We start from the raw sequence: 66,679 nt of genomic DNA, 5'->3' as shown, positions 1-66,679 counted from the left end.
TCTTGAAGCTCATCAAGAGAATGCCAAGAGTGAGGAAAGCAGTAATCAAAGCAAAAGGTGGCTACTTTGAAGAACCTAGAATATGACATATTTTCAGTTGTTTCACACTTTTTGGTTATGTACTATACTTCCACATGTGTTAATTCATAGTTTGGATGCCTTCAGTGTGAATCTACAATGTTCATAGTCATGAAAATAAATAAAACTCTTTAAATCTGTACTGTAATGGTGACATTTTTACATAAAAATAGTGATGTTGAATAAGAAGCAAATACAGAATTTTCATAATCCTGCATCAAGCCATCACCAGGGAAAGCCAAAATGAAAAGGGGACCACTAGACCACAATGCAAAATAAGGGGGCACAGCACAATGCTACCACAGGGGACCCATAACACAGAGGCCATTGTAAGGGAACACAGAATATATTTATTGTAAAATTCAATATCACCACCATATATTCTAGCAGCAAAACATTTTTTTTTCCTACAGTAGTACATTTTCTTTTAAAACAGTGATGGCTGAGAAAAAAATATTTTTTTCTTATTTTTTTATTCTTTTTCCTTTTAAAATGCATAGGAAATGAAATAATTCCTGGGGGGTAATAGCCCCTAAAGAACGTCTGTTTTGTCCTGAGACAAAAGGAGGAGCGCTCACAGGTTCTGTATAAATGGGACTAGGCTTCAGCTCTCCACGGTGGACCCACTCTTCAGTGCTTGCGGTTGCAGGATCAGCTGATGGACGTCCAGTACACTAGCCTGGCGTGCAGACTGGGAGACACTGCTTTGTGGTTTTATAGTGATAGAAGCTGTTTGCTGTCACTGTGCTGTATGGATGGATGTTATGCTGGGAACACACAATACGTTTTTCGCATTTAATTCTCCACTTGATCGTTTTTTCCGCTCGATTCTCCACTCGATTCTCTTGTCTTTTTCCATTAACTTCTATGAGGAATCGAGCGGTAAAACGATCGAGAGGAATATTGGACATGACAGAATTTATCAATCGAACGCATCTAGCGGGCGGGAAACCGAAACGTGTGTTCCCAGCATTAGGCTGTGTCTGCATCCATGGGAGAGAACTGCTCCAAGGCTCAGCAGTGCTAGGAACAGCTGAAGGCTGCTGCTGCACTGCGTGTGTTAGTGAAAGAGGAGAGGCTCTATAGCTGCACTAGCCAATGGGCTGGGTCAATTGCTGTATGGCTGGGCTGCAAGTAATGAGAGTGTGAATGTGGCTTTGGAAAGTAATACAAGTGTATATTTCACAACACGTTTCACAAGAGAACTATCCTTTACTTCATCAGGAAAAACAAAAGTCTGCCTAGGATGCATCGTGGGAGATATCATTTGCTCACTCTAACCTGAATTACCAAAAATACCTTCTGTTTTAATAAGGCACAGCTCTGTTTTACATGGCATGTTTAGTAAGATGGCTTTTTGGTCCTTTGTAGCCCCTTACACACTCCTTACACACCATGAGCTCGCTGGGTACTATGCTACTTCATCAGATGAAGTAAAACACACAGAGAGTACCTTTATGTAGACATAACAATGGATTAATTAGCATTAATTAACTTCGGGGGCAGACAAAAAGTGGGGGGAAGGTTCAGAGTTTTGGGTTATGCCAATTAGTAATGGGGTTTGGTCTATGCAAATAAGCACTACAAAACAATCTCTAGTGCAAAAGAAAAAAAAATAACGGTATAAAATTAATAAATGGCTAAAGTTGGAATTAAAATAAAGCCAGAAAAAATATATAAAAAGTGAATGATAAGAGATAAGGCGTCGTCTTAAATTGGATATTTCGGTATATACAAAAGTCACTCTAATGACACTGTGATGTTATAAACTAAAACGGGTGGTCCATATAATGTTCAATGGGAAAATCAGATGAGATAGATGGAAGTTTAGGGTAAAACCTATCTGCATACGCCTGCAACAATTATTGCTATTATTTTTATAAAATCATGTAAAAATATCATTTCACAAATTTCACGTTAATTCCCATATCCTCCAGACAGGCATTAAAAATCACTGGGAAACAGTGTGCCCAACTGGAGATTCCAGGAGGTTTCTCTGTGGTACAAAACTCCAGATCTTTCATAGATGTTCCAATGAGTCGCTTGTTCGATCATTGTGATTTTTACTAAACCCAAGGTAATTTTTTATCACTAAAGGACCCTAAAAAATCCTTTCAGTAGACCCTTATCTCGGGCATCGACTCCATAACCAGCAGAGCTGGAACAAGGTCCTCCAGCACCCAAGGCTGAGACACCAAAGTGCGCCCCTCCATCCCTCCCACCCCATCCGTCACACACTGATTGCTATTAGACTAAGAGGCGCCCCAGGGCCTCCAAACCCCCCCCCCCCCCCCCCCCCCCACATACACACACACACACCTTAATCTCTAGTTATCTGGCTTGCATTTACTGCCCCGGGTTCCCCTTTCTTATTTCTCTGTGCTTCAAAAACAAGAAGAATAATAGATGGGTTAGTTGTGCGACCGCTCCTACACTGCACCCTGAGGCTGGAGCCTCTCTCACCTCTGCCTCGGCCCAGCCCTGATAACCAGTAATCTGTCCCACTACATAGATATCCAGCTACAAAAGTTAGTGTGTAGTCTTCCTGCCTATTATTGTTGATCGAACACCCAGATATTTGGGCTCGGGTCGGCTCGGCCGAACATGGTCCAGTTGTTTGGGATATGTTCGGGATATTCAGCTGAATACCAAGCCTAATGGAAGTCAATAGGGACCCGAGCATGCCTGCTTTGCAGGCCTGAAAAAACTTGCAAAATGAGGGAAACTTCTGCAAAATGGGTTGGAAATAGTGGTGGGGCATTTACACATAGATGTTAGGCTCAGAATAAAAGGAGGGACTCATGTTTGCAGAGCAGTGCACCAATTATACTTGACTGCCAATAAAACAAATAAAACGCCCCAAAAAAAGGCATACGTGTATGGGGAAAAACTGCACACTTAAAGAGAATCTGTATTGTTAAAATCGCACAAAAGTAAACATACCAGTGTGTTAGGGGACATCTCCTATTCCCCTCTGTCACAATTTTGCTGCTCCTCGCCGCATTAAAAGTAGTCAAAAACAGTTTTAAAAAGTTTGTTTATAAACAAACAAAATGGCCACCAAAACAGGAAGTAGGTTGATGTACAGTATGTCCACACATCGAAGAAATCATTTGTGTGTTTACCTTTCCCCCTGTAGCTCTCACCCACTGAAGAGTTACAGGCTGATTGTTTCTTCCTGCAGATAGCTCTGCTCCTTTCACAACAGAGCTATCCAGCTTGTAAAAGATAAGAGAGCAGAGATAAGCTGCCCTAATCTAAATAACACACAAGGGAGTGTGCATAGAGGGGGCCTGAAGGGGGGGGGGTGCTAGCATAACAGATCCACAACACTGAAAGTTGGCAGCCTTCCAGACACAGGGTGACAAGTCTGACAGGGGAAAGATAAGCTGATTTATTACAGAGACGGTGATAGTACAAAGTGTTGCAGTAAGCCAGAGCACATTAGAATAGGTTTAGGAACTTGTAGGATGGTAGAAAACAGGATGAAATTTTTGTTACAGAGTCTCTTTAAGGCCAATGCAATTTATCGCCATGCATTCATAAATATAATAGAAATGAGATATTCCTGAAAAGCAATCCTACCAATGGGACCGGCAATGCTAACCCAGCACACAGGATGGAAGAGGAGGTACAAGAGGAGAACAATGCCACGCTTTGTGACACAACCCAGGCCTTGCATGAGGACAAAATGCATGCTTAAAGTGAACCCGAGGTGAGAGTGACATGGAGGCTGCCTGCCATATTTATTTCCTTTTAAGCAACACCAGTTGCCTGGCTGTCCTGCAGATCCTCTGCCTCTAATACGTTCAGGCATAGACCCTGAACAAGCATGCAGCAGATCTTGTCCGATCTGGCTGCCTCAAAGGCGCCAATAAGCGAGGGAAGGATACCGAACACCATGCGGTGCTCGGCTGGGCTCGAACCGAACACCGCGTTATTCGGGGAATAACGAACAGCGTCGAGCACTGATCGATCAACACTACTGCCTATCTCAAAGACACTTGATAAAATTAATAATATTATTAAAAATATTATTAATAATAAATATGAACAATAATTATCAAAAATAAATATGACTAACATTATTAAAATAGCTTTATAATCAGTGATATTATGGATAAAATCAATAAAATTAGGGATGGGACGAATCCACAATTTCTTCGAATCCGAATCCGGATCCGAATCTAAAAAGGTTCTCGAATATCTCGAACCTTTCGAATCCCGAATCTAACGAATCCTGCACATAAGAATTGTGCGATCCGTGGTATAGTTGCCCGCAGTATAGGTACCCAGGCATAGGTAGCGAGGTAAAGGTGCCCAGTGGTGCTCAGCAGAGCTCGAATATTCGAGTAGCTCGAATATTCGAGCTCTTTTTTAGCTATTCGAGCTCGTTATTCGAGCTCCGAATAGCTGGAGCTATTCGAATGGGCTATCCGAGTACACTCGAATAGCCCATTCACTATTCGAGCTATTCGAGCAACCCGGCGCTATTCGAGCTCGGTACCGAGCTCGAATAGCGTCATAGCCCAGATTGATGTCCTTAGAGCCAATCAGAGGGCTCCCAGGCCCTCTGACGGCAGCCAATCACAGAGGGGGACCCTGGCCAGCCCCTACCCTATAAATAGCGGCCGCCATGTTACGTTTCTCCGTGCTTGCCTGAGACTTGTACAGAGAGAGAGTTGCTCCTTTGTGCTTTGGCTTAGCAAGAGCTCTATTGTGGTCGTTTACCTAGCGTTTTTGCTCACATACACCTCCTATACACACCTATATTGTTGTTAGTTATTTAGACATTGTATTTTAGTTAGTAGCTTGTGTGTTACATTAGAGACAGGCAGCTGCTGCAAGCTTACAGGTTTAGGCCTCAGGGGGGCCTTGCCTCTGTGGGCAGCTGTCCTCTGTTTATTTCTCTCATCTATACCAGTATTTCTGCTGTCCTTTACTAATAGTATTGTAGTTATACTGTACTAGGAGTAGGACACTCACTGACTGTCACTGTTTATAGGCTACTAGCTAGCTCCTGCGTGTGGGCACTCACTCACTGTCTGTGTGTACACACACTCTATTTCCTTCTGATTACTGATAGATTATTGTTAGTTAGTTGTACTTACTTACTACTTACTCTTACTGTACCCGTAGGGACACTCACTGTCACTGTTCATATAGGCTACTAGCTCCTGCGTGTGCGCACTGCACTCACTGTCTGAGTGTACACACACAACACACACTCTATTTCCTTCTGATCGCTGATTGATTATCGTAATTAGTTAGTTGTACTTACTGTTACTACTTACTCTTACTGTACTAGGAGTCTAGGACACTCAGTCACTGTCCATAGGCTACTAGCTCCTGCGTGCGTGCACTCACTGTCTGAGTGTACACACACAACACACACTCTATTTCCTTCTGATCGCTGATTGATTATCGTAATTAGTTAGTTCTACTTACTTACTGTTACTACTTACTCTTACTGTACTAGGAGTCTAGGACACTCAGTCACTGTGTTCATAGGCTACTAGCTCCTGCGTGCGTGCACTCACTGTCTGAGTGTACACACACAACACACACTCTATTTCCTTCTGATCGCTGATTGATTATTGTAATTAGTTAGTTCTACTTACTGTTACTACTTACTCTTACTGTACTAGGAGTCTAGGACACTCAGTCACTGTGTTCATAGGCTACTAGCTCCTGCGTGCGTGCACTCACTGTCTGAGTGTACACACACCCACACTCCATTTCCTTCTGATCGCTGATTGATTATTGTAATTAGTTAGTTCTACTTACTGTTACTACTTACTCTTACTGTACTAGGAGTCTAGGACACTCAGTCACTGTGTTCATAGGCTACTAGCTCCTGCGTGCGTGCACTCACTGTCTGAGTGTACACACACCCACACTCCATTTCCTTCTGATCGCTGATTGATTATTGTAATTAGTTAGTTCTACTTAGTGTTACTACTTACTCTTACTGTACTAGGAGTCTAGGACACTCAGTCACTGTGTTCATAGGCTACTAGCTCCTGCGTGCGTGCACTCACTGTCTGAGTGTACACACACCCACACTCCATTTCCTTCTGATCGCTGATTGATTATCGTAATTAGTTAGTTGTACTTACTGTTACTACTTACTCTTACTGTACTAGGAGTCTAGGACACTCAGTCACTGTCCATAGGCTACTAGCTCCTGCGTGCGTGCACTCACTGTCTGAGTGTACACACACCACCCACACTCTATTTCCTTCTGATTGCTGATTGATTATCGTAATTAGTTAGTTGTACTTACTGTTACTACTTACTCTTACTGTACTAGGAGTCTAGGACACTCAGTCACTGTGTTCATAGGCTACTAGCTCCTGCGTGCGTGCACTCACTGTCTGAGTGTACACACACCCACACTCCATTTCCTTCTGATCGCTGATTGATTATTGTAATTAGTTAGTTCTACTTAGTGTTACTACTTACTCTTACTGTACTAGGAGTCTAGGACACTCAGTCACTGTGTTCATAGGCTACTAGCTCCTGCGTGCGTGCACTCACTGTCTGAGTGTACACACACCCACACTCCATTTCCTTCTGATCGCTGATTGATTATCGTAATTAGTTAGTTGTACTTACTGTTACTACTTACTCTTACTGTACTAGGAGTCTAGGACACTCAGTCACTGTCCATAGGCTACTAGCTCCTGCGTGCGTGCACTCACTGTCTGAGTGTACACACACCACCCACACTCTATTTCCTTCTGATCGCTGATTGATTATTGTAATTAGTTAGTTCTACTTAGTGTTACTACTTACTCTTAATGTACTAGGAGTCTAGGACACTCAGTCACTGTGTTCATAGGCTACTAGCTCCTGCGTGCGTGCACTCACTGTCTGAGTGTACACACACCCACACTCCATTTCCTTCTGATCGCTGATTGATTATCGTAATTAGTTAGTTGTACTTACTGTTACTACTTACTCTTACTGTACTAGGAGTCTAGGACACTCAGTCACTGTCCATAGGCTACTAGCTCCTGCGTGCGTGCACTCACTGTCTGAGTGTACACACACCACCCACACTCTATTTCCTTCTGATCGCTGATTGATTATCGTAATTAGTTAGTTGTACTTACTGTTACTACTTACTCTTACTGTACTAGGAGTCTAGGACACTCAGTCACTGTGTTCATAGGCTACTAGCTCCTGCGTGCGTGCACTCACTGTCTGAGTGTACACACACCCACACTCCATTTCCTTCTGATCGCTGATTGATTATTGTAATTAGTTAGTTCTACTTAGTGTTACTACTTACTCTTACTGTACTAGGAGTCTAGGACACTCAGTCACTGTGTTCATAGGCTACTAGCTCCTGCGTGCGTGCACTCACTGTCTGAGTGTACACACACCCACACTCCATTTCCTTCTGATCGCTGATTGATTATCGTAATTAGTTAGTTGTACTTACTGTTACTACTTACTCTTACTGTACTAGGAGTCTAGGACACTCAGTCACTGTCCATAGGCTACTAGCTCCTGCGTGCGTGCACTCACTGTCTGAGTGTACACACACCACCCACACTCTATTTCCTTCTGATCGCTGATTGATTATTGTAATTAGTTAGTTCTACTTACTGTTACTACTTACTCTTACTGTACTAGGAGTCTAGGACACTCAGTCACTGTGTTCATAGGCTACTAGCTCCTGCGTGCGTGCACTCACTGTCTGAGTGTACACACACCCACACTCCATTTCCTTCTGATCGCTGATTGATTATCGTAATTAGTTAGTTGTACTTACTGTTACTACTTACTCTTACTGTACTAGGAGTCTAGGACACTCAGTCACTGTCCATAGGCTACTAGCTCCTGCGTGCGTGCACTCACTGTCTGAGTGTACACACACCACCCACACTCTATTTCCTTCTGATCGCTGATTGATTATTGTAATTAGTTAGTTCTACTTACTGTTACTACTTACTCTTACTGTACTAGGAGTCTAGGACACTCAGTCACTGTGTTCATAGGCTACTAGCTCCTGCGTGCGTGCACTCACTGTCTGAGTGTACACACACTAAATTTACTTGTGATTACTACTGATTATTGTAACTGCTAGTTGTACTTCCTGACTGTTACTACTTACTTACTGTACTAGGGGACACTCACTCAGTCACCTCACCAACCAACCAACTCACCTCATTAAAGTACCCCACTTTTCACCCGCCCTTTTAAAAAACTTTTGTCTATACGCCCAAAACATTGAAGATGTCTGGAAGTGGCAGCCAGCGCGGTTTGGGCAAGGGCAAGGGCAGCAAGGGAATCAGGAGGAGAGGGAGCAGCATTGTGGCAAGCCGCGGCCGCGGGCGCGCCACCATGCACAGTTCCGCAGCAGCAGCAGCGTCAGTGGCTAACATTCCTCCCATAGCCACTGGCCGTGGACGCCTTGGGCGCCGCCCAGCAGGAGCATCTGCAACTCACGCTGCAGAGACACAGCAGCAGCAGCGTGTGGCACCTGCTCCCATTTTCCTCCAGCCGGGTCGGAAACGTCCCATTGAGGAAAAGGATGCAGACACTGTGGTGCAACTCATGACGGAGGATGAGCAGCCCGCCATCAGCTCTGCATCCGAGGCCTCCACCCTCACCACCACCACCACCACCACCCCTGTTCGCAGCAGCCGCCCAGCAGGGCCTGGGGAGGAGGCCAGTTCACCGTCAGTTGGCGACCTGTCATTCAGCAGTCTTTTGACCCCAGGCATCATGAGTCAATTGTCTGCTGTTGTTGGCGATTTTGAGGAGGAGATGCTGATGGGCACTTTGGGGGATGAGGGATTGGACAGCAAGACTGTGGCGACAGTCAAGCAGCCCATCCATGCATCAGGAGAGGAGTTTGGGGGGTCCTCATCCCAGCAGGACATGTTTCAGGAGGGGGAGGATGATGATGACCCGGTGACAGACAGAGACTGGGTGCCACCACCTCCAGGGGATGTCGTCCTCAGCAGCTCTGAGGAGGAGGAGGAGGATGCTCTTGTGGGCCTTGCAAGGAGGCGCATCATTGCAAGCATTGGCAGCAGCAGTAGGCAGGTCCCACAGCCTGCTGGTGTCTCAGGCTCAGCAGCAGCAGCAGCAGCATCTGCCAGTACCACCACCAGCCGCACCCAAGCCCCCCAAGCCCCCCCCCCCAACCACCACAGGGAGACAGGCAGCAGCGCTTCCATGCCGTAGGGGGATGTTTAAGTCACCAATCTGGCGATATTTCACCATGCCCACTGTGTACAGCAAGTACGCCACTTGCAACCACTGTCAGCGGAAGTTGAGCAGAGGTGCAGACCCCTTAAAGTTCTGCACCAGCTCGCTCATCAACCACCTTGCGGCTAAACATTTCCACCAGCATGAGGAGTTCCAGAGGCTGAAGGCATCAGGTGCTGGCAGTGGCACCACACCCATCACTGCACAGCCTTCAGCAGCAGCAGCAGCAACAGCAGCCACCCGCCCTCCTGCTCCTCCAGCAGCACCAGCAGGAGTGCGGAAACGCACTGCTCCTCCCCCCTCTGCAACTCCTGCCGCCGACACTGAGGCCTGTTCTGGCAGCCAGTCCTCAGTGGCCTCCTCTGCTGTGTCTGCTGATTCCCGTGTCAGCAAAAGGCCACGCCAGAGCCTTTTGAGCGAGTCCTTCCAGGGGGTGGTTAGGGCTCTGCCTCCCAGCAGCCGTCGCGTGCGGCAGCTGAACGGCTTGCTGGCACGGGCCATGTGCTCCCAACTCCTGCCGTACACGCTCGTGCAGGAGGGGAGCGACATTCGTGCGCTGCTTGCTTGCGCAGCCCCAGACTGGCAGCTCCCCAGCAGACACTTCTTTGCCCGCAAGGCCATTCCTGCACTGCACCGCTTTGTGATGGCCAATGTGGAGCGAGGGCTGGAGCACGCGGTTGGTGAAAGGGTCCACGTCACCATGGACTCCTGGAGCAGCCGCTTCGGGACAGGCCGCTACCTGTCCTTCACTGTCCACTGGGTCAGCTTGGTGGAAGGGGGTGAGGATGGGAGAGCAGCAGCGGGCACAGCAGCAGCAGCAACACAGTGGGTGGTGCCACCCCGCAGGGTCAGGGGAACTGCAGCAGGTTCCTCCGATCCTCTGCCATCCTCCGGCAAACCTGGCCAAACCCCCCGCCTCAGCAGCAGCGTGAAGGCCCGCCACTGCCAAGCGCTGCTGCACTTGGTCAGCCTTGGGAAGACCAAGCTGACGGCAACCCATGTGTTGGCCAAACTCCAGGAGCAGGAGAGGATTTGGCTGACCCCCAGAGGCCTCAGAGTCGGAGAGGTGGTGGCCGACAATGGGGCCAATCTGGTTGCCGCAATAGACAGGGGAAACCTGACCCACATCCCCTGTCTTGCCCACGTGCTGAACCTGGTGGTGCAGAAGTTCCTGCGCACCTACCAGGGGATGGGCGAACTGCTGGAAACGGCAAGGAATGTTGTGCGTCACTTCCGGCGCTCGGCTGCAGCCTGTGCGAGCCTGGAAGACGTGCAAAAGGAGCTGGATCTGCCACGCCATCGGCTGATCCTTGACGTTCCGACTCGCTGGAACTCCACCCTGGCGATGTTGGAGCGTCTGGTTGAACAGAAGCACGCTGTCAACCAGTACCTTGCCCTGGCCACTGTTTCCGCCGCTCAGAGAAGGGACAAGACCAGCAACATCCCGTCCATCGTCCCCGATGATGACTGGAGGCACATGCAGCAGGTGTGCTTTGTGCTGGCTCCCTTCCTGCAGGCCACAAACATGGTGAGCAGGGACCATGCTATGGTCTGCGAGTGGGTGCCCCTGGTTTCTCTGCTGAACAGGGCCCTCGATGCTTTGCTGGAACAGGGAGCGGCAGCCTTGGACCAGCAGGAGCGGCAACCAGCTGCGCAGTCCACCTCTGAGGGGGAGGAGGAGGAGGACTTGGTGGAGGTCCCTGACCTGGCTGCTGATGAGGGGGATCAGCACAGCGCAGCTGAGTTGGTGCGGGGGTGGAGAGAGGATGAGGCGGCAGAGGAGGAGGATGAGGACAGCACTGACGTCGATGTGCCAGCAGACGTGGCCCGCCTCTTCCCAATGGCAGCGCACATGCTGACGTGCCTGCGCAGGGACCCCAGGGTGATCCAGATGAAGCAGAGGGAGGACATCTGGATCAGCATGATGTTGGACCCACGCCTCAAGGGGAAGTTAAGCCAGTTCCTGCCGCCTGCAGGAGGAGACCCAGCGCAACAAATAAGGAGCTTGCAGCAGGCCCTTGTTGAGCGCTTGGAGGAAGCCTTCCCCCAGCCTTCCACCCCCACTGTCCAGCAGCCAGCACAGAGGCAGCAGCAGGTGCCTGCATCCAGCAGCAGCAAGCGCCCCACAGACCTGCTGTCTCTCAGCCACGAGCTCTACAGGACTGTAGAGGCTCCGGCAGCAGTGACTAGAGAGGAGATGCATGCAGCAGCATCCTCCTCCGGTCACAGCCAGCGCCTGACCCGCATGGTGGCTGACTACATGGGGTCGTACAGCGGGCTTGACAGCGATGCCCCTGTTGATCCCATGGAGTATTGGGTCAAGCGCATGGAGATCTGGAGTGAGCTGGCGCAGTACGCCCTGGAAGTGCTGTCCTGCCCCCCTTCCAGCGTGCTGTCCGAGCGCTGCTTCAGTGCAGCTGGTGGCGTGGTCACCGAGAAACGCTCACGTCTGTCTCACAAGTCTGTGGACAGACTGACGTTTCTCAAGATGAACCAGGCGTGGGTGGAAGGCGAGTTCCTGGCCCCTGTTGTCGGCGAGAGGGGGACATGAACTGGCTGCCGGAACCATCGTTAATGTGCCTTACCACCCTTTACCACCTCCTGGCTCCTGCTCACTAAGCCAGCCTGGTTCACTTTGACTATTACGTCGCCTGCAGCCACACATTTTACACCTACAGTGGGCTGCTGTGTACTGCCCTTCTGCTGTCTGTCTGTGTTTCCCACTGCCAGGGTACACAGAATTACCTTCTTCTGCTGCCACTCTGCCACCAGCTATTACGTCAAACAATAGCTATATTGGTTGTAAAACCAAAAACCAAAAAACCATAAAAAAAAAAAAGGTTTAATTTTTCTGAGGTGCCCGGGTTGAAAACTGTGTTGTCCCAGTTGTGTATTGGACACAATGTGGGCTGCACGACCGCTGTCTGGGACCTCCTGTTGTGTTTATTTACAGCCCTGGTATCACCGCTAGGTACCAGGGCTATTATGTCACGCTGCCTACCTGCTGCCACACTCACACTGCTCCTCCATACCTCCTCCTGCTGCTGCTGCTGCTGCTGCTGTCTGTCTGTGTTTCCCACTGCCAGGGTACACAGATGATTTACCTTCTGCTGCCACTCTGCCACCAGCTATTACGTCAAACAATAGCTGCTCGCCTACTCCTCCATTCCTCCTCCTGCTGCTGCTGTCTGTCTGTGTTTCCCACTGCCAGGGTACACAGAATTACCTTCTTCTGCTGCCACTCTGCCACCAGCTATTACGTCAAACAATAGCTATATTGGTTGCAAAACCAAAACCAAACAAACCATTAAAAAAAAAAAAAAGGTTTAATTTTTCTGAGGTGCCTGGGTTGAAAACTGTGTTGTCCCAGTTGTGTATTGGACACAATGTGGGCTGCACGACCGCTGTCTGGGACCTCCTGTTGTGTTTATTTACAGCCCTGGTATCACCGCTAGGTACCAGGGCTATTATGTCACGCTGCCTACCTGCTGCCACACTCACACTACTCCTCCATACCTCCTCCTGCTGCTGCTGCTGCTGTCTGTCTGTGTTTCCCACTGCCAGGGTACACTACACAGATGATTTACCTTCTGCTGCCACTCTGCCACCAGCTATTACGTCAAACAATAGCTGCTCACATTACTCCTCCATTCCTCCTGCTGCTGTTGCTGTCTGTCTGTGTTTCCCACTGCCAGGGTACACAGAATTACCTTCTGCTGCCACTCTGCCACCAGCTATTACGTCAAACAATAGCTATATTGGTTGCAAAACCAAAACCAAACAAACCATTAAAAAAAAAAAAAGGTTTAATTTTTCTGAGGTGCCCGGGTTGAAAACTGTGTTGTCCCAGTTGTGTATTGGACACAATGTGGGCTGCACGACCGCTGTCTGGGACCTCCTGTTGTGTTTATTTACAGCCCTGGTATCACCGCTAGGTACCAGGGCTATTATGTCACGCTGCCTACCTGCTGCCACACTCACACTACTCCTCCATACCTCCTCCTGCTGCTGCTGCTGCTGTCTGTCTGTGTTTCCCACTGCCAGGGTACACTACACAGATGATTTACCTTCTGCTGCCACTCTGCCACCAGCTATTACGTCAAACAATAGCTGCTCACATTACTCCTCCATTCCTCCTGCTGCTGTTGCTGTCTGTCTGTGTTTCCCACTGCCAGGGTACACAGAATTACCTTCTGCTGCCACTCTGCCACCAGCTATTACGTCAAACAATAGCTATATTGGTTGCAAAACCAAAACCAAACAAACCATTAAAAAAAAAAAAAAAGGTTTAATTTTTCTGAGGTGCCCGGGTTGAAAACTATGTTGTCCCAGTTGTGTATTGGACACAATGTGGGCTGCACGACCGCTGTCTGGGACCTCCTGTTGTGTTTATTTACAGCCCTGGTATCACCGCTAGGTACCAGGGCTATTATGTCACGGCGAGCTGCCTGCCTCATTGACTGCCTGCTGCCACACACTCATCCTCCTCCTCCTGCTGCTGAATTTACCTCCTGCTGTCTTTGTGTTTCCACTGCCAGGGAGCACATACAATGGCGCTTCCAACATGCGTGCGCCCACCAGCTATTTGTTACGCTCAAAAATAGCTGCATTTCTTTAAAAAAAAAATTGAAAAGAGAAATACGTGAAGAAGAAGAAGACGATATTGAAAAAGAAGGAGAAGATGAAGATGAAGAAGAAGATGAAGAAGAAGATGAAGAAGATGATGAAGAAGAAGATGAAAAAGAAGAAGAAGATGAAGAAGATGAAGAAGATGAAGAAGAAGAAGATGAAAAAGAAGAAGATGAAGAAGAAGAAGAAGAAGATGAAGAAGATGATGAAGAAGATGAAGAAGAAGAAGAAGAAGAAGAAGATGAAGAAGAAGAAGATGAAGAAGAAGAAGAAGAAGATGATGAAGAAGAAGAAGAAGATGAAGAAGAAGAAGATGAAGAAGATGAAGAAGATGAAGATGAAGAAGAAGATGATGAAGAAGAAGAAGAAGAAGAAGAAGAAGAAGAAGACAATATAGAAGAAGAAGAAGAAGATATAGAAGAAGAAGATCTAGAAGAAGAAGAAGAAAGATAAAGAAGAAGAAGAACAAGTATATACAGTAACACTACTGAACAAAATTAAGGACACAACTTCTCTTTCCACATTTTTTTTTAAAGGAACATCCCCACATAATCACTTGCTGTTGTTACTTGGAAAAAAAGATGTTTCTTGCATCATTCACCCTCAAAACAAGTGTTGGAAGCTATTTAAGGCCAATTCGAATAGTCAGCTCGAATAGTGAGCTCGAATACCGACTCGAATAGTGAGCTCGAAGTCCGAGGTCGAATCGAATAGTAAAAATTATTCGACTCGAATATTCGACTGACCTCGAATAATTTACTATTCGAATTCAACCTAACTCGAATTTTGAAAAGGGGTATTTGAGCATCACTAAAGGTGCCTTCAGTATAGCTAGCTAGGTATGGGTGCCTTCAATATAGGTAGCTTTCAGTACAGGTAGCAAGGTATAGGGGCCTTCAGTATAGGTAGCAAGGTATAGGGGCCCTAAGTATAGGTAGCAGGGTATATGGGCCTTTAGTATAGGTAGCAGGGTATATGGGCCTTCAGTATAGGTAGCAGGGTATATGGGCCTTCAGTATAGGTAGCAGGGTATATGGGCCTTCAGTATAGGTAGCAGGGTATATGGGCCTTCAGTATAGGTAGCAGGGTATATGGGCCTTCAGTAAAGGTAGCAGGGTATATGGGCCTTCAGTAAAGGTAGCAGGGTATATGGGCCTTCAGTATTGGTAGTTAACTAGGTATAGGGGCCTTCAGTATAGGTAGGTAGGTAAAGGGACCTTCAGTATAGGTATATAGGGTATAGGGCCTTAAGTATAGGTAGGTATGTAGGTAGGTATAGGGGCCTTTAGGTAGGTAGGTATAGGGGCCTTTAGGTAGGTAGGTATAGGGGCCTTTAGGTAGGTAGGTAAAGGGACCTTCAGTATAGGTAGCAGGGTATAGGGCCTTAAGTATAGGTAGGTATGTAGGTAGGTATAGGGGCCTTTAGGTAGGTAGGTATAGGGGCCTTTAGGTAGGTAGGTAAAAGGACCTTCAGTATAGGTAGGTATGTAGGTAGGTAGGTATAGGGGCCTTTAGGTAGGTGGGTAGGTAGGTGTAGGGGCCTGTAGGTAGGTAGGTATAGGGGCCTTTAGGTAGGTAGGTAGGTATAGGGGCATTTAGGTAGGTAGGTATAGGGGCCTTTAGGTAGGTGGGTAGGTAGGTGTAGGGGCCTGTAGGTAGGTAGGTGTAGGGGCCTTTAGGTAGGTAGGTAGGTAGGTATAGGGGCCTTTAGGTAGTTAGGTGTAGGGGCCTTTAGGTAGGTGGGTAGGTAGGTGTAGGGGCCTTTAGGTAGGTAGGTAGGTATAGGGGCCTTTAGGTAGGTAGGTATAGGGGCCTTTACGTAGGTAGGTAGGTAGGGGGGCCTGTAGGTAGGTAGATGGGTGGGTAGGTATAGGGGCCCTTAGGTGGGTAGGTAGGTATAGGGGCCTGTAGGTAGGTATACGGGCCTTTAGGTAGGTAGGTATAGGGGCCTTTAGGTAGGTAGGTATAGGGGCCTGTAGGTGGGTAGGTATAGGGGCCTGTAGGTGGGTAGGTAGGTATAGGGGCCTGTAGGTAGGTAGATGGGTAGGTAGGTATACAGGACTTTAGGTAGGTAGGTATAGGGGCCTTTAGGTAGGTAGGTAGGTAGGTATAGGGGCCTGTAGGTGGGAAGGTAGGTAGGTAGGTATAGGGGCCTGTAGGTGGGTAGGTAGGTATAGGGGCCTGTAGGTAGGTATAGGGGCCTTCCCCATGCCTCCTCCGCTCACCGCCAACCCCCCTCCCCGTGCCATGTCCGCCCCCCCCGTGCCTCCTCCACTCCCCCCCCCCCCCGTGCCTCCTCCGCTCACCCCTGCATGAGTATCTACTCACCTTTCCGTGGAGCGCAGAGCGGCAGACCTCTTCGATACTTCCCTGTTCCCTCTAGTGGCCGGACCAGCTCTTACTGATGACATCATTGTAAGAGCCGGTCACTAGGGGGAACCAGGAAGTCGGCGAGAGGTCTGCCGCTCTGTGCGCTCCGCTCAGGTGAGTTGATGCTGGCGAACGGAGGAGGCGCGGGGGGGTCGGAGAAGGTCGGGGGAGGACGAGTGTGGGCGGAGGGAGCGGTGTATGCGGCGATGCAGCGTCGGGATTCGGCGGATTCGGAAAGTGAAAAATGGCGTCGGGATTCGAATCCACAAATCTCGAATATTTCCCAATATTCGAGGGATTCGTGGATTCGCCGGATTCGTCGTCCCACCCCTAAATAAAATCAAAGACCCAGATATTTGTGTGGGTTTCCTGCCACCCCAAAAACATACTAGAAAGTTAAGTGATTCCCCCAAGTTGGCTTTAACCCCCATACACACCTGTAACCCAGCAGGGATTGGTATACAATCCCTTGGTCAACTTTGCAGTAGCGAAAAAGTACATACAGATATGTTACTAGTTTCCAAGCTGGCGACTTTCTAGCTGTTTCTATGGAGGCGATGCACAACAGAGGGCATTAACCCGGGTGGGAGAGAGGGGAAAACAATGCGATTGTTGCTCATTCGTCATTGGGGATCGCAAAAGATCTGGCATATCAGATGTTAAGCAAACAACGGGCGGCCACCAGCCGTTGTACATGCACTGGATTGACTCATGATTCTCAGTCGAGGTGCTCTTTTTCTGCCGCCACAGCTGAGTTTAATCCAGCATTGTTATGTATCTTTAGATTGCAGTAAGGATTAGCTTGTTAACTCCTCTGAGGAATGCAAGGGTCCCACGCACTGAGATACCCTCCACAGTTACTTCCCTATTTTCTGAGGAAGCAGGTTCGACCCATGAAACGTATCTCAACAAAGAGGAGTACATTTCAATAAAATTCTATTCTACATTTAAATAGACCAACTGTGTCATCTATTTTGAGGTAAATCCACCACTACCTCCCATTTTTAAACAATTTTTAGTGTATTTTATCCTGTTTTTGGTGCTTCTGTATTCCATTCTAGACCTCTGAGGAACAGTTTGTGACATGACTTGTTTGTTGAAAATGCCACACGCGTTATGTAAATGCATAATAATCTGAAGCCATCCACCTGATGAGACAAAATTCCAGAGGCACAAATTTCACATTTTACTCAACACGTTCTCCCTGATCTGTACACCGATGTATTTTATAACCCCAAAAGTCTTCTCTTTTTCTCTAATATATGAAACTGAAAGTTTAGACTACAGTAGGTTTTAATTTACACCTATGCAAAGTATTAAACCAAATGTGAAATTCAGAAATGTACCCTATAAAAGCCCACAACCACATCAGAGATGACAGTTGCAATTGAAACACCTATAATATCCAGCAATATCCTGTGCTTGCAAATCATTGCAGGTTGTGAGGGAGGCTAAGCAGACATGAAGATCTTCTGGCTTTCATTTATTGCTGTAGTTGTTCTAAAATCTGGAAACTGTAAGTATTTTACAACTAGTATTTTACATTTTATAACTGTTCTGCATTCATCATTCATTGTGAATGTAATATTTATTATCAGTATAGACAACCTTCTCACCCACATTGCTTGTTTACAAAGAATCCTGGTTTTTGGCCGACAGCATATTTGCATCATATCTAGAACAATAGACAAAGCGACACTCTTCTTACCAGTTCAGGTCAATAACTTGAGACCTGGATGCTGGTGCCAGACTCCTGCAGGTACACCAGCCCTGCACAATGCAATGAACTTCGACAAAATGGAGACAGATAAACTGTATTAGCAGCACAGTGTGCCCGTGTATGCTCTGTATGCTGCTAATACAGATTTTCTGTTGATCATCTATATATATAATAGAGTAAGTGCCTCAACCTTCAAGCAAGAAGAAGAAGTAGCGCCCTGCCCCCAGGGCAGGTCCAAGCAAGAAGAAGGGGCTGGTCCAAGCAAGAAGAAGAAGTAGTGTCATATCAAACCAAGGGCAAAGAGGGATAATTTGCATATTCAGTAGCAATGCATTGTGGGTAACCACAAATGTTCACTTATAGCTGAATTATTGCAGATGTGCTTCTATTTTAAGAAGGAAAATTACACCAAGCTTTGCTTTTTTTAGTAGGAGGGCATTTTGGTCTCTTTTTTTATCCTCCTACACATTCCTAGTAGTTTGGGTCACCCTGAGCTGCTTGGTTAGTCTGTTGTACTGGTCCAAGCCCTATCTCATACAGCCTTATCAATCCCTGCTATGTACTGATGAGGACTAAATGTCTGAAATAGGCTGGCACATGTGGGTTTGATATGACTGTGTAAAACTTAAAGCTATAGGCATGCTTGACTTACCATGGGTGAAAAGGAATAATTTGCATATTTAGTAGCGGTGCATTGTGGTAACCACAAATGTTCACTTATAGCTGAATTATTGCAGATTTTTTTTCTGTTTTAAGAAGGCAAATTACATCAAGCTTTGATTATTTTAGTAGAAGGTCTTTTTGGTCCCTTTTATCCCCCTATACATTTGAGTGGTTTGGGTCACCCTGAGCTGCTTGGTTACTCTGTTGTACTGGTCCAAGCCCTATCTCATACAGCCATATCAATCCTTGCCATGTACAGATGAGGACCAAAAGTCTGAAACAGGCTGTCTACATGTGGGTTTGATATGACTGTGTAACATTTAAAGCTATATGCTTGCTATACACCAGCAGCTTTGGATTAGAGATGGGAAGTTCAGATCTTTTCAATGATTCGGATGATTCGAATCGGATCATTGAAAAGATCCGGATCTTTGATCCGAATCTCGGATCATTTTACTAGGGAAGCATTCGGGGGTGAAATAACTAGCAGGAGAGGACTTTCCCTGCGGTAGACAGAGAAGGGAAGGGGGGTGGACACACAGAGATGGGCAGGGAGTGGACAGAGAAGGGAGGAGGGACGAGCAGAGAGCAGAAATGTTTGTTTGCACACAATACCCACATGCTGTAATCATACAATAGCTTTACATATATTTCACCTATATGGTCATCTGTATACTTTAAATGCAAACCTCGCACAGTGAAAGAAAGCGTTCCCAGAAGTGAAGTGCAGCTGTTTAGAGCAATGCAGGAGGATGATATTGCCCTGCAATAACAGTGCCTGCCCTGTCATTCTAGCCCAGCACTGTCTGCAAACTTACTGGGCTGTGCTGCTTCTGAGCCAAAACTTTCCCATTCGTTCACTGTGCACAACTACGGAACAGACAGCCTAAAATGAGCAACACATTGCAGCCAGTACGTGTGCTCTACACATATCTGGCAGTGGCATCGATGTCCCCTCTCTCTCATCTACCTGTGGCTGACTGGCTGTGCAAGGCTGCCTCCATTCAACAGAGCGATCCATCTCTGCTCTGCTTCCAGGACCCCGCTGCCCGCTGAGAGGGGGCGTGACGCTGCTGGCCACGCCCCCTTTGCGATCCGAATCACTCATTTTGATGATTCGGATGATTCGACTCACAAAAAAGATTTGGATCAAAGATCCGAATCGTTCATGATCCGGACAACTCTACTTTGGATGCTTGCTTGACTTACCAAGGGGGAAAAGGGGTAATTTGCATATTTAGTAGCAGTGCATTGTGGGTAACCACAAATATTCACTTATAGCAGAATTATTGCAGATTTCCTTCTGTTTTAAAAAGGCAAATTACACCAATACAGTGTGCGGCATTGCAGGAAGTGACGACAGTGGAACGCACGATGGAACACGGAATAGGTGAGTCATCCCCGCCCGCTGCCCCTTACTAATAGTGGCGGCTGCTACTGTGCTTAAGCAGGAGGCGGAGGGCACATGAGGGACCCAGGTGAGGGGGGGGTTCCTGCTGAGCTTAAGCTGGAGGTAGAGCACACATGGGGGAGACAGTTGAGGGGGATCCAACCTCCCTCCCCGCCACTGTGCCCAATACCCCCTTCCTGCCCTCTACCCTCTTATGCGGCATATGCTATGCCGCGGGTCGGCTAGTATCTATAAAACCTGTAGGAAAAAGCAGACAACTTGGAAGACTGAGAGCTGATTTCCCAGGTGATAGCTGAGATGAGAATGGTGCTAGTACCCATGAACCGTGCCTAATGTAGCCCCTGTGGTGGGCTACATTAACTTTTCCAAAGTGTCCTGGTGCTACTGCTTATTTTTTCGAGTCCACTGCTTCCACATCCCCAGTCCTCTTCATATTCAACAGGATCCTCCAGTTGAATACTAAAGCCAGGAAGCTCCCTCTAGTAGTGACATGTGACTCTGAACTGTGCAGGCACAAGTTCCAAACCATGCAAGCACAACAAAAGCATATGGTCATCCACAAGTGCTTAATTTCACCATAATGGCACAGTTCAAAACTAATGCAGGTGTAGTTCAGAATAAGTTCAGAGGAACTTTCCCGAAGGCACAGAAGTTATGAGGACCAAGGACGGGGAACGGGGGAACCTCACGAGGATAATGGGCAGTGACAGGATACTTCTGAAAAGTAAATCTAGCCCACTGTAGACTTCATTTCATAGGTGGTCCCTTGGTTCAGGGGTACTTTAAAGAGAACCTGTAACAAAAAAAGTTCCCTTGGGGGGTACTCACCTCGGGAGGGAGAAGCCTCAGGGTCCCAATGAGGCTTCCCCCTCCCCTGTAGCTGCCAGCAATTCAGTGCTGGCTCCCCCGAAGTGTCCGGTAATCCTCCCTCGACAAGCCTGACAAGTGCTGATAAGCGCAGATTTATTTACCTTTCCTGGCTCCAGTGGGGGCACTGTTGCGGCTCTCCGCACGGAGGTAGGCGAAAATAGCTGATCTCTGGCGGATCCGCTCTACTGCGCAGGCACAGGAGACTTGCGCCTGCACAGTAGAGCGGGCCAACAGCGATCGGCTATTTCCGCCTACCTCAGAGCGGAGAGCTGATACTGCGCCTGCGCTGGAGCCGGGAAGGTAAATATTTACATCCCCGCTGTTCAGGGAGATTTATCGCTGCCGCTGCTGGACCGAGGAGGACGGGGGAAGCCTCAATAGGATCCAGAGGGTTCCCCCACCCTGGGGAGGTTTTTTTTGTTACAGGTTTTTTTTAACACAAAGTCACCTGAGCTATGAAAATACACCCAATCTGAGTCGCAGTTGAACATTGTTTGCATGAATGGTAGCTCACACATATTGTGCTCATTTGTGTTGTGAAGATGCTAGATGTTTTGCCAGACAATAATGTAGGAAATCATGGAGTATCCTAAAGTACTTAAAGTAAAACAAAGACCAAATAATAGAAAGAATTGATACTTACCCTGGGCTTCCTCCAGCCCCATAAGCACGTCTGAGACCCTCACCGTCCTCCTGTGGTCTGCCAGTCAGCCGCAATCAGATCAGGTAAGTGGTTCAGTTGCGTCAGTAGAGGTCTTTTGCGCATGTGCATAAGACCACCACTGACGAGTGTGAACCAGTTACCGGGGCTGATTGCGGCTGACCGGCAGACCGCGGGAGGACGGCGAGGACTCAGATGTGCTTATGGGGCTGGAAGAAGCCCTGGGTAAATATTGATTCTTTCATTTATTTGATCTCTGGTACACTTTAAGCCATAAATTAAATAGTAGGCACAATTTTATCCTGTGCTGAAGAATCGATCTCTAGCCAGGCAATGGCTCCGTTATGAATTATTATGTGATTATTTACCCTTTTTAATTACAGATGAGTCAATGGAGATTGTGGGAGGGAGAGAAGCGAGACTGAGGCCATACATGGCTCTAGTGAGGACCCCAGGAAAAACTTTCTGCGGAGGAACTTTAATTAAACCCGACTGGGTACTCACAGCAGCCGAATGTCTAGTGTAAGTAGCAACTGATACTATATGCTGAATATGTACTCTATATATTGTATGAAATTACAAGGAGGAGTAGGAGACCACACAAGTGTGTCCTTTTACCATAGTTGATTTTGACAAAGCCCTAGTTTATGGTGTTGTTTTCATATGGATTTAATAGACTACGCTTTTAAATCCAGTATGCATATAAGGTTGTGTGAAAAGTGTTTTTTTTTTTCCAAAATAATTTAAAAAATATCTATTACACAACCTGAGAGATTCTCATAATCTCCTCAGTAACCTGCAGCTGCCTGGTCATTCCCAGTCAGTTTGAAATACAGTGATGATTGTAATCTGCTAATTACTCAAAATTAGGATTTGGACATTTAACTGATTTTGTGTAATCCGTGTGTAATTTTCTGTAATTTTTGCGTAACTTAGTTAAAAATATAATCTCCAAAATTGCTACATATATTAAGGAGAAGGGTGGGAACAAGGCGAGAAATATAATTTTGCAAAACGGGCTTGTTGTTTTTGAGAAAATCTATTTTAAAAATGCAAAGGAAAAATGTTTTTCAAACTCAGAAAAAATGGCAGTTTAAAAACCAATTTTCCTTTGCATTTTTAAAATCCATTTTTAAAAATCCTTATTTTTTTGCTTTGTTCCCACCCTCTGTAACATATGTATGGGGGCTTTGCTATTAACCGTTAAATTTGGCACAAAATTACGCAAAAATGATGAGAAATAGTGATATTACGGTTCCTGATTACATTTACAAATGGAATGAAATACAATTTTTACCCGAAATTTTGCATTACGATTTTGAATCGTAATCGCAAATTACGATGCAAAATTATGATTATGCAAAATTTGTGGTCATCACTAGACAAAAGGGCTTGCAGAAAATGATTAAGACAAACCACCCTACTGAGACCTATCAAGGTCTCCTTAGAAGAAAGGCATGGCTTCAGTTGGCTGTGCAAGCAGCTGAGGTTAATAAGGAGAACATGAGGACTTCTGATTATAAAGTGAACCAATTTAGAGGTGTAACTAGGAATTACCAGAGCAGCAGCTCCAGGCCAGCCCAGGGCTGCAGAGGGCCCTTACTTCCTGTTGATACAGGAGCATGTGTTGTTTGACCACTCTTGCTGTAGATGTGGGGAATCCTAATGGCTGCACTTTTATGGGGAGGTCTGGGGTGTACCCACTTGTTAAATGACTGTTGGCATGTGGGTCTCTTTACCATGGCGTTCACCAAGGGTGAGGAAGAAGGGTAAATGAATGTAGGGGGACATCAAAGTGTTCCTGAGAGGCCCCATGGTTTGTTACTATGCCCCTTAGTCCGCTGATGCATTATATTACTAAGCTGCAACTTCTAAAAACAGCAAAGGGTGCCCCCATATTTCTCAAGTTATTATTAATTCCCTAATAAAAGTGGACCAAGTGTCGCCCTTGGAGAAGATAAGGGCAGCGTGCAAACATCTGCAAGCTATCTGGGTGCCTTCCACATATATTTGATATGATAACTGTCAAGTGTGTATCATGTCCTTATCAGTTTCTTTGCACAGTAGTTGCTTTTTCTATCTTGTACATCTAAAGAGCATCCTGACTCCTCAGGCCAGATATTTTCTCAGCCTCATGAGCTCTAAGTGTGAAGTTTCCAGTGATAGGTGTGAAAAAAACAACCATGTAGGCAACACATGAACCTGCTTTCACACGAATTGAGATGATTATATTACAAAACTGATCAAGAAGCTTCAAACACTGCAAACATTTAGGGACCTATTTTCAAAGCAGAGTACAAACAAGAAAAAGACTTTATGTAATGAAATTTTTTAGATCTATACATGTAGATTTTTAAATTTGTACATTTATTTATCATGATTTATTAGCCTTTTTTTCTATTCACATTTTTAAAGCTATGAACAAACTTTATAAGAGTGTTCCAGGTTTCAAACATATTGTTCACTATTTTCTAGAAAGTAACACTACATGGCTGAAATCCACTACTTCAAAAAAGTGCCATGGAATAAATAAATACATAAATAAATAAATAAATAATAATAAAGTGGTAGTAGATACAACAAAGCTCCTAAGGTCCACAAGACCTCTCAAGGTGTCTGTAGTATTTGGTGCCTAGACATTAGTAGACGACAACTATTGATTAACATATTTTTTAAACTGGGCCAAGGATAGCTTGTGTGAGGGTTCCTGCTGTATCTGTCCCCCTGTTTATCTCTTACTTTTAATGTTATCACATTCCTTTCATGGAGTGGTGTCAGACCAGGGCATAGGATCAGTGAATCTTCTGGGAATCCCTCTTCCTACATCTGTTAACCCTGTGTGTACTTTATATCTTTAGCAGAAGACAGGTCTAAACTGCAGTTGTAGTTTTGTCTCTCTGAATAGCTGATTCAGGGTTGGCTGTCTGAGGAGAATAATGCACTGACCAGAACTAGCAGGCAAAAATGTATTTATTTTCAGCATAAATAAACATTCTCTATTGTGTGTGAAATCTGATACCAAAGCAGGATTTACATACGGTACTAAAGTGTTTTTTTTTTTTGTTTTGTTTTTTTGCTGTACTGTAGAATGTGTGAAAAGTGACAATACAGCCAGTGCTGTTTTTTGCATCAAAGCACTGACTCCCTTTGCTAATAAATCATGTCAATGCAGCTAAAATCTACACACAATGAATTACATCTTTTGCCTCTGATGTTTAACATGAAAAGTAGGAAAATGCTTACACAGCTGCTTAGACATAATTTGTACATAGTCATTTTAGAACATTTGGTTATTGATGATTGTCCTTTAACCACCCTGGCGTTCTGATTATATCGCCAGGGTGGCTGCGGGAGGGTTTTTTTTGAATAAAAAAAAAACTATTTCATGCAGCCAACTGAAAGTTGGCTGCATGAAAGCCCACTAGAGGGCGCTCCGGAGGCGATCTTCCGATCGCCTCCGGCGCCCAGAATAAACAAGGAAGGCCGCAATAAGCGGCCTTCCTTGTTTTGCTTATATCGTCGCCATAGCGACGAGCGGAGTGACGTCATCGACGTCAGCCGACGTCCTGACGTCAGCCGCCTCCGATCCAGCCCTTAGCGCTGGCCGGAACTTTTTGTTCCGGCTACGCTGGGCTCAGGCGGCTGGGGGGACCCTCTTTCGCCGCTGCTCGCGGCGAATCGCCGCAGAACGGCGGCGATCAGGCAGCACACGCGGCTGGCAAAGTGCCGGCTGCGTGTGCTGCTTTTTATTTGATTAAAATCGGCCCAGCAGGGCCTGAGCGGCGACCTCCGGCGGTGTTGGACGAGCTCAGCTCGTCCAGACCGCTCAGGTGGTTAAAGAGACTCTGTAACAACAAAAACCTCCCCTGGGGGGTACTCACCTCGGGTGGGGGAAGCCTCCGGATCCTAATGAGGCTTCCCACGCCGTCCTCTGTCCCACGGGGGTCTCGCCGCAGCCCTCCGAACAGCCGGCGACTGTGCCGACTGTCAGTTCAATATTTACCTTTGCTGGCTCCAGCGGGGGCGCTGTGGCGACTTTCAGCACAGAAATAGACGGAAATACCCGATCTCCGTCGGGTCCGCTGTACTGCGCAGGCGCCGGAAACTTGCGCCTGCGCAGTAGAGCAGACCCGACGGCGATCGGGTATTTCCGCCTACTTCGGCGCCGACAGCCATCAGAGCGCCTGCGCAGGAGCCAGGAAGGTAAATATTGCGTCACGGCTGTACGGAGGGCTACAGCGAGACCCCCGAGGGACGCAGGACGGCGTGGGAAGCCTCATTAGGATCCTGAGGCTTCCCCCACCCGAGGTGAGTACCCCCCAGGGGCCGTTTTGTCGTTACAGTTCCTCTTTAAGTCACTTCATAAACTGATGTTCTGACCTGTTTTTCATATCTAATATCTCATCCTATTACATGAATCAATCAATTTACTCACATCAGTTCTGTTGTGAATTTTCAGGGATAAAACCACCACTGTTGACCTCGGTGTTCACTCCATAAAGGCTATTAAAGACAAGCACAGACAACAATTCAGAGTGAAAAAATCAGTTCCCCATCGGAAATATAATTACAAGAAAAAGACGAACAACCTCCAACTTCTACAGGTGAAAACACAGAAAGCAGAGAAATATCCCATAGCAAGCACTTAATATTCAACCGTCACGAGAAATGATAATCTAATTGTCCCCTTATTCAGAATATGATCAAACAGTACCAGAATCTGGTTCAGTTATCTATACCTTTTTCTGAGAGGATACAATAGTGGAAATAATTTTCAAGAACTGGCCCACACAAACACACACAGTACTACACAAATGCTTAGGGTCGAAGCATGAACTGCAATCAGTGGCCTTTCCTTGCTGGCAGCACAATCTGCTCATTCATGGTTTATTAATAAAATGGGGTGGGGGGTACCCCAAAAACATACTGAAATAAAAATATTAATACCAAATGTATTTTATGCTGAGTGAGAGCAAAGTTGTCTCTCACTCATAACTGGATCAGTAACAATTATTGCTTCATAGTCTATAGGCACAATCACTGCGCATCAATATTCCACTATGGAAGTTTTACCGTGTACAACAATAAAAAAAATATGTACATAGTGCCAAGTATTGCCCAGAATAAGGTACAACTTCCACCCCATGCATCACTCCTGGGGGTAGTGCCACCACTAGAGATGTCGCAAACCTTCGATTTTCGGTTCGCGAACCCCGACCTCATTGGGGATGCGAACTTTGAAAAATAGAAAAAATTATGCTGGCCACAAAAGTGATGGAAAAGATGTTTCAAGGGGTCTAACACCTGGAGGGGGGCATGGCGGAGTGGGATACATGCCCAAAGTCCTGGGGAAAAATCTGGATGTGACGCAAAGCAGCGTTTTAAGGGCAGAAATGACATTGAATGCTAAATTGCAGGCCTAAAGTGCTTAAAACATCTTGCATGTGTATACATCAATCAAGGAGTGTAATTAGAGTTCTGCTTCACACTGACACACCAAACTCACTGTGTAACGCACCGCAAACAGCTCTTTGCGTAGTGACGGCCATGCTGGACTGATGCGCAACATGGCGAGAGTGTAGGCTGTGGCGGTTTTCAAGCCCATATGGTCGCCGGGCTGTGGTAGCTCAATGATAGAACAGCAGTGACTGTCCAGCTGATCAAATTTGGTATGTCCACAATGAAGCAACAACCTTATTATCTTCTTGTATGTAGGTAGGCATAGGTAGGTGTCCCAGTTGTTAGCTAGGCATAGGTAGGAGTCCCAGTATAGGTAGGTAGGCATAGGTAGAAGTCCCAGTATAGGTAGGTAGGCATAGGTAGGTGCCTCAGTAGTTAGCTAGACATAGGTAGGAGACCCATTAGTTATCTAGGCATAGGTAGGAGACCCAGTATAGGTAGGTAGGCATAGGTAGGTCCCCTAGTATAGGTAGGTAGGTAGGTGTCCCCGTATAGGTAAGTAGGTGCCCCAGTAGTTAGGTAGGCATAGGTAGGTGTCCCAATATAGATAGTTAGGAAGGGCCTGGCTGGCACAGTAATAACAATTACCAAAGTCCAGCTGCAACAGATAGGGCTGTATAATGTCAGTGTCAGTGAGCAACACACACACAAAAAAAAACACATCAGGAAAACATTAGAGCTCTCAAAAGAGCTGTTGATGGGTGCTATTTTAGCAATAACAATCAGCCAGGAGCAAGCCAAGAGCCTAACTAATCTTTCCCTAGGAGAACAAGTCTGCAGCAGCTGTCCCTAGTCTGTCTCTAGCAGGCACACGAGTGGGTGTAATGGCCGGCAAACCTGCCTTATATAAGGGTGGGGGGGGCTCCAGGGCTTAGTGTAGCCTGAATGGCTACAATGTGCCTGCTGACTGTGATGCAGAGGGTCAAAGTTGACCCTCATAGTGCATTATGGGGCAAATCAAACTTCCGCAAAAGTTCGCTTGGTCCAGGCGAACGCGAATCCCCAAAGTTCGCCTGGAACTGTTCGCCGGCGAACCGTTCGCTGCATCTCTAGCCACCACCTTGAGAAGGATAAGGGTCAAGCTCCCCCCATGTGGCCACACTCACCAGAAGCGCGTCTTGTATATATGTGTATCACAAATGCCAGCCAAGGATGCACTATGCTCCAATAGACGAGTATCCAAATTTATTAGATAAAAGCAGCCATATAGGGGATCATGTTGCACATGAAACGCTCTGGCCGCGGAACACAGAGCCACACGTTGCCTCAATCACCCCACTTCCTAGTATGACATCAGTGTGCACGTCCTCCGACTCCGCCCAAGCAATTATTGCTTCATAGAAACCAATGTTTCAGGACCACCCAGGGTCCTTTTTTCAAGGCAAAGCCTGCTTAAGGCAAGAATCTGCCACTTGTGCTTGCAAAAATTCGGTCAGGACCTTTTACCCAAATGTAGGGTAGGTGCTCTTCCAAGGTCCGGCATCTGCACAGTTTGTTCCATGTGCATCTGGGGCCAGGCTTCCCACATTCTCTGAGTGCTGTGACTGCATGAACCGTGGGGAGGTAGGAGCCGTGGGGAGAATGCTGAGAGCATCTACCGGTTCAGAGGTCACAACCGGTGACGGAGCCTAGTAGGGACTGTTGTATAAGCAAACCAAGGGAAATGGAGGGTAAAGGGGGACGCTGTCCTCAACTGCTAGACAAGCTGCACAAATATAGGTAAACAATTTTAGTCCATTTGTTCATCTCATGTATTCTTTAAAGCCTCACATACACCCTAGAGAAAACTCAGCTGTACGATTCATTCTGGACCATCTTGGCTGAGATTCTGGCACGCGCACAGCTGCCCTATGACATTGTTTAGGGATTTGGCACACAAGGGTTCAGTCTTCACTTTTCTCCCCCACTCTGCAGATTGCCCAGTGCTGATGGTCAACCCACTGTTCCTCCTCTCCTCCCCATGTGACAGCTCACAAAGTTTTAGGCAGGGTCTGAAATCCCTAATCTTCCTAAAATCATTCTGCAAATTTCACAACAATTTTCCCTCCTCTAATCCAACTGACTACTTTTTTCTTTCAAGCTATCAGACAAAGCAGTGTTGACCAGAGCCGAGAATGTCACCCGGTTCCCTGAAAGCTTTCCAGATATTAAACCTGGCAGTGTCTGTGACATAGCAGGTTGGGGGAGGACCAGCAATAGAAATTCCTACAACTCCGACAAATTAATGGAAGCCAGAGTAACGGTCATAGACAGGAAGGTATGTGCCTCCAAGTGGAAGCCAACAGTGGCAATTACAAAGGACATGATGTGCACCAGTGGAATGGATGAAGCCAAGGGATTCTGTAATGTGAGTATCACAACCATGTCCCTACTGCTGGAATATTCTGTGTGTTTTTTTCAATTGCCTTTATAATGAATTTATTTGCTTGAAGAAAATTTTGTTTTGTAAAACTTTTAACATTAGTGAAATTGAGTATTAACTATTTCAGCCCACGGGGGATTTTTCACCTTATGCAACAGAGCAATTTTCACCTCCCATTCATTTGCCAATAACTTTATCACTAGTTTTCTCTGCCACCAATTAGGCTTTCTTTGGGTGGTACATTTTGCTAAGAATTAATTTTTTCTAAATGCATTAAAAAATAAAAAATAATACATGCTACCATCATTAAAATCTATGTATTTTATTTGCCCAGTTGTGTCGGTTATTACACCATTTAAATTTTGTCCCTATCACAATGTATGGCGCCAATATTTTATTTGGAAATAAAGGTGCATTTTTTCATTTTTGCGTCCATCACTATTTACAAGCTTATAATTTAAAAAATGGTCATAATATACCCTCTTCACATGCACATTTAAAAAGTTCAGACCCTTAGGTAACTATTTATGGTTTTTTTTAATAGTAATTTTTTTTTTTCATTAAAAATTTTATTTGGGTAATTTTTGGTGTGGTATAATGTGTGTTTATTCTATTAAAAAAATGTATGTAGATGTAGTTTTACTATTTGGCAACAAGATGGCCACAGTGAGATTTTTTTATTTCAGTCCTTCTCACTTCCAGGAACCATATAGAGAATGGGAAACTTTTTTTTTTTTCAGAAAAACCGCGGCCTCTGATGAGAAGCTTTCGTTTTTTCTGCTGGGGACTTAGATCAATGAACGGGAACCATGTTCCCATTCAATGATCACCGGGCCACCGGGGGGCGGCATGGGGGCACGTGGGAGCGTACGCGATGGCATGCCGAAGCACGCAGCAGCACTGCATCACTGCAGCAGCCGCCTGGACGTGAGGATCACGTCCAGGCGGCATAAATGGTTAAAGGACCACTATTTCGAAAATCATAAAATTTAAAATACATGTAAACACATACAAATAAAAAGTATGTTTCTTCCATAGTAAAATGAGGCATAAATTACTTTTCTCCTATGTTGCAGTCACTTACAGTAGGTAGTAGAAATCTGACAGAACTGACAGGTTTTGGACTAGTCCACCTCTTCATGGGGGATTCTCAGCAAGGCATTTATTCTTTATAAAGACATTCCTTGAAAATGATTTATACAATGATACTGGACAGCCTCCCTGCTCACTGTAAACTTGTTTGGCAGTTGGACAGAGCAAGTGCTAAACAAAACTCTGAGAATCCCCCATGAGGATATAGGCTCGTCCAAAACCTGTGGGCTCTGCCAGATTTCTGCTACCTACTGTAAGTCACAGGAACATAGGAGAAAGTAATTACGGCTTATTTTACCAAGGAAGAAATGTACAGTACTTCTTATTTGTATGTTTTTACATGTATTTTACATTTTACAAGTTTTCTATCAGATGCCGGGATTCATTGTATCTTCCTGTTGTTACAGTGCACGCATTACTTCCGATTCACGTACTTACGCATGTGAATCAGAAATAATCACTGAGAACATCTTGTGGCCCAATAGTAAAACTACATCAAAAAACATTTTATTTAATAAAAACACCTATACTTACATTTCAAATTAACTATTTCCCTCCCACCTCCCCCATAGTACCAAAACATTTAAATATATATATATAGTTATATAATAGTTGCCTAAGGGACTGAACTTTTTTTTAATAATTATATCAAGGGGGTATATTACTGTTGTTTTTTTATTTGCGGGCTTATAAAAAATGCACCTTTATTTTCAAATAAAATATTGGCGCCATACATTGTACTAGTTACAAATGTTAAACGTTGCAATAACCGGGACAAATGGGCAAATAAAATGTGTGGGTTTTATCCACAGTAGAACGTTTTATTTTAACACTATAATGGCCAAAAACGGAGAAATAATTAATTTTTATTATTATTCCAATTAAAATGTGTTTAGAATAAAATAATTCTTAGCATAATGTACCTCCCAAAGAAAGCCTAATTGGTGGCAAAAAAACAAGATATCGAGCATGGTGTTGTGATTAGCTGTGATTAAGTTATTAGCAAAAGAAATGGAGGAGCGCTGACAGGCGAAAATTGCTCTGGTCCTAAAGGGTAAAAACCCCTCAGTGGTGAAGTGGTTAAAGAAGATTTGGGTTAGATTAGTTCTCTGGATCTGTGCTAAGAATACATTGCGACAATTGTATCTCCCTATGTGACAATAATGCAGAACATCTCTGCTTTTATAAATGGCTTCCTGCTGCTATGAACAGTGGAGTACTTAGGGCATTTGACACCCGGTGCTAGATAAGAAATGACATCCCCCCCCCCCAAAAGGAAAGGAGTGAGTGTGGTGTGCTAAAAACGAGGGTAATGCTAGGTGTTGGTACCCCAGTAAAGGAAGCCTGGAATAGTTACCCCCAGTATAGGTAGCCTGGAATAGTTGCCCCCAGTATAGGTAGCCTGGAATAGTTGCCCCCAGTATAAGCAGCCTGGAATAGTTGCCTGCATTATAGATAGCCTGGAATTGTTGCCCCAGTATAAGTAGCCTGGAATAGTTGCCTGCAGTATAGGTAACCTGGAATAATTGCCTGCAGTATAGGTAGCCCAGTAAATCTCTCAAATTCCCCAATCCCCCCCCCCCCCCTCACTGCCTTACATCCTCTGCTGCCTCTTGATGTCCTCCTCCAGAAAGCCTAGGTCCCCTACCACTACCCGGCGGCATACTTCACACTGCAGGTCAGCGGTGATCTGCAACGAGGAAGCCGCGAGCAGTGCCCATTAATGGCTCTGTATACAGGAAGTGACATCTGTTTACTTCCTGTATACAACGCTGTTACTGGGCAACGCTTGCCGTCGATCTGTGGTGTGAAGTATGCAGCCAGATAGTGGAGGGGGATCCGGAGCAGAGAAGGTAAAGCGGCAGGGACCAAGCAGCATTGCCCCAGGGCCTAGGCAGCTTAACCAGCAGGGGAGGTTCAGGGCAATATTAACCCCCTGCACACTGAGACCCGGGTAGGGCCGCTCCTGCCGCCACCCCCTTCAGACACCACTGGCTATGAGCTCCTACCTGATACATGCTGGACCTGATTTATGAAGGCCTCTATACATGCCTATATACTTGCTTGCAAATTTTTGTCAAAGTCATTTTCGTATCAGCAATGCTATTTTAACAAGCTATTTTAGCTTGTAATTTTACCGCGGGAATGCAGAAAAACTATATTTTCACTGCTGAGATTTTTACCGCAAAATTCACACAAAAAACGCAATGAATATCAAAACTTATTTTCGGTGGCATTTTCAATCAATAGAATTTAACATTATTTTTGCAAACAATAATGTGAAAAGAATATTCACATTTTCGCTTGTCACTGCTATACACTCTGTAGCTGCAGAAGCACTATATGAGTATTACAGTACATGAAAATTGTTGGTTGAATATTTATTGGCAGAAGTGACCATCTGTGTGTATTTCAGGGAGATGCTGGAGGTCCGCTCATCTGTGGAGGCTTTCTGAAAGGTGTGATGTCCTTTGGATCCATCCTGTGCGGAGTCCCCAATGGCTCTGATGTCTACACTCTCCTGACTAAAGATTACATGAAATGGATTAACAAAGAAACCAAGACAAAGCTTTAGTCCTTTCCTTTCAGCTTCTTACGGAATTGGAATTTCTCTCTACAATGCTAGAAATTATGATCAGTCCATATAGAAGTGGCATCGTACAGAGCTCATAACTATCCCTTTTTTGGAAGCTACTGTCCGTAATGTCCTTTTTTTGGCCTTGTAGGTTTAAATATCATTTCTGTATTAAAATAAATGCATTTACTTACTAACAGAGTTGGTAAAGGGCATAACAAATGACATGTCCTCGCTTCCCCTGATGCCACCAGGAGCGCGCGGCGCAGGCACAGACCATACTGGGCCTGCGCAGTACGCTCCTGGTGACATCAGCAGGAGCGAGGACACGGGAACGCAGGCGCAGTGGTTTTCAGACTTTAAAGTCTGAAATTCCAGAAGTGAACCGGAGGCGGGGCCGGAGCATCAGTGAGTGGCTGCGTGGGCACAGGATGTCTGCGGGGGACCATTAGAAGCCCCGAGTAACTTCAACTCATTTTCCCCTGACCCCCCTACAGTATCCCTTTAAATTGTGCTAAATGGTCTCTGATGCCCAAATTATTGTTGTTTTTAATCTCAAAAATGCTAATATAGAAGAAAATAAATGATGGGGAAAGGCCCTGATTTTTTAAATTAAAGCGGTATAAAACCCTGACATAATATTCAATAAAAACATGTTTTCCTATTTTTTATATGCCATACGGTTATCATATTTGCATTTGTGCATAATTATTATTATTCATTTAGAAATTACAAGGTCCCTAAAGTAGTTTTTTGCTTAGAGAGCTGACTTTTTATTCATAACTGGTTTTATTCATTATGTATTGAAGGCAGAAATGCTTTGAGTGTCTATCTGTGCCCATGATATTCTCCACAGTCAGAGAATGTGTCACATTCCTTACTTGATACAATTAAATAAACACAAGATAACATTATCTAAACTTCAGATGCGTCCAGATTTCTCTACACTGAACTTTTAAGTCCTGTGTGCAACCCTTTGTATGCTGTTATAGTAAAAAAAAAATGCTGGTTGTATAATATGCTGTAAATAATTTTTTAGAGCAAAAAAGAAATGCTGTGATTCATTCCTCTTTAAATGTGTGTTTGTAAATAATTTCTTCATGGGAACCCTGACTAAAATTGTAATGAAAGTGTGATTGGAGCCAGGCTGTTTCTAGGTAGGGTGAACAAGGTGGTGAACACTATGAGGAAAACTATATGGTAGAACAGGGGTCCCCAACTCCCGGGCCGCGGCCCACTGGTGGGCCGCAGGCTGCTCTACGCTGGGCCGTGCAGTCTGTCATGACTCATCACAGTGCAGAGAGAAGTGTCACTAAAGTTTGCCGGAAGCTATAGAGAAGAGCCGTCTGCTGCCATTGTTACTGCTGCCACCTAGTGTCTGTTACTTGTAATGCAGCATGCTTTCTGTATGTACGGACACCAGGTGGCAGCAGTGAGGATGACTGGGACGCTCTGGTCTCCTACCAGCCACAGAGTTCAGTCTGCACAGAGGAGAGCAGCTGATGCTGGAAGCTTAGTGTGGGAAGAAGAATGGAAGGGTAAAAGCAAGTGTGGGGAGGAGGGAAGTGTGAAGTGGGTGTAGAGAGGAGGAATGGGTGAATTAAATCTGGGGAGGAGGGTAAAGGGGCTGTGAGGTGGAGGGAAAGGTAAAATTGAGGGGAGGCAGATGAGGGTAGGAAATGACTGCCAGTAGATAAGGAAGGTTTCTTTATAGGAGGATCGAATCAAGTGAAGCCACAAAATAGCGATCTGTTTCCAAAATATTAGTTTCACACTTTATTATATTCACAAAAAAATATTTTTCTTCTTCAAAAAGGTAGAAAATTCTTTGTAAAACAGCAGAAGAATTTGTGGTACAGACATATAAAAAGCAATACAAAAAGCAGATCATAGACACTGTGTGTTTTGTTAGATGAAAAAAGGTAATTTTAGTTCAGGCGACGACACTAGTCCATTTCGAGTTATTGACCCTTCGTCAGGCCTTTACAAAGCATAGAGAATTTTCTTGACCAGAGAATATGTACAGTCATAAAAGACCAAAAATGAATTTTATTATTAAAGAGGTATCTGTTCCAACCAGACACAACCCGGCACCTGACTGCCTAAGGAGGAATTTACTAAACAGATTAAAATCTTGGCTAATAATTTACTTAAATATAAGAAAGAAATTGAAGTAATTAAAAAAGAGAAATTCATTAGAGACTGTAAAGATTATACATCAGGATACGTCTATAGATGGCAGAGATCAAACGATCCTCGCACTCCAATAGGTGCTCGACCACGCCAGAGAACAAGGCCACAACGCAAACCCAAACAAGATCTAGCCCCAGTAGGCTCACCTACACCATCTACTGGTTCATCAGCATCGGGATCATCTTTTTTAGAAACAGTGGGTTCTCAGGGTCCTCCCAGAGAACCGACCCCCAAACAAAGACCTCCAAAGTACACTCCAAAGAGCCATTACAATTTTCGCAATTGATATCGTTAGATCTAACTCCATCTCCTGTCGTGAACATCTCTGACTATAATTTAACCACTGATGAAATATCTGTTCTGTCAAAGGCTTTGTCATTCTGCCCCACAGTTACACCTGATTTTTTTGTATTGGATATTGAATTTGAAAAATTCTGTGATCAGATCAGATGAAAATCTTTTTGGTCTAAACAACCATCTATCATTAGGAGTCGAACCACAAACTGTGTGTATAATGCGAAAGATTTTGATCTTTTTTTGCCCACTAAAAATAGACCACCACATGATGATGCTCAGGTTGAATCGTTTATTAGACTGGTCAGGAGAGACCTAAAGCTATTAGAAGATCGCTTTAAGTAGGGACAACTATCATTTGTACATCATAACCTTAAACAGTCAGAAAAGAAAGCCCTATCAGATCTAAAAAAGAATAAACATATAGTTGTGAAACCATCTGATAAGGGTGGTGCAGTAGTTATTCAGAATAAGAGAGACTACATTACAGAAATTGAACGTCAACTAGGAGACGAAAATGTGTACAGAAGATTGGAATGCGATCCAACTCAACAATTTTATGGTTACTTAAAGTCCATATTGGATGAAGCTCTGAGTGAGTGTCTTGTTGATCAAAAACTCTATGACTATTTACTAAATGATAATCCTATTACACCAATTATCTACTGCTTGCCTAAGATACACAAGAGACGCAATAATCCCCCAGGGAGACCAATAGTAGCAGGCTGTGACTCTTTGTTTAGGAGAGTAGCACTTTTTCTTGATAGAGCCTTGAGAAAATACATGATTAGCCAACGTTCATATCTTCAAGATATGTCAGATTTTATCAATCAAACTAAAGAACTTATTCTTCCTCATGAAGATTGTCTCCTAATAACTATGGACATTGAGTCATTATATACAAGTATTCCTCATGAAGGAGGTAAGGAAGCAGTTAGAGAAATGCTGAGATTGGACCATACTATTTCTAATGCTCAGATTAACTTTATTATGACCCTTCTGGAATTGGTCCTTGAGAAAAATTATTTTTTGTTCCAAGATGCTTTCTTTTTACAATTACAGTGTACCTCGATGGGCTCAAATGCTGCTCCTGTTTATGCCAATATCTATGTTGATCAATTTGAGAGGGAATTTGCTTATCAGAATGAAATGTATTTACAGTCTGTCTGTATATGGAAAAGATATATAGATGATATTTTTTTAATTTGGACAGGGTCTAGATCATCTTTTAAAGTGTTTCATAGCTATTTACAACAAGCTTCTCCTTATTTGAAATTTACATATAATATTGAATGTCAGTCCATTTCCTTTTTGGACGTTAAAGTGCAAAAGGAAAAGAGACTTCTGACATATGACCTGTATTCTAAGCCCCCAGATCGTAATACCCTCCTGGATTTTAGAAGCTTTCATCCTAAAAACCTACGGGATTCGCTCCCTAGGTCTCAATTCTTGAGGGTCAAAAGAATAGTGAGTGACAAAGAACAAAGTAAAATTAGCATGGACTCTATGGCCAATAAATTAATTGCTAGGCATTATCCCAAGAAACTAGTCAAAAGAACTTAAAGGAAAGTCATGGCTTTAGATCGTGACACCCTATTAAAATCTAAGACCGACCGTTCTAATAAAATCGACAATCGACACATTTTTGCTACTTCATTCAATACCCTCTCACGACAAATTACGGAAATTGTAAAAAAAAATTGGCATACAGTATTTTGGCATCGTCTAATACCAACACTGTATTCTTCAAGACTCCTCCTATTGTCACTTTTAAAAAAGCCGTGATCAGTTGGTTAAAGCAGATATTGGCCTACTAGTCTCCAGCCAACAAGGACTGTTGGCTCCATGGAGAAAAGGTACCTTTCCCTGTCTTCATTGCAGCTGCTGCCAATTAGTTCTAAAAGGCAAAACTTTCAACCATCCATTGAAAGGGTACACAATACCATTCCAACATTTTGCCACTTGTACTACTTCGTACGTTGTTTATGGCATTAAATGCCCTTGTGGCAAATTATATGTAGAACAAACTACCAGACCTGTGAAAGACAGAATAATAGAACATAAATCCAGAATTAATGTACTTATAAGGAAGAATAGAGATAGCAATGGTGATGCTGAATCTCCAGTAGCACAACATTTCCTTGAAGCTGGACAAATGGCCAACCAACTTAGATTTTTTTTGTGTTAGAAATAGTGGAAAGATCAAGACGAGGAGGCAATAGAGAGACTCTGTTATTACACAGAGAGGCTTACTGAATAATACACTTGCAAACTTTATCTCCATTGGGCATGAACCTTGACTATAAACCTATGTAATACTGCTTGTACTATATATCTGTGTATGTTCTAGGTTTTGTAACTTTTCCCTATGTCAGCCATCAGTCAGGTGCCGGGTTGTGTCTGATTGGAACAGATACCTCTTTACTTATCAAATTCATTTTTGGTCTTTTATGACTGTACATATTCTCTGGTCAAGATAATTCTCTATGCTTTGTAAAGGCCTGACGAAGGGTCAATAACCCGAAACAGACTAGTGTCGTCGCCTGAACTAAAATTACCTTTTTTCATCTAACAAAGCACACAGTGTTTATGATCTGCTTTTTGTATTGCTTTTTATGTCTGTACCACAAATTCTTCTGCTGTTTTACAAAGAGTTTTCTACCTTTTTGAAGAAGAAAAATAATTTTTTGTGAATATAATAAAGTGTGAAACTAAAATTTTGGAAACAGATCGCTATTTTGTGGCTTCACTTGATTTAAATCGATCCGCCTATAAAGAAACCTGGTACTGTTGGAGCATAGTGGTGTGCTCAAGTGTGGATCGTTACACTAACAAGAGTTCCTTTTCTGTTACCTGGGACTCATTCCCAACCATATTGAAACAGTATGTAGAAGCTTTCCAGAGGCGCCAATAGAATTAAAGTCACTTAAACGAGCTTAAAACCGATGGGGCAGTGGGGGCCCATCCCATCCATGCAGACAAAGCAAACAAAGGAAGGACTGTGGCATCAACAGTCAAACAACAATTTATTTATACTCCACAGTAAAAATAGGCAATGCGTTTCACGGGCTCAATCCCGCTTCATCAGGCCAATCAAAAAGGAGCATACAGCTTAACAGCATCAAAACCACACTGAGCGCCTCTGTGAACGCTTCTACATATTGCTAAGTCCACCCTTGGTGGAGGGTTGTACCCATCTTCTTCCCATCCACAGAGAGCGACTTTTAATCCTGAGTGGGGTCAGGTTAATCTCCCCACCTGCCTTCACAGTGGTTGCCTAATGGTAACCCTGGATTGTGAGTATTAAATTGTTATATTACTCATTATTAATTATCATCTATACAATATCACACTATTGGGCTCTTGGTGTCCCCCCTCCCTTTATATTGAAACAGTAGATAAGGAAGCCCAGACAGTACCCCCCCTTCACACCACCTGACACACCAAATGTACTTTTCCAAAGTGCTGAGGGCGATGAAGATAGTGGTTAGGTAGGGCTAGTGTTCCCAGGACTTTTTTATGTAATGACCCTGCCTGTAGAACAAGGCCGCACACCCCCTCCCCTCTGCACAATAACACCCCCATCCCCCGCATCTGCCCGGTCCTTGGAAAAATTGCCTTAAGCTGAAGCGGTCCTTGGGTCAAAAAAGGTTGGGGACCACTGTGGTAGAAGACACTATGGCCTTATGCAATTACATTATTTCTCCTAGGTGATATTTTTAAATTGGTCAATAACATGCCTTTTATGCAACCAGAAACCAGAAAGTGCTGGAAAGTTATTTTAAATTAAAGAGGAAAAAGTATCTCCCAGGGAAAAAATGGCCCTGGGAGAGCACTATGGCCCATATCATATTACCTTTTCTCTTGAGTTTTATCTAAGGACATATTTTCATATCTTGCCAAAATAACTTTAAAGCTCCCACCATGCAAGAAAAAAGTTAAAATAAAAATATTGATATTACATTACCTACATTTTAGTACTTCAATTAGTAAGTGCTAAAAAGTTATTTTTTATTTAAGATTAAACATTATCTCTTTAGAGAAAACTCAGGAGAAAAAGTTAATTAGACCAGGGTCGGCATGAAAAGAACACTATATGGATAAAACACTTTTGGAAAAACACTATTACTAATGAAGTAATACAGCTAAGGGTAAGCTCTATAGCAGATAACTGCAATGGTAGGCAATATAATGGAAAACACTGGAACTGGCTATATTGTACTGGTGAGACTAAATAATAGAAGGCATATTAGCGGATGGTTCTTTAATTGAGAACACTGGAATAAGAGAACTATAACTGAGGAATGAGCAGGGGCATTGCTAGGCCCAAAGATCAGTGGCACGTGCACCGGATCTATTCTAGGATGCCCTGGATGTCCCCCAGGCAGAGTGAGCTGTGGTGCCTCAATGGCAGACATGCTGGGAGCTGTGGCGCATCAATCGGGGGTATGCTGGGTGCTGTGGTGCCTCTATGTGGACATACTGGGTGCTGTGGTGCCATGCTAGACACTGTGATCCCTTTATGGGGACATTCAGGGAGCTGTGATTCTTCTATGGGGACATGCTGTGAGTTGTGGTGCCTCAATGGGAGGCCTGTGGGAGCATGGGTGGGGGGCCCACCAGACGGTCAGGGTATGCTATGGAGGAACTGCCAGATAGCCTGGCAGCTTGCCCAGCCCATCCAGCAGAAAGCAGACCAGCCAGCACAGAAGCCAGGTGACTCTGCCTAGTTATGTTTAAGTGGCACTGCCTATTTATGTCATATGCTGCATTTTTTGTCTTTTTTTTTTGTGTTAATGCAGATGAGGCTTCATCGAACATTTTGCTGGGCAGGCCTGCTTAGACCACTGTTAAGTTCATGTAAATTTGACTCCACCCATGACCACACCCCCATTCTGGTGCATGGCCACACCCATTTTCCATCTAGAGTGCCCAAAAGTGCCCCGGATCTCTTAGGATCCTAGCAAGGCCCCTGGGAATGAGGATATTACAATGGGGCATTACAACAGAGGGATATTGTAACTGGGCCACTATAATTGAGGAGATTAAAGGGGGGAAGCATAGCGACCATCTCTGAACACCAAGCACCCAGGTACCTGCAGCTAAATGCTCTGGAGCACTACGGGCTCTCCTGTTGGCACCTTACTGGCTTCCTCATACTGCTGCAAAGTGACAAAGAAGTGTAACGTGTGCCCTTCAAACACATCCTCCATTAATGCATATGTGAGCGGATCCTCTCAATACTAGAATAATGCCAATACTAGATCCAATTATCATTGTGATTTCTACTTGATTTCAGGGTGCCCCTTGCCATGACTCCCATTGTGTGTATCAACCAGGTGCAGAGTTCATCACCGAACACTGAGGTGTATTCTGACATATAGTAGTTCCTTAATACAAACTGGATGTTGGCAGTGAGCCGGGCATGGCAGGTTAGGACGGCCTTGTCTTGGTAGGTTTACAGTTGTGCCATACTCCTTCCATTTCTGAATGATCACTTGAACAGTGCTCCGTGGGATGTTCAAGGCTTTGGAAATCTTTTTGTAGCCTAAGCCTGCTTTAAATTTCTCAATAACTTTATCCCTGACCTGTCTGGTGTGTTCTTTGGACTCAGTGCAGTTTCTAGGCTAAAATGCACCCAGGGCGAGGGTGAAAAAATTGCGCCCCCCCCCCCCCCCCGCGAGCAAGGTATGGGTGCCCGCAGTATAGGTTAGCCAGGTCTAGTTGCACTTAGTATAGGTCCCCCCAGTATAGGTAGCCAAGAATAGGTACCCCAGTATAGGTAGCCAGGCATAGGTGAGCCAGTATAGTTGCCCCCGCTATAGGTTAGCCAGGTAGGTGCCTCCAGTATAGGTAGCCAGTATAGTTGCCCCCAGTATAGGTTAGATAGGCAGGCGCCCCCGGTATAAGTTAGATAGGTAGGTGCCCCAGTACAGGTTATTTAGGTAGGTGCCTGCAATATAGGTAGCCAGTATAGTGGCCACCTGTATAGGCTGGCTAGGTAGGTGCCCCCAATACAGGTTAAATAAGTGCCCCCAGTATAGGTTAGATAGGTAGCTGCCCCCCAGTGTAGGTTAGATTAGGTAGCTGCCTCCCAGTGTAGGTTAGATAGGTAGCTGCCCCCCAGCGTAGGTTAGATTAGGTAGGTGCCCCCCAGCGTAGGTTAGATTAGGTAGGTGCCCCCCAGTTTAGATTAGATAGGTAGTTGCCGCCCAGTGTAGGTTAGATAGGTAGCTGCCCCCCAGTGTAGGTTAGATAGGTAGCTGCCCCCCAGTGAAGGTTAGATAGGTAGCTGCCCCCCAGTGAAGGTTAGATAGGTAGCTTCCCCCAGTGAAGGTTAGATAGGTAGCTGCCCCCCAGTGTAGGTTAGATTAGGTAGGTGCCCCCCAGTGTAGGTTAGATTAGGTAGGTGCCCCCCCAGTGTAGGTTAGATTAGGTAGGTGCCCCCCAGTATAGGTTAGATTAGGTAGGTGCCCCCCAGTGTATGTTAGATTAGGTAGGTGCCCCCCAGTGTATGTTAGATTAGGTAGGTGCCCCCCAGCGTAGGTTAGATTAGGTAGGTGCCCCCCAGTATAGGTTAGATAGGTAGCTGCCCCCCAGTATAGGTTAGATTAGGTAGGTGCCCCCCAGCATAGGTTAGATTAGGTAGCTGCCCCCAGTGTAGGTTAGATAGGTAGCTTCCCCCCAGTGTAGGTTAGATAGGTAGCTGCCCCCCAGTGAAGGTTAGATAGGTAGCTGCCCCCCAGTGAAGGTTAGATAGGTAGCTGCCCCCCCAGTGTAGGTTAGATTAGGTAGGTGCCCCTCAGTGTAGGTTAGATTAGGTAGGTGCCCCCCAGTATAGGTTAGATTAGGTAGGTGCCCCCCAGTGTATGTTAGATTAGGTAGGTGCCCCCCAGTGTATGTTAGATTTCGTAAGGTGCCCCCCAGCGTAGGTTAGATTAGGTAGGTGCCCCCCAGTATAGGTTAGATAGGTAGCTGCCCCCCAGTATAGGTTAGATTAGGTAGGTGCCCCCCAGCGTAGGTTAGATTAGGTAGCTGCCCCCAGCGTAGGTTAGATTAGGTAGGTGCCCCCAGGATAGGTTAGATTAGGTAGGTGCCCCCCAGTGTATGTTAGATTAGGTAGGTGCCCCCCAGTGTATGTTAGATTAGGTAGGTGCCCCCCAGCGTAGGTTAGATTAGGTAGGTGCCCCCCAGTATAGGTTAGATAGGTAGCTGCCCCCCAGTATAGGTTAGATTAGGTAGGTGCCCCCCAGCGTAGGTTAGATTAGGTAGCTGCCCCCAGCGTAGGTTAGATTAGGTAGGTGCCCCCAGGATAGGTTAGATAGCTAGCTGTCCCCTATAGTGGAGGGGGGAGCCGGAGCCGCGGGGAGGGCAGCCCGACCTCTCCCTCCCTCTCCCGGGCGCCCTCCGTGCTCCCCCCTCAGATGCAGAGCGAGCAGCCGGGAAGCGCTGTTTGCAACTCACCTGCCTGGCTCCAAGCGCTGCTCTCTCGCCGCAGGTCTGTCTCTTCTCTCTGCATACATGCTGATACACGCGGCAGCTGTTTCTAGGTAGGGTGAACAAGGCGGTGAACACTATGAGGAAAACTATATGGTAGAACAGGGGTCCCCAACTCCCGGGCCGCGGCCCACTGGTGGGCCGCAGGCTGCTCTCAGCTGGGCCGTGCAGTCTGTCATGACTCATCACAGTGCAGAGAGAAGTGTCACTAAAGTTTGCCGGAAGCTATAGAGAAGAGCCGTCTGCTGCCATTGTTACTGCTGCCACCTAGTGTCTGTTACTTGTAATGCAGCATGCTTTCTGTATGTACGGACACCAGGTGGCAGCAGTGAGGATGACTGGGACGCTCTGGTCTCTTACCAGCCACAGAGTTCAGTCTGCACAGAGGAGAGCAGCTGATGCTGGAAGCTTAGTGTGGGAAGAAGAATGGAAGGGTAAAAGCAAGTGTGGGGAGGAGGGAAGTGTGAAGTGGGTGTAGAGAGGAGGAATGGGTGAATTGAGTCTGGGGAGGAGGGTAAAGGGGCTGTGAGGTGGAGGGAAAGGTAAAATTGAGGGGAGGCAGATGAGGGTAGGAAATGACTGCCAGTAGATAAGGAAGGTTTCTTTATAGGAGGATCGATTTAAATCAAGTGAAGCCACAAAATAGCGATCTGTTTCCAAAATATTAGTTTCACACTTTATTATATTCACAAAAAAAAAAAATTCTTCTTCAAAAAGGTAGAAAATTCTTTGTAAAACAGCAGAAGAAATTGTGGTACAGACATATAAAAAGCAATACAAAAAGCAGATCATAGACACTGTGTGTTTTGTTAGATGAAAAAAGGTAATTTTAGTTCAGGCGACGACACTAGTCCATTTCGAGTTATTGATCCTTCGTCAGGCCTTTACAAAGCATAGAGAATTTTCTTGACCAGAGAATATGTACAGTCATAAAAGACCAAAAATGAATTTTATTATTAAAGAGGTATCTGTTCCAACCCGGCACCTGACTGCCTAAGGAGGAATTTACTAAACAGATTAAAATCTTGGATGATAATTTACTTAAATATAAGAAAGAAATTGAAGTAATTAAAAAAAAGAAATTCATTAGAGACTGTAAAGATTATACATCAGGATACGTCTATAGATGGGAGAGATCAAACGATCCTCGCACTCCAATAGGTGCTCGCCCACGCCAGAGAACAAGGCCACAACGCAAACCCAAACAAGATCTAGCCCCAGTAGGCTCACCTACACCATCTACTGGTTCATCAGCATCGGGATCATCTTTTTTAGAAACAGTGGGTTCTCAGGGTCCTCCCAGAGAACCGACCCCCAAACAAAGACCTCCAAGGTACACTCCAAAGAGCCATTACAATTTTCGCAATTGATATCGTTAGATCTAACTCCATCTCCTGTCTTGAACATCTCTGACTATAATCTAACCACTGATGAAATATCTGTTCTGTCAAAGGCTTTGTCATTCTGCCCCACAGTTACACCTGATTTTTTTGTATTGGATATTGAATTTGAAAAATTCTGTGATCAGATCAGATGAAAATCTTTTTGGTCTAAACAACCATCTATCATTAGGAGTCGAACCACAAACTGTGTGTATAATGCGAAAGATTTTGATCTTTTTTTGCCCACTAAAAATAGACCACCACATGATGATGCTCAGGTTGAATCGTTTATTAGACTGGTCAGGAGAGACCTAAAGCTATTAGAAGATCGCTTTAAGTAGGGACAACTATCATTTGTACATCATAACCTTAAACAGTCAGAAAAGAAAGCCCTATCAGATCTAAAAAAGAATAAACATATAGTTGTGAAACCATCTGATAAGGGTGGTGCAGTAGTTATTCAGAATAAGAGAGACTACATTACAGAAATTGAACGTCAACTAGGAGACGAAAATGTGTACAGAAGATTGGAATGCGATCCAACTCAACAATTTTATGGTTACTTAAAGTCCATATTGGATGAAGCTCTGAGTGAGTGTCTTGTTGATCAAAAACTCTATGACTATTTACTAAATGATAATCCTATTACACCAATTATCTACTGCTTGCCTAAGATACACAAGAGACGCAATAATCCCCCAGGGAGACCAATAGTAGCAGGCTGTGACTCTTTGTTTAGGAGAGTAGCACTTTTTCTTGATAGAGCCTTGAGAAAATACATGATTAGCCAACGTTCATATCTTCAAGATATGTCAGATTTTATCAATCAAACTAAAGAACTTATTCTTCCTCATGAAGATTGTCTCCTAATAACTATGGACATTGAGTCATTATATACAAGTATTCCTCATGAAGGAGGTAAGGAAGCAGTTAGAGAAATGCTGAGATTGGACCATACTATTTCTAATGCTCAGATTAACTTTATTATGACCCTTCTGGAATTGGTCCTTGAGAAAAATTATTTTTTGTTCCAAGATGCTTTCTTTTTACAATTACAGTGTACCTCGATGGGCTCAAATTCTGCTCCTGTTTATGCCAATATCTATGTTGATCAATTTGAGAGGGAATTTGCTTATCAGAATGAAATGTATTTACAGTCTGTCTGTCTGTATATGGAAAAGATATATAGATGATATTTTTTTAATTTGGACAGGGTCTAGATCATCTTTTGAAGTGTTTCATAGCTATTTACAACAAGCTTCTCCTTATTTGAAATTTACATATAATATTGAATGTCAGTCCATTTCCTTTTTGGACGTTAAAGTGCAAAAGGAAAAGAGACTTCTGACATATGACCTGTATTCTAAGCCCCCAGATCGTAATACCCTCCTGGATTTTAGAAGCTTTCATCCTAAAAACCTACGGGAGTCGCTCCCTAGGTCTCAATTCTTGAGGGTCAAAAGAATAGTGAGTGACAAAGAACAAAGTAAAATTAGCATGGACTCTATGGCCAATAAATTCATTGCTAGGCATTATCCCAAGAAACTAGTCAAAAGAACTTAAAGGAAAGTCATGGCTTTAGATCGTGACACCCTATTAAAATCTAAGACCGACCGTTCTAATAAAATCGACAATCGACACATTTTTGCTACTTCCTTCAATACCCTCTCACGACAAATTACGGAAATTGTAAAAAAAACATTGGCATATTTTGGCATCGTCTAATACCAACACTGTATTCTTCAAGACTCCTCCTATTGTCACTTTTAAAAAAGCCGTGATCAGTTGGTTAAAGCAGATATTGGCCTACTAGTCTCCAGCCAACAAGGACTGTTGGCTCCATGGAGAAAAGGTACCTTTCCCTGTCTTCATTGCAGCTGCTGCCAATTAGTTCTAAAAGGCAAAACTTTCAACCATCCAATGAAAGGGTACACAATACCATTCTAACATTTTGCCACTTGTACTACTTCGTACGTTGTTTATGGCATTAAATGCCCTTGTGGCAAATTATATGTAGAACAAACTACCAGACCTGTGAAAGACAGAATAATAGAACATAAATCCAGAATTAATGTACTTATAAGGAAGAATAGAGCTAGCAATGGTGATGCTGAATCTCCAGTAGCACAACATTTCCTTGAAGCAGGACAAATGGCCAACCAACTTAGATTTTTTTGTGTTAGAAATAGTGGAAAGATCAAGACGAGGAGGCAATAGAGAGACTCTGTTATTACACAGAGAGGCTTACTGAATAATACACTTGCAAACTTTATCTCCATTGGGCATGAACCTTGACTATAAACCTATGTAATACTGCTTGTACTATATATCTGTGTATGTTCTAGGTTTTGTAACTTTTCCCTATGTCAGCCATCAGTCAGGTGCCGGGTTGTGTCTGATTGGAACAGATACCTCTTTACTTATCAAATTCATTTTTGGTCTTTTATGACTGTACATATTCTCTGGTCAAGATAATTCTCTATGCTTTGTAAAGGCCTGACGAAGGGTCAATAACACGAAACAGACTAGTGTCGTCGCCTGAACTAAAATTACCTTTTTTCATCTAACAAAGCACACAGTGTTTATGATCTGCTTTTTGTATTGCTTTTTATGTCTGTACCACAAATTCTTCTGCTGTTTTACAAAGAGTTTTCTACCTTTTTGAAGAAGAAAAATAATTTTTTGTGAATATAATAAAGTGTGAAACTAAAATTTTGGAAACAGATCGCTATTTTGTGGCTTCACTTGATTTAAATCGATCCGCCTATAAAGAAACCTGGTACTATTAGAGCATAGTGGTGTGCTCAAGTGTGGATCGTTACACTAACAAGAGTTCCTTTTCTGTTACCTGGGACTCATTCCCAACCATATTGAAACAGTATGTAGAAGCTTTCCATAGGCGCCAATAGAATAAAAGTCACTTAAACGAGCTTAAAACCGATGGGGCAGTGGGGGGCCTATCCCATCCATGCAGACAAAGCAAACAAAGGAAGGACTGTGGCATCAACAGTCAAACAACAATTTATTTATACTCCACAGTAAAAATAGGCAATGCGTTTCACGGGCTCAATCCCGCTTCATCAGGCCAATCAAAAAGGAGCACACAGCTTAACAGCATCAAAACCACACTGAGCGCCTCTGTGAAAGCGTCTACATATTGCTAAGTCCACCCTTGGTGGAGGGTTGTACCCATCTTCTTCCCATCTACAGAGAGCGACTTTTAATCCTGAGTGGGGTCAGGTTAATCTCCCCACCTGCCTTCACAGTGGTTGCCTAATGGTAACCCTGGATTGTGAGTATTAAATTGTTATATTACTCATTATTAATTATCATCTATACAATATCACACTATTGGGCTCTTGGTGTCCCCCCTCCCTTTATATTGAAACAGTAGATAAGGAAGCCCAGACAGTACCCCCCTTCACACCACCTGACACACCAAATGTACTTTTCCAAAGTGCTGAGGGCGATGAAGATAGTGGTTAGGTAGGGCTAGTGTTCCCAGGACTTTTTTATGTAATGACCCTGCCTGTAGAACAAGGCCGCACACCCCCTCCCCTCTGCACAATAACACCCCCATCCCCCGCATCTGCCCGGTCCTTGGAAAAATTGCCTTAAGCTGAAGCGGTCCTTGGGTCAAAAAAGGTTGGGGACCACTGTGGTAGAAGACACTATGGCCTTATGCAATTACATTATTTCTCCTAGGTGATATTTTTAAATTGGTCAATAACAGGCCTTTTATGCAACCAGAAACCAGAAAGTGCTGGAAAGTTATTTTAAATTAAAGAGGAAAAAGTATCTCCCAGGGAAAAAATGGCCCTGGGAGAGCACTATGGCCCACATCATATTACCTTTTCTCTTGAGTTTTATCTAAGGACATATTTTCATATTTTGCCAAAATAACTTTAAAGCTCCCACCATGCAAGAAAAAAGTTAAAATAATAATATTGATATTACTTTACCTACATTTTAGTACTTCAATTAGTAAGTGCTAAAAAGTTATTTTTTATTTAAGATTAAACATTATCTCTTCAGAGAAAACTCAGGAGAAAAAGTTAATTAGACCAGGGCCTTCATGAAAAGAACACTATATGGATAAAACACTTTTGGAAAAACACTATTACTAATGAAGTAATACAGCTAAGGGTAAGCTCTATAGCGGATAACTGCAATGGTAGGCAATATAATGGAAAACACTGGAACTGGCTATATTGTACTGGTGAGACTAAATAATAGAAGGCATATTAGCGGATGGTTCTTTAATTGAGAACACTGGAATAAGAGAACTATAACTGAGGAATGAGCAGGGGCATTGCTAGGCCCAAAGATCAGTGGCATGTGCACCGGATCTATTCTAGGATGCCCTGGATGTCCCCCAGGCAGAGTGAGCTGTGGTGCCCAGGCAGACATGCTGGGAGCTGTGGCGCATCAATCGGGGGTATGCTGGGTGCTGTGGTGCCTCTATGTGGACATACAGGGTGCTGTGGTGCCATGCTAGACACTGTGATCCCTTTATGGGGACATTCAGGGAGCTGTGATTCTTCTATGGGGACATGCTGTGAGTTGTGGTGCCTCAATGGGAGGCCTGTGGGAGCATGGGTGGGGGGTCCACCAGACGGTCAGGGTATGCTATGGAGGAACTGCCAGATAGCCTGGCAGCTTGCCCAGCCCATCCAGCAGAAAGCAGACCAGCCAGCACAGAAGCCAGGTGACTCTGCCTAGTTATGTTTAAGTGGCACTGCCTATTTATGTCATATGCTGCATTTTTTGTCTTTTTTTTTTTTTTTTTTTTTGTATTAATGCAGATGAGGCTTCATCGAACATTTTGCTGGGCAGGCCTGCTTAGACCACTGTTAAGTTCATGTAAATTTGACTCCACCCATAACCACACCCCCATTCTGGTGCGTGGCCACACCCATTTTCCATCTAGAGTGCCCAAAAGTGCCCCGGATCTCTTAGGATCCTAGCAAGGCCCCTGGGAATGAGGATATTACAATGGGGCATTACAACAGAGGGATATTGTAACTGGGCCACTATAATTGAGAAGATTAAAGGGGGGAAGCATAGCGACCATCTCTGAACACCAAGCACCCAGGTACCTGCAGCTAAGTGCTCTGGAACACTACAGGCTCTCCTGTTGGCACCTTACTGGCTTCCTCATACTGCTGCAAAGTGACAAAGAAGTGTAACGTGTGCCCTTCAAACACATCCTCCATTAATGCATATGTAAGCGGATCCTCTCAATACTAGAATAATGCCAATACTAGATCCAATTATCATTGTGATTTCTACTTGATTTCTTGCCATGACTCCCATTGTGTGTATCAACCAGGTGCAGAGTTCATCACCGAACACTGAGGTGTATTCTGACATATAGTAGTTCCTTAATACAAACTGGATGTTGGCAGTGAGCCGGGCATGGCAGGTTAGGACGGCCTTGTCTTGGTAGGTTTGCAGTTGTGCCATACTCCTTCCATTTCTGAATGATCGCTTGAACAGTGCTCCGTGGGATGTTCAAGGCTTTGGAAATCTTTTTGTAGCCTAAGCCTGCTTTAAATTTCTCAATAACTTTATCCCTGACCTGTCTGGTGTGTTCTTTGGACTTCACCAATATTCTCTAAGACAACCTCTGAGGCCGTCACAGAGCAGCTGTATTTGTACTGACATTAGATTACACACAGGTGCACTCTATTTAGTCATTAGAAATCATCAGGCAATGTCTATAGGCAACTGACTGCACTCAGACCAAAGGGGGCTGAATAATTACGCACACCCAACTTTGCAGTTATTTATTTGTGAAATATGTTTGGAATCATGTATGATTTTCGTTCCACTTCTAACGTGTACACCACTTTGTATTGGTCTATCACGTGGAATTCCAATAAATTTGATTCATGTTTGTGGCAGTTATATGACAAAATGTAGAAAAATTCAAGGGGGCTGAAAACTTTTGCAAACCACTGTAGACATAAGACTATGGTAGGATTAGATTGTGAGCCCCTCTGAGGGACAGTTAAGTGACAAGACAATAGACTCTGTACAGCACTGTGGAAGATGTCGGCGCAAGTGGTGCTCATCCAATATTCGGGTATCCGAACTACCCAGATAATCCGAACTTTTTCAGCTATCCGAGCCCGGATTCCGATTCCAAATATCTGTTAAAATCCGAATAGCATTATCCGAGTTAACTCGGATAGCTATCTGGTTATCTGGTTGGATATTTCGTTCTGATATCCGAGCAGAAGGTTTTCAGGTCAGAATGCAGTTTGGTGTGGGAGAGAGAGAGAGAGAGAGAGAGAGAGAGAGAGAGAGAGAGAAGTTTTGGAAGCATTTCAAAGATCACTTCCGGTTTTCTATTCGGATATCCGAATCCAACCGGATATCTAGGATATCCGATTCTACTCGGATACCAAAAAGTTTGGATTCGGATATCCGATTCTGATCCGGATATCTGGGTATCCGGATCCGAATTCAATTCGGATTTTGAAAAGGGGTATCCGAGCAACATTTTCAACAACAACACAAATAGTAAAAAAAAACTTAATTTTTTGGGCTGTTTAACAGTAAAAAATTCAAGGAACATGTTTAAAATCCTTGCATAGGGATCAGCAAATAAAATATGCAAAATTCAGATTCATGTATGAGAATAAAAGTGCAAAATTGCCTACAGAATTCACATGAATAAGTGAAATAAAATTGTAAATTGGAGTATCACGAAATTATTGAGACCGAGGCTGCTGCAAGCCAACAATGCAATTTCCACAATAAATGTTCAACTCAATTTTCTAAAAAAAACAAAAACTGTAAGGATCTATTCAGAATTTTTTTTCCTTCTAAGGTTCACATACCAAATTTGGTGCTGATAATAACATTTTTTTTTTTTTTTTGCAGTTATCCCTGAAAATTGGTCCTGTAGAGTTCAATGGTAATGCAAAAAAAAAAAAAAATGTAGTTCTGGCTGCAATTTTGCAAAAATGCTCCCAAGCAAAAAGTAGCCAGATTTGCTGTGAAATCAGGTTCACAAATTGTGCCTGCTCAACCCTAGTATTCAGTCTACCTTTTCTAATTATATGAGAGGATGTTTTAATAAACTGTAAGGCTGTATCAGGGATTGCTAAAAATGGGGTAGCCTGTATTTCTCCCACAATTTAACATTTAGTTAAGCAATTCCCCCTCTGTTGGTAATTGCAAAGTCTCAAGTGGTTTCAGCTAAACCTTACCATTCTAAATACAATTTCTGGTGGGGTAATTGGCTTCCACCAAAAAAATAGCCCTGGACTGTGATGGAAACATCCTCTCACCTAATTTTTTCATCTTTTCTGTAAAAAATACCTTTTAGTCACCAAGCGACCAAAGTACTAAAAATAAGGTGAGAAAAATGATATCAAAATTAAGTTCATTAGGTACAACCTAGGTTGAGCAACTCTTTTCTTGGAAAATTATGAAGTTATTTTTTTCTACAGAAGGTGAAAAATAGATAAGGAGAGATAGTCCATGAGATTAGTTTTCTTAAAGAGAATCTGTACTCTAATATTCTTACACTAAAAAGCATACCATTCTATTCCTTATTTTCTCCTGTACCCCTCTGTGCTGTTTCTGCCACTCTCTGCTGCAATCCTGGCTTGTAATTAACAGTTTTAGGCAGTGTTTACAAACAAACTAACCAGCTTGTGATAGGCTCACATAAACAGAGTGTGTGAGTCATACAGAGTGTGCAGGGGGCCTGCAGAGGGTGTGTATTGCTTCTATCCATTCACAAGCAGCCCTGCACATTCCACACATTCAAGCCTTAGCCCGACAGACAGGACAGAGGAAAGGAGATAAGATTTATTACAGAGACAGTGCAATTAGGAAAGGCTGCAGTAAGCCAGAGCACATTAGAACAGGCATAGGAACTTATAGGATAGAAGAACTAAGGCTGAAAAATTTGTTACAGAGTCTCTTTAATGAACTCTGTTATGCTGTGGGCACGCTGTGAGACAGATAATGATGGGAACTACTCAGAGTACTTTGTAAAATGTGGCTAAAATGTGTCAGCGCTATCAGCAAACACCTAAACCATGTGCTCGTACAGCATAAGAGGACACATCTCGGGAAGCGATAACATCAGGTGCATTTTCTGATTGAGAGCAACTGATATACAGGACCTTCTGTAAATATTCACTTCTCAGCAGCTTATTTTTCTTCTTTGGAAGAGATGTGAGATTAAGTCAAAATGGGTCTGAAAGGCTACACCTAAAGGTGGCTCTACCAAGTACTGATTTAGGAGATAAACTCAAGAAAATATCAATTATCTTGAAATATCTTTTAAGTACTAATAAAAATAGTTTGGTTCTTGGAAGCGTTAAAGGATACCCAATGCCAAGGGGGGGGAGATCATATTTACTTAGCTGGGGCTTGTTCCAGCTCCCCGCAGTCTATCGGCTTCCTTTGAGTCCTCCTGATCCCCTGCAGTGTGCCGCTGTTTCTCAGGTAGATCCGCAACTAGAACTCTGTCTCAGCTACTGTGCATGCATGGTCACATTCCTGGGAGCATTCTACACATGCACAGTTCGCGACCTGTGTTTGTGCAGAACCCTCCTGGCCACAAGAGCGCAATACAGGGCCATGCATGCGCAGTCCGCAATATTTTGGAGGATGATAGCAGAGGAATGAAGCAGACCCCATACATGGTAGTTACGCCCCTGCTGGGGGGTACAGTACAGCGGGCACAAAGGGAAGGATTAAGCTGAAGCAAAGGCCGACTCTGCTCCAGTCTTTAAATACAGAGCTGCAAGAGTGCTGGGAGAATGGCCCAACTTCTATCACCCCTTCCTATAATAATCCTTTTGTGTTCCCTAGGATGCAGAATTATGGCACGGTTAGTGGGGATAATAGTGCTCACTCACCTCCTCCAAGCTCCGGGCTTCAGGCACTACTTTTCTCTGCAGTGCCACTCACTGTCTGCTTTCTGATTCTCAGATCAGAAAGGAGAACGTTAGCAGTGCTGCAGAGAACTAAAAACAAAACAGATAGGTTCTCTATCTCCTGGAGTCCGAAGCCTGGAGGAGGTGAATGTATAGTGTTATCCCCGCCTCCTGTGCCATACCTCTGCATACTGGGAGGAACACAGGTGGGGGGTCCAAGGAAAGGGAGGGAGGATAGAAGCCAGACCCTCCTTCCATAATTAGGTCAGCCATTAGACCATAATGCATCTAGTGGATCGAAATTAGACCATAATGCATCTAGTGACAGCACAATCATTTTTCACAGTTCAACTCTTTCTAAATGTGCTGATATTTAAAATAAAGTGACTATCTGAGAAGTGGTGATGTGGTAACAAACTGTCACTTCTTTCTAAATACGCTTCTCATTGTGGGCGTTTAAAGTGATAAGGCTCTTTACATTACTATACAGGTTACCAATTCTCCTACTAAGAGAATGAATGGAGAAGTACAAACATGTTCTAAGATCAGTCAGACATGCAAAACAATTTTTTATGCGCTTATCCACAAATTGTCTTTACAAGATAAATTATTTGTAGAGAATTGACAGTGTCTATTTACTTCCAGAGCCCTGTTTACCTACTGGGGCTCAGCTGTGTAGTATGTAGCCTTACAGCAGTCAGTTACAGGATCACTCTACGCAATGTTTCTGTATAAGTGTTTTAAGTTGTCTTCTATTATTTCATGGCCTGTCGCTGGAAAGGACAAGCAGGTGTTCAGGTGGCCATTTAGGATTCAGGGTTGAAATTAAATTTTCATCAAAGTCATTTTGCCATTAGTGATGGACAAACATCAAATTTTCACATTCGCATTCACAAATACGTGGATACATAGCAGGAAATCAGAGCCACAAGGGGACAGACTTGAGTTTGAAAAGACATCACAGAAGACTGACTCAGCTATAATCATTTCGGGGCAAAGCTAGAATGAATGCTCAGTCTGGGATTCTTATGTGGCCTGATAACAGGCAAATTTAGCAGTGAAGAATGAAACAAAGAGCAGAGTAGGTGTATACTGTCATGTTCCCATTGATATATATGGTAAAATACATGAGGGTGCTTCATCTCTGGTTCTCTTTAAGCATCTTTAAATTTCCTCCCAGGGCTCCCCATTGGTCTATTAGCAGATCAGTGGGAATGTGACGGATTGGTCTGTTAATAGACCAATTGGGAGACCAAGAGGGAAATTTAAAGAAGCTTATGCTTTAGCCATACTTAGTATAGTGAGAGCTCCGACCGTCCCTCCTGCGTGGCTCCCTCTCTACTCCCCACCCTCCGCACCTATTGTGCCCAATCACGCCAGCACCCTGGGGCACCCACAGCATCATGATATCAGGGTGCTGTGGGTGCTTCAGGGTGCCACCGTGGGTGGGCTGCTAAAGGGTAAAATGAAAAAAAAAATGAAAATGGCTTTAATCACCCATCACTAGTGACAATACAATATTTAATTTGTAATGGATCAGGTAAACAATATATATCTTCCAGTTATCGGTCATTTATTTGATCAACCACTGTTAGATATTGATCTCAGTCCCACAGGAGAACTGCAATTGCTCAACGCTGCTCCTTGTGTTTCACCCCCCAATGTTTACCTTAAGTCTAATATACTGAAAACATTGTGTAGTGTATGGCCACCTTTACACAACAGAATGATTGAGAAGTGTGTGGTAGAATATAGAGGACAGAGCTCAGGGTGTTCCATCTATACTAAATAGACCAACATCCCGCCAGTCACAGGGTTACACAGCTGTCAGCTATGGATGTGTTACAAAACTGCTTTGGCTTCTCACTTTAGTGTGCAGTGACCACACAAGTGACAACCCTCTCCAGTCACCATGAAGCTCTTTCTGCTACTTTCTGCCGTTACTTTCCTCCTTATCATTCATACAAGTAAGTATGCATTTCTATATGCCTGCTTTAAAATAAGGCTAATTTTAGAAGAAAAACAAGCTAAAAAAAGTGCATTTCTATACTGTTGCATATCCTTTCTAATGTTTTTAATAAGTCCCTGCCATAAGGCTAGGAGCTCACTACAAATTGCAAAGCACTATTGCCATCTGTAGGGCTTAGCAAAAGCATTTTGTGAGTTATTTACGGTGTGATGTCTGAAGATTTTGTATTGGACCCAAACGCTGGCAAAATGTTGTATATTCTGCATTTACGCTCTTGCCCTAATCACAATCACTCTAGTGGGCTCAACACCACAGACATACATTAACAAAGCGTTTTTGAAAGGGTTAGTAGTGATTGTTGGAGCTCCAAAAACGCCCAGAGAAGCGCTCTAGTAGGTTCCAGGCCTGTGTGACTTTTGCAAGTACAGGTAACTGCTCATACGCCACTATCCTTTTATTTAGTTAACAGTAAAATAGGATTGAAGCCCTGCAAAGGTTACACAGCGGAAAACTTTACTCTCATTCTGTTACGTTAGCCAATGCATGTTATCATCCTGATTCAAAACTTCTTGCTTTTATTGAGTTAAATATGCCTAATTCTACCTCATATATACTGTACAATCTGAAACTGTTAGCAGGAGAAAGGAATCAGGACTGGAAGTAGGGCAAGTTACACTCATTGGGCCCAATCCGATTCACTTTTTCTCCTGAGTTTTCTCCTAGAAGATCATTTTTCTTTTTCAGTTTAAAATAAATTGTCAGCACTGCCATTGAAAAAGTACCAAGAAGTAGGTGAAAAAGTACTGTCAAAATTCTTCTGAATGTTTACTTGTTTGCTGCTGGCTTAAAGAGTACCTGAGATAAATAATTTTAAAAAAATCATGCGTACCTGGGGCTTCTTCCAGCCCCCTCCGGCATGATCCGTCCCGCGCCGCCGTCCTCCACCTCCTGCATCTTCCATTATGGGTCCCATTAACTTTGGGAGTCAGGGCTTACTGCTCAAGCGGGCCCCGCCCTGCTTCCATCGCTGGGAGCATTCTGCGCCTGCACCGACTGGCCCAGACTGGCCAAAGTTACTAGGAGCCATAATGGATGATCCAGGTGGCGGAAGAGGATGGCGGGGGAGCGATCAGGCCAGAGGGGGATGGAGGAATCTCCAGGTATGTATGATTTTGTCATTATTATTAATAATCTCAGGTACACTTTAAGCTGTTAGCTTAAAGGATACATCCAAGCAGCAAAAAAAAAATCCACTTACCTGGGGCTTCCTCCAGCCACTGGCAGCCATCTTGTGCCCTTGCCGCAGCTCTGGTGGCTCCCGGTCTCCTCTGCTGCAGATGCCGACTTAGCCAAGTCAGCTTCCGGGTCGGCTTCTTCTGCGTTCCACCATGCGGCTCACGTGTTGGCGCTGACGTCATCAGGACTGTACTGCACAGGCGCAGAACTACCACACCTACGCAGTACAGTCCTGATGATGTCAGCGCAACCACGTGAGCTGCACGGTGGAGTGCAGAGGAAGCCAACCTGGTGAGGTTGGCTTCTGCAGCGGAGGAGACCGGGAGCCACTGGAGATGTGGCGAGGGCACAGGACGGCTGTCAGTGGCTGGAGGAAGCCCCAGGTACGTGGATTTTTTTTTCTGCTTGGATGTATTGATAAGATGTGGAAATATAACCTAGGAGAAAACCTGGAGAAAAAGTGAATTGAATTGGGACCAATGACCTCCCTTTGCCTCAAAACAGACCCAACATGTTAATTAGGGGTATGCAATATATTCACAGTAGAAGCACAAAACGTACATCCAGCCCGTAACTGGCCCAGCTCTGGGTCTAATAAACATTTCTAGGTTTATGAACTTGTTTAGGGTCCCACCTAGGTTATTAACACCATACACTGTACTATAGTGGATGTGAATGGGTGGTCGCCCATCCCCAATGTAATTTTATATCTACTCATTGGTCATTTAGCTAATTATGTATATTTGTGTTTGCACATTTATATCTTGATGGACCAAACACAAATATATTTTGCTCAATCCTCTTCTTTAGAGGGCACTTGCACATGTAATTGTCCTCTAAAATATTTAGTCAGTGTTTGCCCTTTATAAACTCTTACCTCACCCTGATTTATATTCTTTTTAAATTCAGTGTTGCTGGCATCTTTACTGCTGGTGAGGTGAGTCACTGCGGAATGTGTTTTTCTCCCTCTTTGAAGTGAGCAGTAATGTGACATGACCTCCCAGAGTGCTCTGAGACATCGAAACTTAGGCTAAAGATCGCTGGAAGGGTTGGGTTACACACCAATATACAGCAATATATAGATATAAGAAGAATTTTTAACACTGAAACCAAGGTAAATAAGGGTAAAATTAGTATCCTGAATTATTTATTACATTGTACTATACAACATCATAGTCCTTCTTTAAGTTTTATGTTTAGTAGGGCCTTGACTATTAGTGGTTCAGTTGATGATTGTCATCTCCTATAATCCGATTTCATTTATTAAGCTGATATAACCCAAGAAATTGTTATTAATTATTTATTTTGGTGGATGTGAATGCCCAGAAGAGGACCTTTTTAATTAAATATTCTATGAAGAAACCAAAAATTGTTAGTTCATCAGCGTGCTGCTCTGCCACCTGAGCAATATCATCCTACATGGTCTATAACATTGGAATGCACTCTGCAAAAGGAGGTGGCATAGTGCCTTCTCCTCTGCTGAGTGCCCTTGTCCTGTGTTATGGACAACTAGACCTAAGGCCCATTACAAAAACAGGTGCTAGGCCTCTCCCCTCACAACCCCCCTCCCCTGCCGCCGCCGCTGGCCCCTACACGGCCGACCCCTGGCCCCGTCCTCCTGCTGTCCCAATGTCTGTCCATGTGCCGCGCATGCGCGGTAAGCCAAAAGCACGGACACAGGGACAAAGGAGGTTGCAGGGCCTAGGGGGATTATTATAGAGGATGTCATCATTTCCTGCCGAAGATGTGTTTGAATTTCCATACTGAATGTGTGGTCCAAGAGATCTGGTGGGTAGGGACTTTGGGATCAGCAGGAAATCCTAGCCCCTACCTAGCAGAAAACAAAGATAATAAAATAACAGAAAATAGAAGAACAGAAAAATAAAGAAGTATGCGGATGCCAAAAGTAAGAAGATTAACCCATTCAGGTTCCGTCGTTTTCACGTGAGAAATGTTCACCTCCCATTCATTAGCCTATAACTTTATCACTACTTATCACAATGAACTGATCTATATCTTGTTTTTTCCGCCACTAATTAGGCTTTCTTTGGGGGGTACATTTTGCTAAGAGCCACTTTACTGTAAATGCATTTTAACAGGAAGAATAAGAAAAAAATGGAAAAATTCATTATTTCTCAGTTTTCAGCCATTATAGCTTTAAAATAATACATGCCTCCATAATTAAAACTCACGTATTGTATATGCCCATATGTCCCGGTTATTACACCGTTAAAATTATGTCCCTATCACAATGTATGGCGACAATATTTTATTTGGAAATAAAGGTGCATTTTTTCCATTTTGCATCTATCACTATTTACAAGTTTAAAATAAAAAAAAATATAGAAATATTTCATCTTTACATTGATATTTAAAAAGTTTAGACCCTTAGGTAAATATTTACATGTTTTTTTTTTTTTTTATTGTAATGGTTTTTTTATTTTTATACTAAAAATTTTATTAGGGTACTTTTGGGAGGGTGGGAGGTAAACAATAGATTTATAATGTAAATGTGTGTTAATTCTGTGGTTTTTTTTTTCCAGGTGTAGTATTACTTTTTGGCCACAAGATGGCGGCCATGAGTTTGTTTACATGACGTCACCCTAAGCGTAGCACGCGCTTAGAGTGACGCATCAGGAAGAAGACGGCCAGAAAAAGCTCAGCTTCCGAGAGAAGCTGTCGCTTTTTCAGCGGGGGAGAGGAATCAATGATCGGGCTCCGTAGCCTGATACATTGATTCCTTGGCTACCGAATCCGCGGCCGGGAGTGCGCGTGGTTCCTGGACGTAGAAACTACGTCCAGGAACCAATATAGGTTAAAAAAAAATAATTATTAAAGCTGGCAGATATCTAGAGCCCTCTTATTATTAAGTAAGGCTTCCAGACTCAAGCATAAGTAGCACCGCTGGGTTCCATATGTATTGGTTTTGCAAGGTCTTGGATTAGCATGTTCTACCAGCTGAAAAGCATTGTTTTGACCATTGTTTGACCTTTAACTATCTATTAGTTTAAATAAACTCCATTCAAGGGAGCTTCAGATGCAGAGGTAATCTTAACTGTCTGCAACAGCGCTTAGATGTTACTCCGGAACACCAGATGGCTGACTAGACTAGTTGTGGGCTACTGCACATGGGCAGTACTGGCCGCTTGCCTCATCCATCGCAGGCCCATGTGCGGGAGCTTACTACGCATGCACAGTTCATAAAGACTTGTAACTGTGCATGCACAGAATGCTCCCGTTCATGGGCTTAAACTCAAAGAGGCATGCAGTGCAGGCCGCACATGTGCAGTAGCTTATGACTGGTCTAGCGGGCAATCTTTTTTTGGGGACGGCATTGGCAGAAAGGGACTAGAAGGAAACCAAATGACCTGATAGACTGTCGGGGGATGGAAGAAGGCCTAGATAAGTGAAATTCAACTTTTTTTCCCTACCTCAGGTGGTCTTACAGGAAAGGGAATTTTGTGTGTAATTTGCCTGAATTGTTGGCAGTGTAAATGATAATAAATTCTACCGAAACACATAGAGAACAAGCAAACCTCATCTTGGTAATTTCATTGGTATGATCTGAGCTTAGAAGCACACAAGTATCAATGCTGAACACTGAGCTATCAATCTAATTTTCCTTTTGCCCTATATACTTATCTTTTCCATCTTAGCTTCAAAAGTTGCTCCTTATTGTGGTAAATACTGTTGCATTCTGTTGCATATTACATGTTATATATATTTCCTTCTTTTTAACTGTTTTGTTCAGATGTGTGCACAGACATCATCGGAGGAAGGGAATCCAAACCTCATTCTAGGCCATATATGGCATTTATAAGAACTGGAAAGGAAGTGTGTGCTGGTACCTTGATTGACTGGAGCTGGGTGCTGACTGCAGCTCACTGTAATATGTGAGTATTTATACCGCCAATGTTTTTACTACTGATTTATAAGTCCACAGATAGAAGTATAAGCATTTTTCGCCAATGTTTTCACTACTGATTTATAAGTCCCCAGATAGTAGTACAAGCAGCCATGTGAAGCCCCCAGATAGTAGTATAAGCAGCCAAGTGAAGCCCCCAGATAGTAGTATTAGGCAGCCATGTGAAGCCCCCAGATAGTAGTATAAGCAGCCAAGTTATGCCCCCAGATAGTAGTATTAGGCAGCCATGTGAAGCCCCCAGATAGTAGTATAAGCAGCCAAGTGAAGCCCCCAGATAGTAGTATAAGCAGCCAAGTGAAGCCCCCAGATAGTAGTAGTAGACAGCCATGTGAAGCCCCCAGATAGTAGTATTAGGCAGCCATGTGAAGCCCCCAGATAGTAGTATAAGCAGCCAAGTGATGCCCCCAGATAGTAGTATTAGGCAGCCATGTGAAGCCCCCAGATAGTAGTATAAGCAGCCAAGTGAAGCCCCAGATAGTAGTATTAGGCAGCCATGTGAAGCCCCCAGATAGTAGTATAAGCAGCCAAGTGAAGCCCACAGATAGTAGTATTAGGCAGCCATGTAAAGCCCCCAGATAGTAGTATTAGGCAGCCATGTGAAGCCCCCAGATAGTAGTATTAGGAAGCCATGTGAAGCCCCCAGATAGTAGTATTAGGAAGCCATGTTAGGCCTCCCTTTCCAGATGGTAGTATTTTTTAGGCCATCCAGACAATAGTATTAGCAGGCGGCATAACAATAGACCCTGCAAGGGATGCAGCTGCAGTGGGGCCAGAAGCCGCAGGAGGCCCGGTGGGGGGAGAAGTTCCTTTTTTCCTGTTCTGAGACACTGACAACACTCTCTGCACAATTGTTCTAATGAGTGCATCTGCTCATTCTCTGATAAAGAAATTATTCAAAGTTTTGCAAACAAAGATTTGTAGACAGCCCCTATTCAGTATGCAACAGGGTCTTTGGTACAACACCCTGCCCCCAGCCTCTCCAGCCCTTCCCAAGTGCGGTGTACTGTAGTGATGCTATGGAAGCCTGCAGAGCCAGTTCTGTTCTATCAAAGATGGACAGAGTGAGTGTAATAAGCTGAGGCTGGGAGCTCATCTGGCAGTTTTCTGTGTGTTTTCTGCACACTAGGGGCTTGATTCACACAAGCATGATAACCCTTATCACGCTTGTGATAACCGCTGTGCGTGATTTTCTGCGCGCAAAGGTTTACACACGCAATGACAAAGGTTATCATGTGTTAACATTTGCGTGCGCGCGCTAAGGTGTGGTTTTGTGTGCGCAAGCGAACGTTAACACACGATAACCTTTGTCATTGCGTGCATAAACCTTTGTGCACGGAAAAGGAGAATTTATGACCTATTTTGACAAGGGCTCTTCACAGTAAGCATGGTTAAGATGTGGCATATGTTTCCACAGGAAGTAGTTATGGTGTATTTCTATACTTGCATTAACCTCCCTAGCGTTCAGTTTCCCCAGGATTTCTGTGCAAAACGTGGTTCAATTAATTTCAATTAATGTTCATGCATTTTATTTTGTAATCATTTTTTTTATATATGGAATTCAGAACAGGTTATTGTATTGAATTCAATGAAAAAAAGTGTTTGCCGCGATGTTGATGTTGATGACGCTGCGTGACCCTGATGTCATCAACACCAATCGCCGGGGAACATGTCATCGCCGAGGGAGTAGAAATTCCGCAAAGGGACATGGAAGAAGATGCTGGGGAAGCTATCAGAGGTATGCGACGAGGGATCAGCATGCCAATGGTGACTATAAGACCCCACCAAGTCTCCCCCCTGTGTGTGATGCAGGGTGAGCATTGGAAGCCAAGTTTCCAATCAGGGCAGTTTCTAGGCTAAATTGCTCCCAGGGGAGGGTGTAACATTGCGGGCTCAAAAACATTATTTACAATGCAGTATTTAGCCTCCCCAGTATAGGTAGCCAGGTATAGATGCTGTTATTTAGGTAGCCAGGTATAGATGCTGCTATATAGGTAGTCAGGTATAGATGCTGCTATATAGGTAGCCAGGTATAGATGCTGCTATATAGGTAGTCAGGTATAGATGCTGCTATATTGGTAGCCAGGTAGATTCTGCAGCATAGGAAGCCAGGCATAGGTGGCCATGGCGCTTTCCCCTCCCTCCTCAGAGATCCCCAGTGCTTAGAGGAAATAGCATTTACTCATCCTCGCCTCTCTCCAGTGGCAGCCGCACACCCTCCTGCACTGCGTACAGCTCCGGTATATGTACAGTACCAGGACGTGGCTTGATGACGTCCTGGTTCATCCATACCACTTTCAGCATTTTTATGCTGGACAAGCCAGGCTCGTCTATTACGCTAGGGGGGTTAAAGGAGCTTGGATGTTTTTTTTGTCTTGAAGAGCATGTGTAGCTATGATTGCTAGTAGTGGAAAACATAGGAAACATTGCCAGCCACCAGGGGCGGCGCCAGGGGGGTGCTTGGGGGTGCTCGAGCACCCCCTAGAATTGTCCAAGCACCCCCAAAGCACCCCCTGGAGTGAACTGACTTCAGGCGTCTAAAAGACGCCAAGTCAGTTCACACACCGGCAGCACGGAGCAGCAGGCAGGGCTACGGTAAGATGGCCGCCCGGAGCCCTGTTCTGCAGACTTCGGGCGGCCATTTTCCCGTAGCCCTGCTCTCTGCATGCAGGCAGGAAGTCTCGTGGTGACGTCGGGAAGGAAGACGATCGTGGGCGCGCGGGCGCTGCGCGCCACAATGAGGTCGGGACTCGGGACAGGAGGTCGGGAAAGAAGGTCTTCTGGCTGTAGGTGAGTAAATGGGTTTTTCTTTTCTTTTTCAGGTGATGCGGATTGTGCATATTGGGGTCATTTCTGCTACGGATTGTGCATATTGGGGCGATATCTGCTACCGATTGTGCATATTGGGGTCATTTCTGCTACCGATTGTGCATATTGGGGTCATTTCTGCTACCGATTGTGCATATTGGGGTCATTTCTGCTACCGATTGTGCATATTGGGGTCATTTCTGCTACCGATTGTGCATATTGGGGGTCATATCTGCTACCGATTGTGCATATTGGGGTCATATCTGCTACCGATTGTGCATATTGGGGTCATATCTGCTACCGATTGTGCATATTGGGGTCATATCTGCTACCGATTGTGCATATTGGGGTCATATCTGCTACCGATTGTGCATATTGGGGTCATATCTGCTACCGATTGTGCATATTGGGGTCATATCTGCTACCGATTGTGCATATTGGGGTCATATCTGCTACCGATTGTGCATATTGGGGTCATATCTGCTACCGATTGTGCATATTGGGGTCATTTCTGCTACCGATTGTGCATATTGGGGTCTTATCTGCTACCGATTGTGCATATTGGGGCCATATCTGCTACCGATTGTGCATATTGGGACCATATCTGCCACCGATTGTGCATATTGGGACCATATCTGCCACCGATTGTGCATATTGGGACCATATCTGCTACCGATTGTGCATATTGGGACCATATCTGCTACCGATTGTGCATATTGGGACCATATCTGCTACCGATTGTGCATATTGGGACCATATCTGCTACCGATTGTGCATATTGGGGCCATATCTGATAACGATTGTGCATATTGGGGCCATATCTGATAACGATTGTGCATATTGGGGCCATATCTGATAACGATTGTGCATATTGGGGCCATATCTGATAACGATTGTGCATATTGGGGCCATGTCTGATAACGATTGTGCATATTGGGGCCATGTCTAATAACGATTGTGCATATTGGGGCCATGTCTGATAACGATTGTGTATATTGGGGCCATGTCTGATAACGATTGTGCATATTGGGGCCATGTCTGATAACGATTGTGCATATTGGGGCCATGTCTGATAACGATTGTGCATATTGGGGCCATGTCTGATAACGATTGTGCATATTGGGGCCATGTCTGATAACGATTGTGCATATTGGGGTCATTGGACGTGTTTTTTGTTAAAATCTGCTCACATTACGTGTATTTTCTTGAGAAAACCTGCTCACATTACGTGTATTTTCTTGAGAAAACCTGCTCACATTACGTGTATTTTCTTGAGAAAACCTGCACAATTATGTGAATTTTCTGGGAAAAGGGTCACCAAAACTTGGGCCCTCTGTCTTTGCGTTGCACTTTTAAAGGGAACCCGAGGTGAGAATAATATTGAGGCTGCCATATTTATCTCCCTTTAAGCAATACCAGTTGCCTGGCTGCCGTGCTGGTCCTCTGCCTCTTATTCTTTCAACCATAGACCCTGAACAAGCATGCAGCAGGTCAGGGGTTTCTGACAATATTGTCAGAACTGACAAGATTAGCTGCATGGCTTGTTTCTGGTGTAATTCAGTTCACTACTACAGCCAAATAGATCAGCAGGGCTGCCAGGCAACTAGTATTGTTTAAAAGGAAATAAATATGGCAGCCACCATATCACTCTCACCCTGGGTTCACTTTAAATTACAGTTAGCCCCGCCCTCATCCGGTCATGACCACGCCCATTTTTTCGACGCGGCGCGCTTTGCGCGCCGCAGGTTGTAGCCACACCCATTTTTGGCGCGGCGCGCTTTGCGCGCCGCAGGTCGTCAGCTCCCCCGGAAATTGGTCCAGCACCTGCATAGCACCCCCTAAAAAAAATTCCTGGAGCCGCCACTGCCAGCCACAAACTCTAATTATAATGGATGCACTGTGTAACCAGGCGTGCTCGGATACCCCCAATCACGATTTGAATGCTCACAAATTCGACACCCCCCACTTTCGAATTAACTCGTGATCACGATCACGAATAGAAACAGATATCCGACTCGGTTTTGAGTTGAATAACTGCATACAATGACTTAAAGGGGCACTACAGCGGAAAAACTGTAAAATTTAAAATATGTACAAACATACAAATAAGAAGTACATTTTTTTCCAGAGTAAAATGAGCCATACATTACTTTTCTCCTATGTTGCTGTCACTTACAGTAGGTTGTAGAAATCTGACAGAAGTGACAGGTTTTGGACTCTTTACAGAGGATTCTCAGGGATATATTTATTTTCAAAAGCACTTAGTGAATAGCAGTTGCTCTGTCCAACTGCCAAAAAACTTTGTAGGGGCAGGGAAGCCGGCCAGCATCTTTGTATAAAACCTTTTTAGGGAATATATTTATAAAGAATAAAAGCCTTGCTGAGAATGCCCTATGAAGAGATTGACTAGTCCAAAACCTGTCACTTCTGTCAGATTTCTACTGCCTACTGCAAGTGATAGCATTATAGGAGAAAAGTAATTTATGGCTCATTTTACTCTGGAAAAAACGTACTGCTTATTTGTCTATGTTTGCACATATTTAAAATTTTACAATTTTTTGCTGTAGTGCCCCTTTAATATCAAAGCCCCCTTAAATGCCAGAAACACCAAATTTGCAGGTTATGTTAAGAAGGAAAGTGGGGTCAAGGGGAATTTTTTTTTTTCAAAAAGACCTTATACTTTTTGAGAAAACGATTTTAAAATGTCAAAGGAAAAAAGTATACATTTAAATGCGGTAAATGACAGTTCGTTAATGAAACAAAACTCCCCGACTTTAGAGGTTACTAGCAAAGCCCCCTTACTCTTAGAAACACCAAATTTACAGGATATGTTAAAAAGATAGTGGGAAAAAATATTATTTTCCTAATTTTTAATTTTTTTTATTTTTTTATGTTCAGAGTATGGGAAATTAAAAAAAAAATGACGTGAGGTCCCCCCTAAACAGCATATTTAACCCCTTATCCCCCATGCAGGCTGGGATAGCCAGAATGCGGAGCCCCAGCCAACTGGGGCTTTGCACCCTGAGCTATCTGGTCCCCCTTTTCCTGGGATTCTGGGGGGGGCCTCCACGTGGTGATCCTGGATAAGTGCTAAATGCTGCGCGAACTAATCCCCCGCAGGGCAAAAAATTTTGCGGTGAGTTAGTTGGCAAAACCCTGCATAACCTGGCATGCGAAAGCGTAGTGTAGTTTTGCTCGAGTAGTGTCTCATGAATAAGCTAATTAGGCCAGGTATATAAGGGTTCACTTGGTGTTTGATGCACACACCCTTTTTGCAATGCACCCTGAGCTATACCAGACCACATGGTCCATGGTATAGGGGGGGAGAGAGGTGACCAAGCCTTCCTCTTTCA

At 44.2% G+C, this 66,679-nt stretch overlaps 1 protein-coding gene across 1 annotated transcript; it reads left to right on the top strand.

The window, feature by feature from the left end:
• The first annotated feature begins 17,742 nt into the window (after window positions 1-17,742).
• Window positions 17,743-33,791, top strand: LOC137558493 (granzyme A-like). Its single transcript, XM_068271746.1, has 5 exons — window positions 17,743-17,821; window positions 22,014-22,152; window positions 26,090-26,234; window positions 29,171-29,437; window positions 32,961-33,791. The coding sequence occupies exons 1-5, from the start codon at window positions 17,767-17,769 to the stop codon at window positions 33,117-33,119; spliced, it is 765 nt and encodes a 254-aa protein (XP_068127847.1). The 5' UTR covers window positions 17,743-17,766; the 3' UTR covers window positions 33,120-33,791.
• The last annotated feature ends 32,888 nt before the right edge of the window (window positions 33,792-66,679 follow it).

Source organism: Hyperolius riggenbachi, chromosome 1 (genome assembly GCF_040937935.1).
Source record: "Hyperolius riggenbachi isolate aHypRig1 chromosome 1, aHypRig1.pri, whole genome shotgun sequence".
Lineage (NCBI taxonomy): Eukaryota > Metazoa > Chordata > Amphibia > Anura > Hyperoliidae > Hyperolius > Hyperolius riggenbachi.
Note: the sequence above shows the minus strand (reverse complement) of the source record. Positions and strands in the feature narration are given on the sequence as shown.

Bases quoted from the DNA above. Each gene is read 5' to 3' on its own strand.
- LOC137558493 (XM_068271746.1), top strand. From the start codon at position 17,767: ATGAAGATCTTCTGGCTTTCATTTATTGCTGTAGTTGTTCTAAAATCT. The intron at 17,822-22,013 runs GTAAGTATTTTA...TTTTAATTACAG, and splicing joins TGTTCTAAAATCTGGAAACT to ATGAGTCAATGGAGATTGTG. The intron at 26,235-29,170 runs GTGAAAACACAG...TTTTCTTTCAAG, and splicing joins ACAACCTCCAACTTCTACAG to CTATCAGACAAAGCAGTGTT.